Consider the following 71,314-nt stretch of genomic DNA (forward strand, 5'->3'; position numbering starts at 1 on the left):
GCCGCCGCAGCATCGGGGGCGGTAGCGCCCAGAGCCGGCATCTCCGCCGCCGCCGCCACGTCGGGTGCGGCAGCGCCCAGCACCGGCGCCTCCACCGCCGCCACGTCGGGTGCGGATGCGCCCAGCACCGGTGCTTCCGCCGTCGCTGTGTCGGGTGCGGCAGCGCCCAGCTCCGGCGCCTCCGTCGTCGCTGCGTCGGGTGCGGCAGCACCCAACACCGGCGCTTCCGCCGCTGCCGCGTCAGGTGCGGCTGCGTCCAGTGCTGGCGCCTCCGCCGTCGCTGCGTCAAGGGCCGCTGAGCCCAGCGCCGGCACCCCCGCCGCCGCTGCGTCTACAGCGTCCGCTACAGGTGCCCCCACCGCCGCCGCCGTGTTGAGTGCTGCAGAGTCTGGTAATAACGCGCCTGTCAGCACCACATCGCGCACCACCGGGCCAGCAGAGATCGCTGTACCTGAGGATCCCGCACCCGTCGTCGCCGCTGCTGTCGCCGCTGAGGCCGCGGTCGCCTGGCCACCACCCGACGAGCCGGCGATGTTGGAAGAATTGCTGGGGCGACGAGTCTTGGCAACAAAGTGGAGAAGCCTTCAGCAAAAAGCAGGGCACCTGGCACAAGGGAAGAGAGCAGAATAATACTAACCCGGAAGTGCCGGGTACCCAGCGTCCACGAAGGCCCGACCTCCGCTCCTGCTGCTGCTCCCGCAGCTGCGATGCAGGCGCTACCCGGGCTTGCTCCTGCTGCTGCTGCTGCTCCCGCAGCTTCGATGCAGGCTCAACCCGGGCTTGCTCCTGCTGCTGCTGCTGATCCCGTGGCCGCGGTGCGGGCGCAGCTCGGGGCTGCACCTGTTGCTACTGTTGCCGCTCTCGCGCCCGCTGCAGCTGCTCCTACGGCTGCTGCCGCTGCTGTTGCTGCCGGCGGGAGGTATCTCTCGGCGGCGATGGTGGCGGCGCAGTCGCCCCGGAGGAATCGCGAGGGCCGGCGGCCCGAGAGCTACCCTGGCCCGCGCCCTCAGAGGTCCTCTGACGCTTCCCGGCGGACTCCGAGACCAGGGTCCCATCGCCCCTGAGTAGCCTGCGCCGGCCTGCATCTCCCGACGACGCACCGGAGCTGCTCTGTACCTGGCTGGTTCCGGCTGTGGCCGCGCTACTGGCCACGGCCTGCTTCCCCTTCGTGGTGGCGCCGGACCCCGCGGTGCTCAGTGTAGCTTGATCCCCTGACGCGCCAGGGATCTGGAGCCCACGGTTCGGATCGCCCCCGGTCTGGCGTGGGGCCAGCCCCCCGTCGTCAAGAGTTGGCAGGGTAGCCAGCACCGCCACCCTCGCGGAGTCCTCGCAGAGGGGGACAATTCCCTGGGGGAGGATCAGGTTCTCCGGAACGAAGGCGTCTCCCGTCACGGCCCGCACCAGGACCTCCAAGACTTCCTGGGTCAGGTCACTCCCCTCTCCGCGGTGGGTCCTGCTGCAGTCGTTGAGACCGGTGAAGCTCCAAGCGGGGCGCGGGCGCTGCTTCAGGGGGGCAATTCGGCGCTTCAGGATGTCTCCAAGCACATGCCACGAGGTGAGGCCGCTCTCCGCCAGCGACTTGATCTTGCCCAGCACGGAGTCGAATTCCGGCTGCAGGGACGGCTTGGCCCTCCAAGATCCACGGTCGGTGGCAGGTCCCTCGGTCGGCAGGGCAAGGCGCTCGTTGGCTTCGGTGGTGGTGATCACCCAATCCCTGCGCCACTCCTCCCACTTCCCGCCAGTAAGGCCGAGGATTAAGGCGTCGGCAGTCACTCCTTATCTGGAAGTAGTACCCCGCACTTCGTCCTTACTCCTTCCGGACCTCACCAAGACGAAGAAGTGGCGGAAGAGGATGACGCAGGGCCGCACTCCCACGAACATCTCGCACAAATGCACGAAGATGGACACCAGGAGGAGGGAGTGGGGCGTCAGGTGCTGAAGTTGGAGGCCGAAGTCCTCCAGCAGCAGTAGCAGGAACGAAGAGATTGGCAGCCCCACGCCGGTGGAGATGTGCGAGGTAAATAGCACAAACTCCCCGGCGCGGAGGTTGCCAAGGGGAACCGAGCCTGCTCGGACCCCCCAGCCGGTCTCCTGAGTACTCCACCCAAGCAGCCGGCGCACCGTGTTCAGCTCTTCCTCGGACTGGAAACGGCGGGGATGAGCAAGGGATGCCATCTATATGTGGAGGAGAGGAGCAATCTGCGTGGGGGAACAAGGGGCAAGAAAAGCTCGAAGGCAAAGGGACGCAAAGGTTGGAAGGAAGAAGGCGAATGCGAGAAAGTAACTGCGGTATGCGGTTCGTCCCGTTATAAAGCCTGACTCAACCGGCGCGCCCCGGAACCTTCGCTGGAACCCAAGCGACGCCCGCACCTGGTGTTAACCGCCCAGTCCATGACATGGGGGCCCAGGCCCACCTGTCGGGGTGAGCGGGTAACCAACAAAGATGTGGAAAGGCGGGATCTGAACCGTCGCCCACGCGCGAAGCGAGGCGGAAGCTGAGCTGACATGCGCGTATTAAGCGCTAGCGTGGCCGAGCTTTTCGGGGACTGCGCCGGTGGTAAATGATCCGTTTACTCCGGCCGCAACAATGCCGAGCGTCGCGCGCGTGACCAGGTGAACCACTGTGCGTGGGGCCCATGAGTCAGTAAGCCGTTGCGATGTGATGAGGCAGCAAACAACCCGATGGATGGTCTTAGCTGGTCAAGACCCCTGCAGTAAGAAGCTTCAAGCTATGCAGAGCCAAATCGCAGTAGTGACCCCACCTGTGGGCTCATACCTCCCCCAAGGTGGGCCCGGGGGCCACTGTCGGTACCCTGTAGCAGGGATACCCACTCTTACTGCGGCAAGGCAGGACCCGCGTAGTTATCCGTAACTGCGCGGAAAGGGCGGAGTAGCCAGGCCCCATGGGTCAGGCTCTTCCCTCACCAGGCCAACAGCCCCGGACCCGTTCCCCGCCTGGGGATGGGTCCGGAGACGCCACGTGTCTCTAATGAAGGGAAGCTCCGAGCTGACAACTGAGGCCTCGGACCCCCCATAGGGGTCCGGGACCTCCTGCGTCCGACCGGACCCCCCCTTTACTGCGTGGGGGTCCGGAACCGCCACGTGCCCTGGAGGCGCGGGCTCGTGCGCGAGTCTTCCGCTGGGAGACAAGCCCACCCACCGCATTTAATGCGGATGGTTGAGGCGTGCTCTGTCGCCGCGGCACGCGGGACAGCCTTTGTCAGGCCTCACTGTGCATCGCGTATTACCAATGCGCACAGTGCAGCCGCCTGTGCCGCACCCGCGCAGAGCCCGTCTGCAGCATTAAATAGATACGATGGCACGGCACTTTTCCATCATGCCGCCTACACCGCAAGCTACACAGCCCGTTAAGCTACGTGGCAGGCGACGCCACTAGCTACGTCTGGTATCGTCCCGACAAGACAGCGCCTGGACATGATGAACGAGGGACTCCAAGAACAGGCAAGGGAATCCAGGAGAGAGATCTCATTTGCCTGCGACGCCATAATGTATGAACAGTACGTTATCTTATAGTACATCGTTGGGCCCACCTGTCGGGGACCCAACAGCCATGTACGCGCCTCCCTTGAGATATAAAAGGGAGGCGCTCGCTGTGCACTACAAGCTCTCTAGACACACCAGCTCTCGCGAGCTCTCTCCCTCTCTCTCTCGAGGGAAGGCAATACAACACACAGTGGATGTAGGGTATTACGCTCCGGCGGCCCGAACCACTCTAATCCCGCGGTGTTCATCGTGTTCTTGGGAGAGATCGAAATAGGACTAGCTAACCCCCGAGTATACACCCTCTGGGCTAGGGCGGGTGCCTTCCACCACCCGGCTGTGGTTTGCAGCACCACGACAGTCCCAAAAAACATATTGTTGGGATTTGCATTAAATGACTGAGTAGCATTTCCTGATTGTGTGCCTTGACCATGATCAGGAGTCCCAAAGAAAGGACCAAACGATGGAGGCATGAAATCATTTCCAACTGGATAGTGGCCTGGTATTTGTATGTGATGTTGGTGTGTACTTGTTCCTAAATGGCCCTGCATACCAATAGAAAATGAATACTATTATCAGTATCACATATAAGTCTTTACAATGGTAAATAAACTATAAATCTTATACCAAGACAGTGTTATATGGATGTGAATGTGTTACTGCTTCTATTGGAAAATGAGATGTCTTTGGGTCATTTATGATTTTTTTTTCCTCTTTCTTGTTGGCTTCTCGAAACCAGATGCAGAACTAGTATTTGCTTCCATTGCAGAATCAGATGCCTTTGGGTCCTTCGTGGTCTTTTTTCTCTGCCGTGTTGCCTTCTCAAAACCACCAATTGGTCTCTCAGATCCACGAACTTCCTTTTCCTTGACCTTGATGCCTTTTGGTTTTATAGCCTCATCTTGTTGTTGTGTTCCTACAAAAAGTTGATTGTTTAGAAAAAAACACAAGTATTATTCAGGTTTAGGTTATAGCATAGTGCAAACCTTGTGTATGAGTTGAATTATCCAAATCTGGATCAAATCTTTTTCCTAGGCTTTTCTCCACATCTTCTGCTAATCGCTCTACATTGCTTACGGCCAGTAAGTATGTTTCATCAGATTCTGTAGCTCGGGCAGCTAATTTAAGAAACATTCTAGATAACTCTTTTCTGCGTTGTGATAGCTTTGTTTTGGGATCTTCGTGTGTCTCAGAATTGCTCTTGATATGAAGTACTTTTGCATCCATCGTCCATCTTTTCAGTATGTATTGTTCAGGAATTTTTTTGATATTGTTAATATAAAGTATCTTCAACGCATGGCAGCATAAAATTCCAACGAATTCAAATTTTTCGCAGCTACAATTTACTTGACCTCCCAATGTAGAAAACTTAACAATGTGTTCATTTTTCCTCCCACAAACCTTTATTTTGTACACCTTTTCAGCATCAACATCACCACAATAGAATAGATCGCAGTTCAGTGTTTGCATCACTTGTTCTTGAAATACCTTAAACACTACTGGAGTGTAAATTTTTGCTGCATGCCTTAATATTCTCATGTCCGATTTCAGAGGTGGGGTACTTTGTGTTGCCTTGAAATCACATCTCACCTCCTCATATCGTTTATTTGCCACCAGCCGGTCAAAGTGCCCAAAAAAGGTAAGTATGTCATATTTTACACTAATATATCCCTTCAACTCATTATTCATGCTTTCACTTCTTTGAGTGCTAACCATATCAGCAGAAAATGTATTTCGTCCATACACTAAGGCCCATTTCTCGTTTTTGTTAAATAATCTTTCGAGCCACTCATTTTCTTGCAGGTTATATTTCTCTAGCAAATTGTTCCATGCATTTATAAAATCCTCCTCCTCCTCCTCCTCCTCCTGATCATAAATACATCTCTGAAAATCTGTATTAAACTTCTTATTTTCCTCAACAACTCCAGAGAGGTGATTGCATGTATTTTGGTTCATATGCCAAACACAAATCCTGTGATGACTCTCTGGTAGTACAATCTTAATTGCTTTGGCCATTGCTGCATCTTCGTCAGTTAAAATGGTTTGTGGCTTCTTGCCTGACATAGCAGCTAAAAAGGTGTTGAAAAGCCAAATAAAACTTTCAACAGTTTCATCATACAAAAGTGCAGCACCAAAGATGATAGTTTTCTTGTGGTTGTTCAGTCCAACTAGCAAACCAAATGGACGCCCATCATTAAGTTTTCTGTATGTCGTGTCAAAGCAAACAATATCACCATAAACTTCATAATCTGCAACCATTTTTGAATCAGTCTAGAATATATTTGTTATCAAGTCATCATCGTCAACCTGAATGGAATAGAAGAACTTCTCTTTGTCTGATGTTTTTTTTTTCTCTAGATATTCCAACACTCCTTCGGTATCTCCTTGGTTTATCTTCAGTGTCCTCTTTGAATACAATTTGTTTTTCATATCTTCACGTGTAAAACCAAGATTCTCAATTCCACCTGCTTCTTTTGCCATGAGATCAAATGTAGCTTTATTTGAAATGCCGACAGCTTTAGCAGCTTCAACACTTGCAAGTTGTCCTTCTGTTATTGTCCTTTGAGATATTAAATGATGTGCTTGGCTAGCAGTAGCAAGAATATGATTGTGCTCAGGCTCAAATTCATAGATGTAGTAGAACCCATCTTTGAGACTGATCTTCATGCGAGCTTGACACATACATCGAGTCTCTGGTCTACTATACTTCGAAGACTCCTCTCTCTTATCAGGACCTCGAATACCTATTGACAAATAAATAAATAATTTAATCAAAATGATGTTCTACCTCTAGCCATGAATAAAAATAATATTAGATAGTTTAATTTTGTACCTGCACGAGAACAACAAAAAGTTCTATTCTTTATTGTGGTAGTATTTTTCACATTATGTGAACTGCTTCTACGAATGCTGAATACCTTGATTCGAGCATAGGAATTGTAAAAGTCATATGCCTCTTGCTCAGAATAGAATTTCATACCAATCTTTGGTATGTTGTCTTCCAGAGAATTTTCTACCTGGGCAGAATCATCTTTTCTAGAATCCTGGTTGGACTATTAGAGGGTGCCATGTGCAATAAGTTAGCCATAAAGTATAGATAAGGAATTCACATAATGATATTAGGGCATGACTTGTATGACTTACGCTTTCTAACTCAATCCTTTCTGTGTCAACAGACTGAGTGTTGATCCTGAAGAAATCTGATGAGGATGTGGCAGCATCAGTATCAGGTGGCGTGATGATGCTTTGTACTTGTTGAAGTAATGGCACTGGCATATCCATGTTGTTAGTCTGGTGAGGCGTAGGGAGATTTGGCTGAGAAGCCATTGTTGCTGTGTCATTGAGGAAGATGTAACTAATGATCTACATCTATTGTAATTGGTGCCACTTTTTAGGATATGCAGTTTTCCTTCCCGCCATTAATTTCAGATAACTGCTGTTTGGCGCTTAAAAACAAGAAAAGCGCGCAGAAAGGGCCACGAACGGCACGGAATGACGTCTCCGTTTTCTCGGCGTTGGGTTGTTATGGAAAAAAACAGAGGGCCTGGTGGGGTCAGGTTTCTGGATGGGGGATGAAGGGATGGCCTCCACGTGCACAGGGACACGGGCGGAGACACGCAAAGGAGACAGAGAAGCCCCAGCCACGCCCCTGCAGCGCGTGCACGTTCGTGTCCTCCTCCTCGGCATCCGGCGAGGTTGTGGCTGCATACGTCCACTGCCGTTGACTGTTCCTCCACCCCACACTGCTGCCTGCTCATCTAAGTCCACACCTCCAATCCCCGCCGCGGCCCCTGGCACTTGCGCTCCGCACCTACCTCTCGTCACCCCGCATGAACTGCCCCCTTTTCACCGGCCACGCTGGCTCACCCTCGCCGCCGCCGCCTCTCCCCTCCTCGTCTGCGGTCTTAATGCCGCCCCCGTCATCCACCAATGTTTTGGTGCATTTCATAATATTTGGGTGCACTTGGTATTGTTTCATTATTACACAAAACTCGGTGCGAAGCAGGCCGAACTGATGCAATTATGTAAAAGTTCATGTCATGAAGTGGCGTTAGAATTTTTCGCAACGAACGCACCCAATCCAGATCATTGGACCTTAAACTCATATTTTGTTGCGAATCTTACAGGGGGCAATGGCGGGCGCCGGGCCGAGATGGCGCGACATCACAGGGGGTGACGGCCGGAGCGGCGTGATGGCGCCAGGGTTAGGGCACGATGGCGAGGCTGAGGCCGCGAGAGCGCGGGAGCAGGAGGGCGCGCGCCAAGAAAGCAGGACCGCATGGTCAGAAGGCTAGATGCCGAGTCGGAGCCGCTATGTAAAGAAAACGAGCGAGGGGGGCCGGTATTTCTAGCAAGATAGCGAGACGGCGAAGATAGCTACTCTGTTGGATGACGATTTCTCCTCCTTTTCATTTTTTTAGAGTAAATTGCACCCATCATACAACAACTTGGTAGGTGAGTACAAATTGGTCCATCAACTTGTAAAGTGCTCAATTTAGTACAATAACTTGATAGCTGGGTGCAGATTAATCCAACAACTTAGAAAATGCTTAATAATTTGGTAAATTGGTGCATTCGCAGTCCAAACATTACACGACAATATATTTGACAACGTCAAGTCACAATAAAGAGTATATTCATGTCGGAACGTATTATTTGACCGTAGATTTTTGTGTCAAGATGGACATCAAAAAATTTATTCTCAGAATAAATTAGTTATGGTTTTATTAAAAATAATATATTATTTAACGACCATTACAACAGCAACATATTAAGCAAAGTAGATGAACGTCAATAATTCTTAAATTTTATAATTGGAAATTATTGATGGTGATCCGGTTGTTGCTTTTCAACTATATATAATTTTTTATTAGTTCAAATGCAAACAAATTTTAAAATTACACCATTAGCATCACTCAAACACTGAAGTCGATAAGAGAGACCCTGAAACCTTAGGTTTCTTATGCGCTTCTGCTCATGTATTCAACAATGCTCATGTTTGTTTCTGTTTATTTAGCTCATTTTTCCTTTCTAACGAATATATGAGGCTTTAAAAATATATGTATCAAGCTCCTATACGGTATCAATAGTTTGTATCAACGTATTGGCTTTTTTTAATTTAATAGTGCATATAGTCAAACATATCGTAAACAGTGAGGGTGGAATTTTCAATATTAAATATAAAATGAAATTTTTTTAATTAAAATTAAATCACTATACAAAAATAGTTAATGTAAAGACATAACATTAATTTCTAAACAGTAAGGATTTTATACTGGCCAAATACATTACCACGCAGGCGCAGCACAAAAATCAATGGTCAAATAATACTTAATAATTTGTCCTAACATGAATATACTCTTTATTGAGACTTTGCGGTAGTTATATAATCGTGTAATGTTTGGACTGTAAATGTACCTATTTGCCAAGTTATTGCATTAAGTTGGGCATTTTACAAGTTGTTGGACTGATATGCACCCACATGTCAAGTTATTGTACTAAAATTAAGCATTTTATAAGTTCTTGGACCAATTTGCACCCACCTGACAAGTTGTTGTATGGTGGGTGCAATTTACTCTTTTTTTATACCAAGCAGGTTTAACCAGCCTCTTGGAGCTACTCTTATGAGCCCGCTGCTTTTATTGAAAGGGGCTCGGGACAAGTTCTGAGGCGTGCATCTTTAATTTTGGGACTGTGTTTAACGAAGTCCGTCAAACTTAGATAGATCAGGAATGCAGCGATCATTACAACATTATTTTAAAAGCAACGCCATTGCTGACTGAATGCAAGCGTCATGCACCAAAAAGAAATCACAATACTTTCTTTTCTTTTACTCATAAATTACAAGTCACAATCATATTGTTAGCCGTCTAACCACTAACCTCAATAAGCGTAAACTTGCAATCATAGAGAGTTATCTTATATGATTAACTGAAATTTCTAAAGGTGTTAACAACTATGACCATTCTTTTCAGTTATATGATACACCTACCATGTATCCTATCATCTACATTGCATCTTTATGGTTTCTCCTATCAGTGACTATATTTGTGCAAACCACTCGATTAGGTAGAATCAAGACCACTCTGAGCATGACTTGTCCAAAATCATGTCCTTTTTCATTGTGTGCTTCCCATGTGCACTTAAAGTAAGCTGTAATTGTGCTTCCTTGAACCATCCTTTTTGTTGCTTCTACAGCTTCCTCTTGCTTCTAGTTGAAGCAAATAGGTAAAGGGTGATGGTCCTAAGATGAACAGAGGAAAACCTAAGCTTGTAGGCATCACTAACTGGATCAAAATGAAGGTACACCTAGAGTACATGGTCCCTGTCCAGCACTTCATGAACTCAAAAGGACAAGTGTGAGGGTGCAGCCGTGAAGGTGCCAACCTCCAGCAGCGAGTACAGTTTTCAAATATACCTCGAAATTAGATAACCTGAAAAGTTTGCAGCGACTAATGATTGCTTGTCAACTGCCATTTAACTATATTAACCTCATCTCCTATTTTCGGCTAGTACAGAAGCACTTCACATTTAATTTTAAGTATCATTATTATTCATCTTTTTTTGTATATGCAATGTTGAATTGGATGCTATCATTTTGTTGACAGATGTGGCTTTCAAATGGTAGATGACTTAGAACACTTTTGGAGAAACAAAACAATCTTAATCATGACACATGGCAAATACTGCAAGTATCACTGAATGAAACCGGTTAAGATATCTATGTGTCGGCCTTTAGTTATTCGCCAGCAAATGATTAGGACGTTCGGTTTCAAAAAATTGATTAGGACGTTAGATTGCTTTGCAGTTAGCAGTATGTTTATTGCTAACTAATACGAACATTTATCTCTTCCTTGATTGAATGATGAGCAGAGGAATCTGTACGACGAGTACTTCAGAACACATTGATTGCTCTGAATATCCCATACATTTTCTTATGCTGGAGGCAGTTTAACAATAATATTGTATTTGAACATGAGTTTAATGTATAAGATTCGAAGCACCAATTGTGAAATAAAGAAGAATGCAGGAAAACGCACTTGAACAATGCAATTAATATTAATGTATGTATTTTACTAGAAAGGCATAAACTTCTTAGTTTTTGCAAGAACTTGATAAAGATATTCCAAAGAAGGCCTCAAGAGCGGAACAGGGCCAGCGCTTATTTCTGATAGATTGCATAACCTTAAAACATTCAGACATAAAATCTACAATCTATTAATTTTATATATTCCAAATGCCACCAGAAAAATAGTAAACCTGACATTACTTTGACTAACTAAAAGATCGGAACGTCACGTCTACTTAATCATCACGGTAAGTTGTTAGTTGCTGAACAAGGAATAAACTTTGTAGGAGGCACATGGTAAGATCTCAACATTGTGATACTTTATCTGTTGATGATTTGACCCTCCATTTGTCCTGTATTTCTAAAGAGATTTCTTTCAGATGGAAGATGAGATGTGCATGTTGAAAGGGAACTGCTAGTACACTATCCTGGTTCGTATCTAATTTAATGTTTAGTATCTTAAATATTCCTGAGAGATTTACCCCTCATCACGAATAAATTGGATTCTTTCATAGACTCAACTGGACGATTAAAAAAACTGATATACAATAAATTTCAATACGTCGGTGAGTAGCTAAAAGATGGACCACACTAGTACACATGGCCTCACTATAAACAACACTGAAGAAAATCACATCTTAACCATCACATAATTCAAATACTGCGCCTACCACTGAAACAAGGGGTTAAGACATGTTTGTAGTGATTAGGGGTGTCAATTGATGACCCTTATGTGCCCCTCTAACCCTCTTTAGTTCAAAATTTTGTACTAATTCTTCAAAATGACATCTCAATTTGGAGAATTAGTACAAAATTTTGAACTAAAGAGGGTTGGAGGGGCACCTAAGAGTCACCAATTTGCACCCCTAGTAGTGATCTTTAATCTGTTGCTACCAATGATTATTACTTTATTAGGGATTTGGATTTTCTTAGGAGTTAGCAGTACGTCTCTGTTGCTAACTAATAATTAAGGCATTTTATTTGCTCCCTAGAATGATGAGCAGGGGAATCGTTTCTACTAAAAATGTTGATGTAACTGTATGTTGTACTGATTGTGTGCTACTATATATTCAGAATGCATTTAGTAGCTTTGGATCGAAATCATGCTTTAGCTTTTGGTGATTCATAACTAGCATTGTCCTTGAACGCGAAATTAGCACGCTGCATTCATCCTGTTCTGCTCTAGCAGCCTCCAGCCAGCCAGCATTATTTTTCTTTCACACCATTCCAGCAGCAGCCTCCAGCCACCAGCCAGCCAACAGTGTTTTTCTTTCACACCACTCCAGCAGCAGCCTCCAGCACCAGCACAGCGAACAGGGCGATTAGCAACATGGACTGTGAGTAGAAACCAGAAAGCCCTGATCGACTCACTAGTATTAGACTCGACCACAACAACTAAGATCCTGTTTGGAAACAGGAATTCCCTATAGAGGAAATATCTGGATACGATGAGGAAAATTCTTCAGGCACCCTATAAGGGGTGCCGTAGTTTCTTCAAAAAAAAAGGAAAATTCCACGATTCTAGAAGGGGCGAAGGAGTGAAACTATTCCAGCGCAAAATCAGATGGGCCAGACCCCTCCTATTTCTTTATTTTTTTTATATAAAAAAGCTGAAAATGGCATAAGCTTAAAGAATTCAGATCACATATCAGATTGGACCAGCTAGTTCCCAATGCCACTAAAAAAGAGCGAGGACTAGCAAATCTGATATTATATTGCCCAACGAGAAGGTTGGCATGTCATGTCTCCTTAATCATAGTGGTAAGTTGTTGGTTGCTGGAATAAAGCTAGTTTTGTAGGATGCACATGGTAAGATATGAACATTGATATACTCTATTTGATATGATGATTTGACCCCCAAATAGAAATGTTTGTTCTTTGGAGGCTTCCCAGACGATAGAGGTGGGAATCTTGAAACAAAGGTCGAAGATGTGGGAATCTTGAAATAAATGTACTTAAGGTGATTGTATATGCTGATTTCTGTCTAACAGAATATTAAGTGATCAGTAACTTGTGTCGCTGAGAGCCGTAGCTTTGTTCTTGAGTTCATATTAAGTTGCTGTTTATAATATTCCAGAGAGATTTGTCCCTGATCATGCATTGGATTGGTCCTCATCATGATATCGATCGTTCGGAACAAAACAAAACAAGTGAACCAAATAATAAAATAGATGTTAATTCAAACTTGAACACATGTTAGCTTGAGTCAAGGTTTCGAAAGCATTGTCGGTTGTGTTATAGTTTAGTGTAAACCACTGGTCAGTTGCTGTTCCTGCGTTCATGATTGGTGGCGCTGTTGCTCTTCATGATTACGAGCGAGTACAATGCTCGCCTAGCTACTTCGGTTCCTGCTCAATGTAGTTTGGAGGATTTCCGGTTCGAGGAACCACATTAAAATAGGTAATAAGTTCCTTTGCTAACTTGAACTAATACAGTTGAGTGTACCTAGCTAAACTAATTCTTTCTATCTTTTTGAAAAAGACAAACTATAGAAACAAATGTACTTCACGTATATACACGCATTTTTATCCCCATGAATGCACACTCAGTCTACGCAACTAAATTACTTTAGCAAAAAATGATTAATTAGTTTTGCTAAACATAATTCAGGGTATCTGGTCGTAAATCTAAATCATCATCGAAAAAGGAGAAGGCTCGCAAGAGAGCCCAAAAAAACTAAAAAAAAGGAGTTTCTCCATGAAAGACTTCTATTGGAATAGCAAAAGTCTATTAGACTTGGCTAAATACCGGTATTATCAGAAACTATCAGAGATCACAACCTTGACTTCGTCGCCGTCATGGAGACTGGGAAACAAGACATGTCTAGGGCCAACCTTAACCGACTTTCGGGAGGTGCGGATTTCGTTTGGCATTGTCTACCGCCATGACGGTGTTCGGGTGGCATTCTTCTGGGGGTGAACTTCTTAATCCTTGACTTATCCTTAATAGTGGAAGGGAAATTTTTCATAAAATTCCATCTCCGCAACAGACAAGATGATTTCAGATGGATTCTAATGGTAGTCTACGGCCCGGCACAGGAGGATTTTAAATCAGCCTTTTTGTCCGAGCTTATTCGCACCTATCAATAGAATACATTGACAACCATAATCGGGAGAGATTTTAATATCATGAGACACAACAAAGAAAAAAACAAAGATAACTTTAATCCCCGATGGCCATTCCTATTCAATGTTGTCATAGATAGTTTTGATCTTCGGGAGATAGAATTGAAGGGGCGACAATTCACCTGGGCAAACTCCCTAATAGATCCTACCTATGAAAAACTCGACAGGGTTTTGATGACAACTAAATGGGAACTCAAATATCCATTGGTAACGGTACACGCTTTAGACAGAGGGATATCAGATCATACTCCGCTGCTTTTAGAGATTAGTGATCCAGCTTTTTTGGAACATCCTAAACAGTTCAAGATGGAACTAAGTTGGTTGTCTCATGAGGACTTTAAAGAAAAAGTCAAAAAAATCTGGATTCAACCGGTTGTGGGGCAAAATTCGGTTCAACGTTGGAATAGAAAAATGGGGGCACTAAGAAAACACCTGCGGGGATGGGCACGCCATCACCATGGGGTGTATAAAGCCCAAAAGGAAAACCTACAAAAAGTTGTGACTAACATAGACACTCAAGCCGAGATAAGAAATCTATCTCAAGGGGAGAGAGACCAGTTGGAGACTGCTCGTGATGACCTAATAAAACTTCTATGGGAAGAAGAACTAAGGTTTTATCAACGAGCCAAAGCAACTGATGTTCTTCTGGGGGATAACAATACTAGATACTTTCAGATGATTGCTAATGGCAAACATCGAAAAAAGTACATCTTCTCTCTGGAACATGAGGGGGGAATAGAGGGTCAACAAAACCTCAAAGAGTATACCACCAAGTTCTATAAAGAATTATTTGGACCATCGGAGGATAGTCACTTCAGCCTGAATAATAGGATGGATGATATATCCCTCAAGTCAGTCAACCAGAAAACGAGTTTCTCACGGCTCCGTTCATTGAAAAGAAGATTCGGGAAGCAATTTTTGACGTGGAACACAACAAAGCACCAGGCCCGGATGGCTTCCCTGCTGAGTTCTACCAGCATTTTTTGGGAAGTCATCAAAGGTGACCCGATGAACATATTCCATGATCTGCACTTTGGTGACATGCCTTTATTCAGTCTCAATTTTGATGTCATAACCTTATTGCCCAAAACTCGAGAAGCAAATAAAATCTAACAATACAGGCCCATCTGCCTGCTAAATGTCAGCTTTAAGATCTTCACAAAAGTGGCCACAGACCGTTTTAATTTTGTGGCAGATCACCTAATCAGCCCTACACAAACATCTTTTATGTGTGGCCGGAACATTTTAGAGGGAGTCGTGGTTCTACACGAAACCATACCTGAGTTACATCGAAAGAATCTGAGTGGGCTTCAAAATAGATTTTGAAAAGATTTATGATAAAGTAAAGTGGGACTTCTTATTGCAAACGCTTCGGTTGAAAGACTTTTCACCCAAATAGATTGAGTGGATTAAGTCATTCATCTCAGGCGGCAGCGTGGCGATTAACGTCAATGATGAGATTGGTCCTTACTTTCAAACGAAGAAAGGGCTGAGACAGGGAGATCCACTTTCACCCATCCTATTCAATATAGTAGCAGATATGCTCACACTCCTCATCAATAGAGCCAAAGCCAATGATCAGGTACATGGAGTGGTGCCACACATAATCGATGGTGGGCTTTCTATCCTACAGTACACTGATGACACAATACTTTTCAAGGACCATAATTTGGAACAAGCTCAAAACATGAAGAACATCCTTTGCGCGTTTGAGCAGTTATCTGGTCTTAAAATCAATTTTCACAAAAGTGAAATTTTCTGCTTTGGCGAAGCTAAGAACTACGAAAACCATTACATGGAACTGTTTGGTTGCAACTCAGGCAACTTCCCAATCAAATACTTAGGTGTTCCGATCCACTATAGAAAACTATCTAATAATGATTGGGTTAGGATCCAAGAAAGATTTGAGCAACGTCTCAGTAGATGGAAAGGGAAAAACCTTTCAACTGGAGGCAGATTGACACTCATCAATTTGGTCCTTAGCAACCTTCCCATATACATGATGTCATTCTTTGAAATCCCAAAAGGGGTTCGTAAAAAGCTAGATTACTCTCGGTCTAGATTCTTCTTGGCAAAGTGATGAGCACAAAAAAATACCATCTGGCAAAGTGGAGTATTCTGTGCCAGCCTAAGAATCAGGGAGGACTGGGAATACATAGCCTAGAGCTTCAAAACATTGCTCTGCTCAGTAAGTGGCTATACCGTCTCCTAACGACAGATGGTACATGGCATCAAATTCTACGTAATAAGTACTTAGAGAATAAACTTTTAGTACAAGTCCAATGGAAGAGTGGGGATTCACATTTCTTGGCAAGCCTAATGAAGGTTAAAGCAAACTTCTTAAAATTCAGCACTTTCGTTATTAAGGATGGGTCTCGGATAAGATTTTAGGAAGATGCATGGTTAGGTAATAGATCCCTTCGCGAACAATACCCACAACTTTATAACATAGTTCGCAAAAAATAGGATACGGTGGCTGAGGTACTGAGTTCAGGTACCCCCAATCTATCTTGGCGAAGAGATATAATTGGCAGCAAATTAGTAATGTGGAATAACCTTGCTGCACACCTAGCTAACATTACACTTAACCACGAACGGGATGAATTCAAGTGGAATCTAGACCAGGTAGGTGTTTTAAAAGTAAAATCACATTACCTCGGACTAATACATCAGAATATCCCAAATACAAATAAAAAGCTATGGAAACTTAGAATTTCACTCAAAATCAAGATCTTTCTATGGTACCTAAAACGGGGAGTCATACTTACAAAAGACAACCTAGCAAAACGTAATTGGCAAGGGAGCCAACAGTGCTGCTTATGAAGATGAGATAATACAACATCTTTTCTTTGATTGCTGCATTACACGGTTGGTACGGGCCTCGGTCTACGCGGCTTAGGTTTGCCTAAACCAAGTAGTGTATCTAATATGTTTGGAAACTGATTGAATGGTATATCAAAAGACTACAAACCACTTGTCCTTCTAGGTGCTGCATCTCTCTGTTGATCTGTTTGGCGCTGCAGAAATGCGGTGGTATTTGATAACAACAAATATTCTTTCTTGCAGGTTATCTTCACGACTACACATTGGCTACGAACATGGGGTATCCTACAACGGTCTTTTTCATAGGACGCCCTTGTAGCTGCATCGCATTTTTGGGCTCAGGTGGCCAAGGACTTTTTTGCCCGAGTACATGGGTGGCAGTCTAGTCTTAGGATTGATAGCTATTAGTATGCTTGGTTTCTATCCAAAACTTTTTGTAGGGTTGTGTGTCATTAGGGCAGAGACCGGGAACATTTCAAAGCGATGTATCACCTCGATGTATCAAACTTGGAATTAATAAAGTTTCTTTTTTCTAAAAAAATTCATGCATGTACAAGGTGAAGAGGCAATAGCTTCCAATGTACTCCCATATCGTCCCTCGTTTCAGACACAAAACATGTCAATTCTAGCTTTTGGACAGCTAATGAGACCGTCAACATCAATTCTACCTCATAACTACGTGCAGTTTTTATTGTCTGCTTTCTGGGACTTAGTAACCCGTCGAAGTGTTCGAAATAGTTTTCAGAATCACGAGCTGAGGAGAAAGAGCGTGTATCTACGTGCTGGGCCAAATTGATAATTACCTACCCCTGTCCCCTTCCCGTGTCCCCTGCTTTTCTTCCGTCGATCGGAATCACTGGAAAAAGGAAAAGGAGTTTGATTATATTAGGGCACAAATAAAGCCTGTCCTAGCACGGAGTATTAGAGTACGGCTAATAATTTAGCTGCTAGCTAGCTTTACGCTAGTGTCATATCGTTAGCTTTTAGACTTTTAAAGTAAGTAGATGTTGGTATAAACTACATCTACATAGTCATCCACCCATCCTCTCATGTAATATCTTGAAATCTGTGTTTCACCCGACTACTTTTTACAATCTGCCTCTCTGCTCTCTTCTCTTATCTCTACTCCCCCTTAGAAAGTATTATGGAAGGCTACAAAAAGACTAGATTCTAGGTGGAGGAGAGAGACACAAGCGGACGTTTCACTTACCGCCAGCTGAGGTGAGTGTTTTAATCTCTGTTTGTGAGCCCATATAGACTGGACAGCTGACATGCAGCCAGCAGCGGGCGCGGAAGCCGGCGGATGGCCGCTCTTGCAGCCGGCTGGCGGGCTGCCTTATTAACCCTGCTCTTAGAGTATGTCATATGCAACATATAGACTATACAGCCAATTACATGTTTACATATACTGATATTAGCTCATGCAGCAGAAAGCAAGCATGGAGGGGCACGAGATCGAGGAGCACGCGGAATCATCGCCCGATGATCGAGATGATGATCATCATCATGCGAGATGCCGCCATGCAAAGGCCGGCGGCAGAAAAAGAAAGCAGCCTGGTCTGCTCCGGTGGGAGATGCTGACGCCCACTCCGGCGGCAGCCACACGGTAAACAGTGCCCGTCTTCGCCGGCGGCCGGCGCCTGTTCGCCTTTCTTGTTTGCGGGGAGCCCCACCGCGCAGGATCCGAGTAGGCACGGACGCACGCCTACTGAGTTTAAAACACAGTCGTCAGTGACTTTTTTTTTTTTGGCCTGCAATCTCGAGTGCCCACGTCACGTGAGCCATTCGATCTTGATCGAACGTCTGAACTCTTTTCTTTTTGTTCTTTCTCGGCGCATCAGGTACGGGCGATGCTCTATTGCAGTTGCAGAGCTCTAGCTAGGCCGAAAAGCTCTATTGCAGCAGGTGAAACATCAAATTTAGCCCATTGGGGTCATTTTAGAAAGGAAGAAGCTTATAAAGAATTTTTTTTGTCTTTGAAGAGGTCCGGCAATGCAATGCATGAAACAGCGTCAATTAACAACTGTTTTAAGCTTGCCTTGAAGCAGCTCTTTTTTTTTAGATAATGAAAGATTGGCTTAAAGCAGCTAAGCAGACAGGAAGCATGAGGTTGGCAGCAGGCACGGCAGCTTAGAGGGTCTTAGAGTATCTCCAACAAAACCTCAAAACATGGAACCTATTCACATTTTAGGAGCCAGAGCTAAAAATCAGGTCCAGCAGCGATCCTATGCTGGCTCCTAAAATATGCAGGCCTCCATCTTAGCCTCCCCCCTCCTAGTGTGAGGGGCCGAGCCCACAACCCCTATCCTCATTTTCCCCCTCCGACCATTTCTTTCCTGCGCGTGCTCCTTCTCGCGCTTTCGGCCGACACCCTCCTCCGGGCGCCTCTCCTCCATGCCACGGCACCGCACCTCGTATACAGCGGCGCCCCTTCGCCTCTCCTCCACCGTCACCTCCCCGGTCGCCAGCCCCGCCCATCCCAATCGTTGGCCCCACCTCCCAAGTGGCCACCGCCTACCCTCCTCCTCCACAGGGGACCTCGCCTCCCAGATCCTCCTCCGCGATGCCTCTACTCCATGGCGGTACGCCTCAACCACAACGGCGCCCCTCCTAGGGATGGCACCCACGGATTCGGGTGCAGGTGCGGCGAAAACCCGCCCACAGCAAAACCCACGGGGCCAGGAGAAACCCGCCCGCGACAAATTCGTGGGTGGATTTTTGCACCCGCCAGGTTTTGGGCGGGTTTCGGGTGCCCGCGGATTTGGCAAGTTATACTATAAAAATAGACAGCTTCATAATTTGAATAGACAAATAGCTAATTTCAACTAGCAACAAAGTAATAATCCATAAGTTCCAAAGTCTCCGCTACGACAAATCATAATTCAGCAGCACAACAATTAGAATGAGGCAGAGTTTCCATGTATTTATATGATAAATAGTGTTAAATTGGGCTGGGTTTATAAATGTGTTGTGGATGCGGATTCACCCGCGGGTAAAATTCTAAACCCTCACCCGCACATTGTGGGTGCGGGTGCAACTGTGGGTCAAAATTTGGACCCACAACCGCACCCGTCGAATTCAAAATACATCCGCGGATGCAATTGCCATCCTAGCCCCTCCAGCTCTCCTCCTCCACCGCCGCTCCAGTCGCCGGAACCGCCCACCGCGGTCGCCAACCCCGCCTCCCAAGCCGCCGCTGCCTACCCTTTTTTTTCTAGCAGATCTCACCTCCAAGGCCCTCCTCTGCGACGCCTCCGCCGGACCCACCATCCCGGCCTCCCAGACCGCCTCCGCCTGCCCGCCTCCACGACTGGCACCGCCTCCCACCTCTCCTCCTCTGTCGGCCAAAACTTCAATTCCCCTCGTTTTCTTTGCGGGAAAACTAAACATGGTTCTATCTAGCAAAAGTAGCGAAAACCGACACATGCCCTTTGGAGTTTGGCGCAAGTTGCGTGGGTAAACAAATAAAACCTGTCACGATTCTTTATTTCAACTCGTGAAGGATTATTTTTTTTGAACGAATCAAACAAGATAGTACGAGTTTCTATTGATATAGCAGAAAAAATACAAAACTACAATCCAGTCCCTGCGAGACCATATGCAGGAAAAACAAAAAAACAAAAAAAAAAGAAGATACACCCGGTTGGATTGGGACATCAACGTGGGGAACTTCGCAACTTAACTCTGCTAAGAAACGCCACTCCTCAACTCTCACTCGGTTGGATTGGGACATCAACACGGATGAACACTCAAAACTGCAGTCACGGCAGCCGAGCAAGCCAAGTTGCCACGACAGTCAACGTCCTCCAGCCTAGGAAGTCGCCGTCGAAACACAATCCTGTGTCGATAATAAGTCGAGGAAAACAGACAGCATCACACCAAGAAGGCCACTGCTATGCAGGACCTGTCGCCATAGTGCCGCTGCCCCACCAAACACCATCTGACCGAGTGAAACCACCGAATCCTAACCACACGCAGGCTGTCTCGCCGTCACCACCGCGAAGACACAACGCGCAGGAGCCTCGCCTCACCCGCCGCTGGACCACCTCCTCACTCTCGTCGCCATGCAGAAGACACCGCACGCGGGGGCCTCGCCACGTTGTAAGCATCTAGGCCCTCAAGGTATGTTTCGGTGATTAATGACAACCATTATTGTGACTAATGAGTTTGTGCAGCTTAATAGATCATTATCGCTCATTTGGTCATATGTCAAAAGAGGCCCCTCAATTTCATTATTCAAAAAGGCGATCTCGGTATTCAACTCATATATATGTCAAGACTAAGGATCTTTCTAGTCCTAAGTGTCATAGGGTTGAGAAGGACACTTAGGTTAGTATAGGTTTTATAGTTTTGTAGTGATCGCACTATTAAGAGGGGTTAAGGCCAAGTAACTTGAGCATGGACATGGTCAATCAAAAATGGATGCACACTATGGTCACTCAGGTTCCTAGAAGCTCAAATAAGTGGTTTTCAACTCATATCTCAAGAACATTTGGATTTCATTCAAGACTCAAATCAGAAAAGGCAAAATCAAAAAAAGTCTTTAACACCGGTTTAACCGACGCTTACATTTTTCTATACGTCGGTTAAACGAAGTCAGCAGAGTCTGGACAAGTCAATACACCGGTTAAACCGACGTGTTTGAATTTAACGTCGGTGCATTAGTCCAGAGTTGGTTTTTCCAGGGTGTTTCAAGGTTCTATACACCGGTTAAACCGACGATGTTTGAATTGAGACGTCGGTGCAATTGACCAGGGAGATGGTTTTTTCCAGGGTTTTCTAAAGTTGTACTCACCGGTTAAACCGACGATGGTTTTGAGTTAACATTAGTGCAGTTGTCCAGAGACTTGGTTTTTCAGTTGATCAGTGGATAACTACACTCACCGATTAAACCGATGATACGTCGGTTAATCTGCCCAAGTTGTAACGGCTAGTTTTCAGAAGGGGCAGTTTACATTCATCGGTTAAACCGACGCTGGCTATTGGAGGATCGTCGGATTAACCGGCGTTGCGCAGTTTTCTGGCAGCTTTTCTCCAACGGCTCTATTCGTGTGAGCTGCCTATATATACCCCTCCAATGAGTCATTTTGACACTCTTGACACCAGGCAACATCCATACACTTATACTATAGTCAAGAGCCACCTTGAGCTTCATCTTCCATCAAATTGATCATTCAATCATTCAAGAAGCAAGGCTAAGGACTTGAGTAGAGAGAAGCTTGTGTGCATCCGTTCTTGGTGATCGGTTCTTGCTCAAGTGAAGGCCCTAGCTTGTTACTCTTGGTGATTGGCATCACCTAGGCGATCTTGGTGATCGAGGTGTTTCTCGCGGAGTTTGCCAAGGATTGTGGGAGCCCGGAGAAGAAGATTGTACGTGGCTTGATCTCCACCATGCCAGGATGGTGAACGGAGACTCTTAGTGAGCGCCCAAGTCTCGGTGACATGGGAGATGACAAGACTCTTAGTGAGTGTCACAATGTGGATTAGGGGTGTGTGCCAACACATCGACACCACGGGAAAAATCCGGTTGTCTCTTGCACTCTCTCTCATTTTAAGCACTTACTTTCATGCAATCTTTCATGTGCCAACACATCGACACCACGGGAAAAAATCCGGTTGGCATCATCTCGGTCTCTGTCCGCTCTTCTTCCACTATAGAGACTGTGGTGGCTGCATTCAACGCTAAGCTCGGTCTTTAGGCTGCACTCGTGGTACTCTATTTTCATCCTCTAAAAAAATATTTTTGCCTACTCATCAAAATTCTCTTCTCTATCTCCAATTTCCCCGCATCCGTCATACTCTATATACATCATCCTCTATATCAACTACCAGCTGCTGGATCCATACAGCATACTCTATTTTCTCTCCCTTCCTCTCTCTCTCCATCGCCTATCCGCGTCGCACCCCTCCCCTGCTCTCTCCCACCGGCGCTCCTCCCTCCCCGACCCCTTCCTTCACTAGATTTCTGCGCCGCCACGGGGCGAGCGAGCTTCGGGCCGCGCGAGCCTACGCACGCGAAGGGCGGCGCACGCGGCGAGCCGACGTCAGCGCGCCCCACCTCCCTCCTCCATCCTCACCGCCGCGGAGGTCGCGGGGCCATGGCACGCGTGGCGGCGCAGCCCACGCGGCTGCCGGATCCAGGGGTAAGGTTGATCTCATCTGACCCAGTCCAACGACTGAGTCAAACCCCTCTCACGCACCCTGATCGGGGGTGCTCTTGCCCTTTCGCTGGCAAGTGGGCCCCCCTTTGCGTAGCGCCAATATAAAAAGGAAAGGATGACGAGCGGGCACGGTATGAAGGTTCGCCGTGCCTGAGTTTTCGATGGTCCCAAGACTCGATCCGATCTGAGAGAGGGCGCTGAAGCAAAGGGAAGGTTCCACGCCACTGCCTCTGCGACCTCTCCATCACCACCGTGATGCCGCTGCCACAGTACCACACCGACGCCGTCACCACGACGACTCGTCTACACCGCCCGTCGCTGCCTGTGCGCTGCCTCCAACGGCGAACGAGGTCACGCTGGAGTCGTGGACAAGGTATGTCTCACAGTATAGAATATCTCGCCGATCTACTCCTAGGCGATCTAAAGAGTAAAACACCAAGCGCCCCAGCGGCCCTCCGCCCCCTCCCTCCCTCGCCGCCCCCTTCCCTCCCTCTCTGCCCCTTCTCTCCTCCCTTCCTCTGCTCCTAGGCGTGCGCGGGGTCGAGGTGTGGCGGCTGGCGCGGGGCGCGGCTGCAGCGGCGGTCGACGTGGGGCGCGGCCGGCGCGAGCGCGGTGGGCGGGCGGCGCGGGGCATGGTACGGTGCTCGCCGCGGCCGGCGGCGGAGGGGCCGCGCGTGGATCCGCGGCGGCCTACTCCCTTCTCGAGCCACGGAGGCCGGCGGTGAGCATGGAAGCTGCCGCCTCCTTCCTCGTCCTCCCTCACCTTCCTTGGCAGGGCGGCGGCGGAGGGCCACGCGGCGGAGGAGGCCACGGCCGCGAGCCCCGCCTCGGCGCCGCCTCAGCCTTGCTCCGGTCGGCGGCGCGGCTGCGCATCCAGTGCTGGCGGGGAGCACGACCTGGTGCGCCGTCGCCGCCGCCGCCGCCGCCATCCCCCTCCAATTCCTCTGCTCGACAGCAGCGCCGCCACGGGCGGGGGAGCAGTGCCGGCCGCTGATCCCACGCCTCCCTCCTCCCTGCACGCTCGCACGCCGGCGTAGCGGGGCCCCGCCCATAGCGGCGCGGGTCGAGGCGGAGTGCCATGGCGGCGTAGCCTCCCTCTGCGCCAGGTCGAGGAGCTACGGCGGCGGCGGCGGCGGCGGTTGGACCGGCAAGCGCACATCTCGCCTCCGGCGGATCGAACAGCCCCGTCTCTCTCTCTGTTGCCCCTGCTCCTCCCTCGTACCTCCTTCTCCCATGGCACCGGTGCATCCATGGAGCCTGCTGCTCTGCGGCGCATCCCCCTCCTCCTCGCCGAAGGTGGTTGCGATGGCGCGCAGGTGGCGGGCCCGCGCCACGTCGTTGCGTTTGCGTCCAGTTCCTCCGCTAGGCTTGATAGATTTGGCGTGTGGAGCTCCATACGGAATGGTACCGTTCCTTTTAGTGTCGCCTGTTGCGGCAGTTTTTACTGGAAACCGGTACTGCAGCATGCGGTAGAGATTCTTTTACCGCACTCACTGTGGACAGCCTTATCCTCTTAAATTAGGGTATTTGGATGACCATAAACGACTTATTTTCTGAAATGTGCAGCCGATGAACAACATGCTATCTACATCTTACAAAAGAGTTTGTCCTGGTTATCCTATGGCAAAAAGCTCCCAAGAAACGTCAATAAAAGAATGGATAGACAACTTTTTGTAATTCCACTTATTGCTTAGTTTTTTTGTTTCTTAGGAACTTTTGTTGGCTCTTTATTTTGTTTTACCTCTTTTTATTAATACTAGACAAATATGACCGAATTGACCATGGTGCACCGCTTTAAGAACTTTTATGAACTTTTAGGATTCTACAATGATTTTAAGCTTACTTATAAAATACTTCGGACTAATCTGTATAAGTATCAGTTATATATAATTGTGTAATTGCATATGCATTAATTTATAGAGGTCTACGAGATAGAGGACTAATCTGACTCGCAAGCGGGATGGAAGTCATCCCACGTGTCGATGATAGACGTTGAACCAAATTAAAATATAAGGTAAAATATTATGTGTTTTTAGAAATAGATAAGATATCTTATATTTTATAAAAAACTATCTAAACAAATGATTGGACCTCTATTAAAGCAAGGTTAACAATACAGTCGACTGCTGGCTGCAAGGATCCTTCCAACCTACCTCTCAGCCTACTTATATAGTACTCCCTTCGTTCCAAATTATAAATCATTCCAAAAATCTTGAAGAGTTAAAGTTTTTCAAGTTTGATCAAATTTATATAACAAGATAATAATATTTATTATACCAATTAAGTATCATTAGATTCTTTGTTAGCTATATTTTTATAGTATATCTATTTGGTGTCATCAATCTTTGTGTTCCTATCTATAACTTTGGTCAAACTTTGAGATGGTTTGACCCTCTAAGATACTTGGAATGACTTATAATTTGAAACAGATGGAGTAGTTAATCATTCGTCATTAAATATAGTTCACTTGTTCCTCTCACAAAGTTTGTTGATTCTTGTGTCGAAGCCAGCTGTAAACTTACAGTCCGCTTCTATTTTATCTCCTTTTCTCTCTGCTCCATCTAAGCATTTAGTTTGCTTATAATATATTATAATACGAGCATTTGCTAAACATTTAGCTTGCTTATAATCTATTATAATACGAGTATTTGTTTGTAGAGATTGGAAAGGAAGGAATAAATAAAGTGACAGCACTAGGAGGAGATAAGGGACTCCGAGAGGGTAGCTGCGGGCCAGCGGCGGTCTGCTCGTTCGCGCTTGCTGACCCGGGCGGCGCCAGGTATGTATGGTGCGTTTCGTTACCTGCGTTAGACCCTAGCCAGGCTTCAGTAATACAAGTTGGATCTATTTGGATGCCTGCACAGCTATTTAGCCAGGCTCTAACAATGCAAAGAAGACCCGCTGGCCTGGCTTAGCTAGTACGCGAAATTCAGCCGCACTAGCTAAGCCTGACTCCGTCTGCGCCACCCGTGAACTCCACTCACCTCCCTTGTCACTGCCGCAGCCTTTCCCTCACCTCCGCCCACTGCATCCCTTTGTCTCCGCCTCCAGCCTCCGGCGAGCGCACGCGGCCATATGTGACGGCTCAGGTTTTTAAATAGCCAATTTAGGGTAATTAGAATCAAATCATGCATCATTAAATAGGAGACTTTGAATTAATGCATGTGTATGTATGAATGTCTATATGTATGTGTGTCTGTGTGTGTGTTTGAACACAGGGGAGAACACTTAAATAACTTTTGAACCGATGCACGTGTGCATATGAAATTGATTAGGCATCTCATTAACATCATGATAAACCAAAGTTTAGTTGATGTCAAGGGGAGAAAATGAAGTTTTACACATGAAATGACGGGTTTTTCAAATTACAGCTGTTAAACGTTTAAATCATCTTTCAAATCGTAACGAACAGGTATTAAAAATGAATTTTAAACTGTTGCTCAAATGAATTTTTGCCCGAAACCAATTTTATAGGTTTTCAAAAGACGAACAACTTTCGTGTTCAAAGTTTTTCGAGTTGCTACACAAAACTGGGAGAAAAAGTTGATTTCCGAAGCGTATACGATATTTTCAAATGCATTCAAGTTTCAATTTTTATTTTTCAAACGAAGTCTCAAATGGAAAAGTGCTTAAAACGAAAGTTGTAGATCTCGAAATTTTAAGCAAGTTTGATATTCAAAAGTTTTTTATTTGACCTTTAGAATAGGGAGAAAAATGGAGTTTATGAGCTGGAGTTTTGAAACTTTGTTTTATTTACGAAGCTGCCATCACATCCATCTCCCTTCTCTGTTCCCGTCGTGACGCCGTTCGCCGTCGCCGTCTCGGTGTCTGTGCCCACGTGTCGCCGTGCCGTTCCTTTCCACCACCGCCTAAACCGTCGTCGAAGCCCAATTCGATTTCGCTTCTCCTCTCCTCGCGTGAGAGCTGAGCCCAGCTCCTCCCTGCGCCAGAGGCGCCGCCCGCCGTCGCCATGGCCGCCAAGCTCAGCTCGCCGCGGACCTCCGCCTCCGCCCCATTTCTTCCAAATCCGTGCGCCCCGCAAGCTTCTCCACCTTCCATAGATGCTTCCCGACCCCTCCATCGCCGCCCCAACCCTTCGGAGCGCCGCCGCCGCGGTTTGCCGTCGCCGCCGCCCCTAGGTCGTCGTGGAGCCCCTAGGTCGTCGTGGAGCCCCTAGCTCCGGCCTTCCTCCGCCAAATCCAAACCCCTAGAGAGCTCCACCGGTCCACACTGGTCCGCCTAGGCTCGAGCCCGCCCCGAAGCGGCCGCCGGAGCGCCGCCTCCACCGTGAACCGCCGCCGCCGACTGCCGGCGCCTGTGGAACCGCCGCCTCGGACCTCCTCCCCGCGAACCAAGGGCCCCAGAGGTGCGGCTCTGTTCCCTTTACCTTTTCCCCATCCTAACCCTCGCTGCCGGCGAGCAAACACGCCGGAAATCCGGCCGCCGCCGGTCCTCTGTTTTGCCCAAACCGGCCAGGGACCTCGGGTAGAAATTTAAAAAAAAATCTAGGGGGTTGTTTGAATAGCCTGTGACTCAGATAAATAGTGCTTTAAGGACCTCTTTGTTATTTCTAGCTGTAAACTTTGAAATTCAATATAAATTCGTAGAAAATTCATAAAATAGCAAATCCAGTTGTTCTGGAATCCTTATGAAAATATCTATGCAGAAGAATCAAAATATGATGGGTGTTTGTTGAAAGCTTTTGCTGTACAAATTGATTTGTGTCACTAGGTACATAAAGACTAGTTGTTTTATCTTTTCCTTAACTATTGTTTGAAGCCATGTCTTGCTTTGAAATTTTTATGGTGAGATGTTCATGTGACTCTAGTGTTACTTTAAAAATTTCATGGTCAGTTCTCATGAGTAGCTATTTGTTTGATTTAATGCTTGTTTAATAGAATTTAATTATGGTAAATAGTTTCTGTTTATGATAAATCATGAAAATATTTCTGAGTGTTCTTTTTAAAAATATTAGCTTTTCCATAAAGTTTGAGCACCAGTTTATGACTAGAACAGAAGTTAAAAATGAATCTTGTTAGATTTCTATCAGTTTTGTTTAATTTCTCAGAATTAATCCTGTGCAGAATAAATTCTGAAAAATTTATGAGGTGTTTAGAATCATATGAAATCTGTTCTGAAACATTTTGAACTTCATAAGTGTTGTGGTTTGTTCTGTAGAATTTAATCTTGCTCTAGGTGTAGTCTGAATATTTGATTTGTTCCGAGTAAATGGCTGCATGAAATAGCATGATTTGTAAAGGATAGATTACTCTGTTTACCATCTGTTTAATGTAATTTTTGCTGAATTTACTACTGTATGTGTGCTGAGTTGTTATTTATTTAGCAAACCATGATTTACTTGCTTTCGGAAACAACTACCACTTGTTTATGAAGTTAGTAAGCTTCTTTTGTGCCGTTGATCATAATGCCTTGTGTAGTTAGAAATGTTAGATTCTACTCTATAAATGGTTGCCCAATGAAACAGAGAGTATGATGCTGTACCACTTAACCTGAGTTGTTGGATTACAACTCTATAATGTCTTAATCTTAACTTGTTATCATCATCCACTCATGCATGTGCATTTCATATAGACACGACTACTCTCGCCGACGGTACGTACGAGCTGGTGCCTGAAGCAGAAGGAGGTCCCGGAGAAGCTCAAGTGAACTTCGCCGACGCCGTTGAGAATCCGATCCCAACTCCAGAAGCCTCTAACTAACACTGACCTAGTGTTAATTCCAAGCAAGCCTCGGAGCATGTCCTATCTATTTTAAATTTATGCAACTTATTATTATTTCTATCTACTTGCGCATTTAAGTTTACAGGAGTAGCTTGGAACCTTAGCTGCATAATCCTAGGTACCTATGCTTGAACCCTAGTATGTGTAGGTCGCTAGATGGCTAGGCTAATGGTTCGGTAGAAGTCGAGTGATTTCCTGTCACTCGCGAGAACTATAGGAGTTGAATGTCTACTACATACTACAACTATAAGGCTCACGGGCGGGGTTGTGGTACTTGTGATACCCCGTCTGTTTAGTGAAAATGGATAAGGCCGCTGTGTGTGGTAGTGGTGGTTAAGCTTTTGAACGTACTAACCACATGCCGAGAAATATGGTAATCGGTAAGCTTAAGTACTGGATTGCACCGAGGCCGGAACATACCTCCCCACCGTCTTTGAACGTTGTTCTCATGCGGCCACATGCGGGTGCAGGAGGCTCACGACCCGGCGTCGTACCGTGGCGTGGATTCTTGTAGTCGAGAGCGGTGGGCCTGTTCCGTGCAGCGGGAATTGAAGGGAAAAGTCACGTGGGCGAAGCGAGATGTCGATCCCCATGCGTGTGTGTTAGGTCTGCCTGGCCAGGTTAACAAATTCGATTCGAATCGTCCGCTTCTCACGGTTTGGGACTGCTTAACCCTTTTACCACATAGAGTAAGAAGTGAAAGATGATGATGATGAATATAGTTGGTTGGGTGATAAAAGATAATTGTTTCCCACCATGTATGCTATTGGATAGATGCTCACCTAGAATGGTTAATTGAACTAGAACCAGAAAGCTAAAATATGAAATTAAGGATCTACTCTTTACCGCTTTTCGGCAAACAAACTCCTCAAGCCAAAAGCCTTGCATGTCTAGATAAAGGGCTAAGTATACCCTTAGTCGGGTAAGCCTTGCTGAGTATTAGTATACTCAGCCTTGCTTGTGGTTTTATTTTTCAGGTTGTACATTTGAGGATGGATGTGTCATGTACGAGCTTCATCACGACGTCTTGTTTCGTCGCTAGACTATCGTTCGTTTTTCATCACTCTTGAGCTCTGTTGTACTTTTATAAATTCAAACTCGGTTTGTAATAATATTTTAGTTTCATACTCTGTATTGTAAAATTTGTGGAATGTTGCATTCTCTGGACTGCTTTGTCGATCCTGTTTCAAGTGGTTTAATCGGGATTTTACCCGACAGCACTGCCGGATGACTCCGTTTTAAGTGCGTGTTAACCCTAATTACCGTTTTGCGTTTTGGTGATGGTTAGCGCACTTAAGCCGGATTAATTTAGGCGGGGCTGCCACACCATCGGAGCACCCGCGCGGATCCACGCCGGAGCTCGGTGCTCCTGCACGCATGGCCAGTCACATGATGGATGCGCTCCCGGCAAGTCGGAGCTCACCTGCCCCGCAAAGCTCGCCTGCGTGACCGGTGGCGATGCATAGCCCATGACGGCCTTCAGCACGCTGCAGGCTCAGGCCCCATGGCGGCCGGTTGCCCCAGCCTTAGCTAAACTTAGATGAGGCAATGGCGACACAAAGAAATTCCATGAATCAGAACTTCAAATCATCTCTCTTGCCTAATTCGATCTGATTCATGGGCGATGCACCTCAAGATCTTTCCGGGGAAATAAACGGTCAACATTACTTTTGTTTTATTTGATTTTGATCTTCAAGAGAAGGGCAATCGGAAGCCCTTTTTTTCTTGTTTATTCATATTTCTTTTCTGCTTCTCAGACTACACCGCTAGAGAGCCCATAGCATGCTTGCAGAAACGGCTGTGCTCCTTCACCGCCTCCTCCTCCTCCTTCGCTCATTAGATGGGCTCATTAGATGGACTGTTGCCGGAGCTGGCGGCCATTGGACCGGCGAGCCTGACTGCAGTGGCAGTGTGGCATTTGTGGAAGGAGTGCTGTAAGCTTACTCTTGAAAAGAAAAGGTGATTTTACCCAGAGCAATGCGTGCAACCAAACAAGAACGATTCTATACAGACTTAACAGATACATGCAACTAAACATGATGTAGTTGTATTGCACTAGCCTGGCTTACGATCTAAGCCTGACCAAACTAGTACATGAACCAAACCCAAACTAGTACATGAACCAAACAGACCCGTAGTTGCTAGCTGCTCGGCCCGATCCCGACACGACCACCTCAAAAGCCGCGCCCCTGTTCCGCCTGTTCGCACCGCACCCCCGCCTTGAATCCCTGACGACGGTAGCTCTCCCCGACCGTGCCAAAAGAATGGGAAAAAAACAAAATACTAACTACTAGGTCTGTGCCCGTGCATTGCTACGGGTGATAAAAAATCAAATTCATCCACAAGCAATGCGTACAAGATCTCAAAATGAAATGAAAAAAAATATCATCAAGCACCAAGGCAATAACATGATATGGTGATTATACAAGCAAGAAAGAACCATGTCTAACAAAATGTTTTAAAAGGAATGAAGAGGGCCTCTATGAAGTTTTAAAAAAACTCAAAAAAGTCATAGCTAGCAGCAGCTTAGAAATTATAAAAATTTAAAATATTCAACTTTCCACTTCACTTTGAAATAGGTGGAGTGTGAAAACTAACCCAAATCTCTTTCCAATTTTTTTTCACATGCACTCCCAAATCAGCAATAAAGAAATAAAATCATCTTAACATTAGAGGGCTCCTGCTAAAGCCAATTCACTCCAGGCTGCTCCTCTGCTAACTTCGTCGTTGCAGACAGTACACCTTGCAATTAATAGATCTCGATTTTTTTTGCAAATCACAGTAAAAATGAAGACGTTCACATTCACGCACGCACTCTGACCCTTAATTGGACACTGGAGTTAAACAGTATGTTGTTGTCAAAGAAAGACGGGACCAGTTCCAAATCAGTTATGGAAAAAATTGATAGCACTCCGTAAATAAAAGTAATGTGCATACGCATTGTATCTGAAATCAATCTGTTCAACTCTGAAACTGAACACTATCACACTGGACATAGCTCGCAAGTCACAAAACGCTACCAGAAAGCACAAGTCACCAAGTGATCATGGCTTGCTAATTCAGAATAACATGAATAGTGCAATTTTGTATTCGATATCATCGATACAGCTGGCTTCTTTAGAACAGCAACCTGTGCAAACAGCACTATATTATCAATGTGATCATAGCTTTCCTAATTTAGAAGAACAAGTTAACCTCTTGTTCACTCACAATATTTAAGTCATGTCATGGCTTAGAGGATGATTCATTCAGCTCTTGTAAAAACACTACTACTGACCTTTGCATGGAATGGGATATGACAGCCTTGGCAACGCACTCGGAATTGAACCAAACATATGCACAGGTTAGATATTCTGAAATTATTACCCCTCAGTCCCTCAATCAACAAATGTTCTATGACATTCCTTAGTCCTTAAAGCATGGGGCATGCACTAAAGAGAAATAAAAGAAGGAAATAATCTCACCCAGCCCCGACATGCATTAGCATTGAAGCTCATTTGCCTTCTAGTGAGGATTATCTTTCCCATTTGACATGCATTAGCATTGAAGCTCGCTTGGCCAGTTTTGCCTTCTAGAGAGGATTAGCACCAATGCAACAGTCCTGGAGACAACATGTGACAGATGCAAATCAATAAAATAAAAAATATAGAAGTGACCTTAGGGTCCATGTGAATAATCTAGCTGCAGAGTATGAGAGAGAACTGGTAGTTTGGTACCTGACAAAAGAAGTGCTGGTCTTAGGGTCCATGAAAGTCTTTTGCAGGCGTAACGGATATGGCATGAGCACATTGCCTCAGTCAATAGACTCCCACTGCAAGCAAATTATGATACAATTATAATGACTCCATGAGGGCAGCTTCCCATCCGTAGCAGTATTTATTTCATCATTGACGTGTCATATATTTAAGAACAGCTGTAGTATTTAGCTAAGAAGCTAAAAGACTCGTACATCTTAAAAAAAAGGTAAATTAATTAAAATAAGAATAAATAAAAACAAATTCCACTGAAAAAATCAGAGAAACAAAGCTGAGTTTCTGTATTCTCATACGACACTGATCCAGACAATAGAAATTGATGTATGCGAAACTTATATTCTGATTGATGTATTCAAAATTTACTAAATTAGGAAGAAAAATTATTCTAGGATTCATGTAGTGTGTAATAGCTTAGAGAAGAAATCTTAAACAAAAAAGAAGTGCCTAATTCTTTTAAGCCGATAATTGCAAGCAGGCTCTACAAGTGCAGCAAATCAGTTGAAACTTCCTTGAGTATCAGATGGTAGGGTTCTAAGAGTATGCGAACTTTCATCATACTATTGAATAGTAATAAGTTTAGTAGGAATTGGGCATTTAATAGCAAAACTGCTTTTGGCATATTCTAATAATGATTCTCCAATATACATGCCATGATTTTAGAAGGGATTCGGAAGTAAGCATTTGATATGATTAACATCAAAGGGAGAACAATTCCCATCAGCCACCATACCTTTCCAGTAGAGATTTATGGTGATGCATGAGCCCAACAGTACTGGTAGTACCACACTATGCTAAAATGTCCTTGAAAATATTTTAACAAATGGGGCAGAACAGTGATTGACAAGAAACACGTAAACAATAGGCATCCAACTGTCCTAGCCAGTACTGACAAATTGGCCGTGACTATTACCTAATTGTTCATGCATTGGTCATTTACTACAATGTTTGGCATATTAGGCTATTGAAAGACATGAACTGACTGAATAATTACACTAATCAAGTGTAGAATCCTAGATGAGAGTCTGGCAAATAGGCTCATAGTTGAAAGTCTGGCAAACAGGTTTGTATAATTACATTAATCAAGTGCTGAAGTTCTAGACAAATTAGGAATCCTATCACTTACCATGTGATGATTGGGATCTCATGCTATCGGCAGAGATGAATCGAACGCCCTGCAGGGAAGGGAAAAAACGATAGATCAGCAGTGTTGAGGCTGCCGAGTTGAACAATAACAGCTAATTTGCTTGAGCAAAGTGTTCAGTTTCTGAAATTTGCAGTGTTAGATTTGAATTACCAAATTGAAATCGATGAAATCTCTAGCTTGCGGCCATCGACCCGGCAGCCGCTTCGCCCCGGTCGCGTTGACTTGAAGGCCTTCACGGTATGCTCGCACCAAGATCCACGCGTGCCTTGCCCTCCTACCGCAGCTGCTGACCCCGTAGGCCGCGGTGATCCGCTGGCCGTGCGCTCGTGCCGCCAGATCTAGGCCCCACGGCAGTGGGGAGGGATAGCAGGAAGGATGGGCAATGCGGTGGCGCGAGAGGACGGCGGTGGCGACGCGAGGGGAAGGGTGTCAAGAGGAGTGGGGATGGCTGGACGACGCAATGGCGGCGGCGGCGCGGATCGGCTCGCTGGCTGCGGCATCGCGAGGGGAGGGCAGCGACGGCAGAGGTGGAGGGCAACGGGGCTGTAGCGAGAGGGAGGGCAGGCGTAGGCGTGCGTTGTGGGAGGCGGGTCGGGCAAGTGGTTGGACGGCTCAGATCGTACAGGAATGATCGGATGGATAGAATCATCGCAAGGCAGAGCCACCCAGAGAAGGGGTTAGGGTCGCACCAAAGTTTTTTCTCCGATATTTCTTTTAAATCTTTTTAGCAGTAGAGATACAGAAAGAAACACGGTATGATGCCTTGCCGTAGAATGTTTCATATATGTCGCATTCTCTTTGCCACAGTGAAGTTCGGCGTCTTGTCGATTGCTCCGGCGGTAGCGGAACAACGCGTCCGCATGCGCAGCATCAGACTCGTTAATGCAAGTTTTATAAGAATTTTAGTCTCGTTCAGTGACGTGTCACGTGGATAAAAATGGTGACGTGGCATGGAGAGAAAATACTTAGACTTCACGGGGATGAAATTTGATGTACATCTATATAAGTTACCAAGACTTTTGAAATTGGAATGGGAACCCAACTGATAGTAATACATCATCGTGTGGGTTTCCTTCACACAATCTATATGGCACATTTAATCTAAGCACCGTGCGATAACTAAATACTATAGCTAACATATTGAATAGTGAAATGAAACTATACATTAGAGGTCAAGGTAGATTAGCCTCCTACCACCGCGAAGACTGTAGCGCGACCTCACGAGGATTAGAGTTCGAACCGTACCCTAGCCAATCCATCTGGCACCTGGCGCGACTAACTAGGCTACCATCCAGTTCTTGAACGAAACTATACATGATTATTTCACGTATCAAATTAAAACTAGAACATATAGTACGGCACGTTTAGAAACTATTTAAGGAATACTCTATAGAAAATTAAAGGGTCAATTGCATAACTGCCCTTGTTTTGAGCTGTAAATGTACGTTTGCCTTTATTTTTTTAACTTTACATGTTTGCCCCTATTTTTTTGAATCTGAAGGTTCCATTTGCCCCTGTTTTGTGAAGAAGAGTTAACGGTGTTAAATACAAGCTGAAAAGACAGAAATGCCCTTAACATGAATGACCCAAGATTCGATTCGATTTTTTTTGTGCAGACTTATTGTCCATTTATTTTGTAAGTATAATATTTACAGATAGGAGATGGTATCTGAGTTTTTACATTATGCGGAACGGTCCAAGCAGAGGAGCTTTGAGACCTCTCTGTCTCTCACCGTGGACCTCACCGTGCAGGAATCTCCTGTGCAGGACTAGGAAGACGGTGGCGGAGCTGGATTGAGATCCGCTGCAGTTGGGGTGGCTGACTTTGAGCCACTGCATGTGGGGCCCACTAGCGCTGGGGCCCGCTGGCAGTGACCCAATGTCAGCAGCCCCAACGTCAGCTGATCCGGTTCCGGCGGAGCTCCCCGAGGCCTACCCCACCGCTCCTCGCTGCCGCGGACGGCCCGGAGGCAAGGGCGTCCATCCCGGCGCCGCTACTCCCCGCCGCAGCCGGCCCTGAGGCAAATCCTGTCGCTCTCGCTGCGGCCGGCCACGAGGCTCACGCCCCGCCGGCGGCTCGACCAGCACTGCGCTCCTCGCTGTAGCTCCCGCGTGCGGCTTGACCAGCACCGCGCTCCCCGCCCCGCGGCTGACCAGGCGGCGGGCCGGCACCGCTCCTCCTCTGCCCGCAGCTAACCCAGCGCCGCATCTCCTCTCCCGCGACCGGCCAGGCGACGGCAGCCGTTCCGTGCCGCAGCCGGTCAGTCGCGCGCGGCTGCCCAGGTTAGCGGCTCGTCCCCACGCCTCCCCGCCCGGTGCAGCGAGCGAGCTGGAGCTCTTCCTCCAGCAGAGGGCGCTCGGCGCGGACGAGCCGGCCGCCTGCCGCCGCGCCGGTCCCCCGACCGCCGGCCTCCGCGCCGAGCAGCGTCGGTCCTTGGCCGCCTCGTCCCGCCACACCCACCGCTCACGCCTGCCCGCCGCGTCCCCGCACCCGCCCGCCGGGCGCCCCAGCACCACGACGCCTGCCGCCCCTAACCCTAGCGTCGGTGCGTGTGAACAAGGGGTCACGAACGAAACAGAGGAGTTTTATGAAATTTTTTTGGGATTATTATCTAAGTGTAGCTCTTGGTGTTGAGAAACAAGGGCTAACGGTGCCTTCGATTTTAAAAAGCAGGAGCAAACATGCAAAGTTGAAAAAATAAAGACAACCATACAGTTAGAGCTCAAAATAAGAACAGTTATACAATTGTCCAAAATTTAAGTGTGTTTGTGTCCCCGTCTGATTATGACTCCTACTTAAGCTGAACGGCATCGCTCGTGTCACCCCGTCGCTGTCACTTCCACAAGCCCAAGAAACTATAGAGGACATGTGTGGATATCCATATTTGTAACGCAATTTCTTTTCACTGCCTTGCGTAGAGCGATAAAAACCTTGCCTTTTCCCCCTTTTCCACGACTGGAGTGGCTGTCCTTGCCGGCCGGCGGCCGGCCTCCGGGCCGCTCGTCAGTTTTGCTTTGGAAAATAAATGAGAGTACAATCCCTTTTCTATCTACTTGAAATGATTTGATGAAAATCCTTAACGAGCTGTCAAAAGGGGAAAACATTTGTACTATCTGTCAATGGAAAGCACCGTCGACCGATTTTTTTAAAAAAAATTTAAGCAAGCATGGAAAAAAAAACACGAAACGAGCCCTAGGCCGTGTTTGGTTTTTTTCATGGGAATACTGTAGCATGCTTTGACCGCTAATTTAGAGTATCAAATGAAGTCTAATTACAAAACCACCTCCACAACCCCCGTGTAAATTGCAAGACGAATCTAATGAGGCCTTTGACCGTGCGATTAGAAGATGGTACTGTAGCATCACTGTAGTAATCATCAATTAATTATCGCCACTAGATTCGTCTCGAAAAGTTACACCCATCCCTAAAAAGATTTTGTAAATAGACTTTATTTAGTACTTAATGCGGGTGTTTGTCTTTTTTTTAAACTTGACAAGACGTTTAACCAAACACAGCCCTATAATCTAATCAAGGGCGCCAGCAGGAAATCAAAATCAAAGCAAAGATGGGGACCAGCATGCAGGCCTTTATTCCAGAGGAGTGAGCTGCTTCTACCCTTCCGCTGGGCCCTACCTGCACAAACAGAAAAAAAAAGTAGGCCCCACGCCCTGAACCGGAAGACCAGCAGCCAGATGGCCGGCAGAGCACGCAGGCTATGGCTGGGCAGAAAACCTGATACCCGATACCCGAACCCGAAAAATCCAAGCTCGAACCCGAAAAGTCCGAACCCGAAAAACCCGAATCCTAATCCGGGTTCCAACCCACGGTACCCGAAATTAATACGGGTAGTTTGGGTATTGGGCCACGGTACCCGAAATGATTTGTTTTTTCATCTATGATTTGATTTGTGTGCTTCAAAATTATGTTTATTAATTGTGATATGTGAAGTGTGAACTGTCACGGTTTGGACATGTGAAGTGTTAGTTAATTTCGTTTGAACTGTCAGTTTGGACGTGTGAACTGGATGTATGGTTGGGTGTATTTGATTTAATTTTATACTGCATATGTGGAGTTCCAGAATTTCGGGTAATTCGGGTAAAACCCGAACCCGAATTTTCGGGTACCCGAATTTTCGGGTTCTTCTTTTTCCCAACTGATTTCGGGTATCATTTTTGGAAACCCGAAATTCCTAAAACCCGAACTACCCGACCCGAAAATTTCGGGTAACCCGAATGCCCGGCCCTAAGGGAGGCGGAGCTTTTTGCGTAAACCCCCTCAGGACACCCCCGAAATCGCACGGCCGGGCTCCGCGGAAGAGCCAAGGGGCAGAAGCGGAAGCTTCTGCTCCTTCTGCCCCCTGCCTGCCCCGCCGGCGTCGTTGCAACGATCACAGACAGCAGCGGCCTCCTCCCCCCGCTCCCTACGCGTATAATTAGCAGCAGCAGCTCGACGCGACGGGGCAACGGCCGACGGCGCCGAGGAATAGGCAAGCGGACACCCTGTCCTCTTCCTCCCACCCTCTCCACCTCGCCTTCGCCCGTCAGCGTCACCCAATTGCCCAAAGGATATAGGCGCGCTGCCCGCCCCCCGCGTTCCGTGGCGTGCTCGCTCGCGCTCTGGGCTTTTTTTGGCCGGAGCAGGCGGCAGGAGGGGAGGATCTGACTGAGCGAGGTCGCCGGCCGGTGGCTGCCGGGAGCCGCGGCCCAGGTAGGAGTCGGGGGGTCGCCCCCGCCCACAGCCGGCGCGGAACTCGGTCCCCGTCCTGGAGGAGGTGAGATGAGATTTTATCCTTCTGCGCTGTCGCTTCCCCTGTTCGTCTTTCCGGCGCTGGCCTCTGGTTATCGTTTTGTCGCCTTTCGTTTTCTTTTCAAGAACTAGGATGGGGATTCGTCGCGTTCGTTGGCCCTTTCGAGGGGAATTCGGTCGGGATCGGTGCTGAATTTGGCCTCGAGCCCGTGGTGTGCCTGCGTTTCCTCTCCCCTTTTTTCTCGCCGGCGGTTGTTTGCCTCCTCTCCTCGTGGATGATACAGCAATCCAGATGGAACGGAGGGGGCTCCTCTGTTTCGCGATTTCATGGTGGCCGCTGGTCCGTCCCGTCCCGTCGTCTGCTCAATCCTGGGATTGCTGCCAAATATGCTTCCGGCCGCACCAAATTTGACGCAACGGTGACGGTTCACCTGCAAGCCTCATTCTTGTTTCTTCTCACGGTCAATCCTGCAATTTTTCCTCCGGCCTTCAGAGCGTTTCTTAAGCGAAAGATTTTCACTACAGAATCTCCGCGGCTCTGACATCCCAGTTGCGGAGCAAGGAATTGTTTGGTTTCCCCAGCATATTCTACAAGTTTTGTTAAATTTAATACGCTCATCAAGTGTCAGGATTTACATAATTGGTACTTCATGTTCTGCTGCATTCCGCACGACTTCGTTTTGTTTCTTTAGTATTCCTGATCACATTATCCCAGAACATAGTCCTTTTGGCACGCCTCAAAAAGCCCTTTTGGTAAAGCAAGAACCAATTAATTCCGCTGGTGGCGTGGTGCCATACAACCTTGCCCTAAAAACGAGTGGTTGACCTGTACCTACCCACTACCGGCAGCAATGGAAGTCACCTTCGTTGAAATTCAGTCCGTATTTCTTGCTCTCTTTCAGCTTCAGCAATCGGCTATTACATCACGTCCAGCCAGTTACGCAAACGTGCGTTGCTTTGTTCGTCATTTATCAGCAACATTAACATGGTTTAATCTCGTCCCAGCAGTCTCGTCCCAGCAACTGCTGGCTCTGATCAACTCTGCCCTAGTCAAAGGCTGTTTGTTGACCACTATCTTTTTTTCTGCAACTGCAACCCTGGCTGCACACGGCTGCTTCTGTCTTGGAAATTAAGCACCACTAATGGTTAGCACAAGTCTTGTTAACAAGGCACGTTTTGGGACCGTTTCATTTTTCTTCTTCTTGGAATTAAATCCTCATTTCATATCTATTTTTAGTCTTTTTTTTCATTGTCACCCACTGACAGCCCGTCAAAATTACTTTGTTGACCCCCACCTTTTCCTGCACCCCGGAGCTGATACAGTACAGGAGTTGTCTGCCCTTTTGCTGAGCTCGTATTTTATGGCACTTTAATCTGTAGTTACTCACCTGATGGTTACCAAACCAAGGGCAGTGCAGAGCGTTTTATTCTTTATTTTAATGGGGAAATTCCTCTTGTCGGTAACCGACCTAACTGCAAACCTAATGCCAATGCCTTTAAAGTTCTCCTTCCCATTTTCACCAGCGACTAAGAACATCACATTAGCTTTGTCCACGTCAAAAAAAAAATCATCTTCTTGCAAAAAAAAAGATACTTTGTTTTGTACTGTGAATTCTGGTTGTCATATTCCCATGATACTTTGCTCAATCTCTACTCTATTCCAGGTCTATCTGTGCCATCTCTTTACAGCCTACAGAATTACTTTCAGCCCTCTGCTTCCTACAAAATGTCAGGTACATATGCATACTATTTCTTTTATCATAGTGACAGTATAGGAGCTATTGTCCATTCATATCACAAACTGAAATCCTGTCGCTGTTTCTGAAGTGTGGCGTCGCTCAGCAAGCATGGAAGGTTTGTTCACGCTTGATGATAGGAAAGAACGGAGGTCAGATGTGGAGAATTCAGAGGACGAGAGAAGGCGGCTATCCATCGGGTCACTGAAGAAAAAGGCACTGAACGCATCAAACAAGCTCACACATTCACTCAAGAAGAGGGGAAAACGAAAGGTGGAGCATCGGGCCTCGTCCTTCACAATCGAAGATGTCAGGGATGAGCAAGAGGAGCGTGCTGTCTTTACCTTCCAGCAAGAACTTTTGAACAGGAACTTGCTACCTGACAAACATAATGATTATCACTTGTTGCTGAGGTTGGTGCACCATGAATACTGTCCACACTGAAATCTACAAGAGTATGGATAGCTCCTTATCAGCATAAGACTGACAGTTGCAATTCCACATTCTTGTGGTATATCTGAAGGTTTTTGAAGGCTAGAAAATTTGACACCGAGAAGGCGATCCAAATGTGGTCTGAGATGCTCCAGTGGAGAAAAGAATTTGGAGCGGATACAATACTAGAGGTGAGGCTAATGCTTCTGGGTTAGTTGACACAGTAACATTATGGCCATGTTCGCTGGCAGCTATTTTCTGTTGTGGTTCATAAGGATGTGTGGTCTTAATGTGAGAAATACCTTTCACCATCTTAAAGTGGTAGCTTTTAGCATGCAAGAGATAAAAGCTAGTATGTCTTTATTTGCAGAGTATCATCTCTGATCTCAAAACCGATTTTTTGCTTCATGAAACCCTGAAAAGCAATAATCTTGTAACTAAATCTTGCAGGACTTCAATTTTGAGGAGCTAGACGAGGTGCTATGCTATTATCCTCAGGGCTACCATGGAGTTGACAGGCAGGGAAGACCAGTATACATTGAGAGATTAGGGAAAGTGGAACCAAACAAACTGATGCACATTACTACGGTTGACCGTTACATGAAGTATCATGTGCAAGAATTTGAGAGAGCCTTCAGGGACAGGTTTCCTGCATGCTCTATTGCAGCGAAAAGGCATATTGATTCGACAACCACTATACTAGATGTCGATGGCGTGGTATGATGATTCTTTCGTATTAAAAGGATTTATCTCTTGAAACATTAGCTTAGTGTGAGTAACGACTATTCCTGCAATATTCGCTGCTGATTGAGAATCATGTTGCAGGGTCTCAAGAACTTCAGCAAAACAGCAAGAGATATGTTAAGTAGAATGCAGAAGATTGACAGTGACTACTATCCTGAGGTGTGTGTACTTTTTGTTGATTTTCTTGATCAATACTTGGTGCTTTTCTTGGTCAAGACTTGGTGCCAGATTGGGTAACACTGTATTCGTATGCTCAGACACTGCATCAGATGTTTGTTGTGAATGCTGGTAGTGGTTTCAAGCTACTATGGAATTCTGTGAAAGGTTTTCTGGACCCTAAAACTGCCTCAAAGATACATGTGAGCATAAATGATCTCTGGAGTTGCTTTATTTCCTGCTTTTGTCAAAATAAGTGGTATAGATTTTGATGGAGCCTCAATTGTAGGTTTTGGGAACAAAGTTTCAGAGCAGACTTCTTGAAGTAATAGATGCAAGGTACGATTTCTATAATGCTGTTTATAACCGTCTAAGCATAATTTCCTTATCATAATTACTGTATCCCATAGCTTTAGTTGAGTGTGTTTTCTTTTGCTATTTATAGCCAACTTCCTGAATTTTTGGGTGGAACATGCACTTGTGCTGCCGAGGGAGGATGTCTCAGGTCTAACAAAGGTCCATGGAATGATCCAAATGTCATGAAGGTAACTTGCATTAATTTATTTCATATCCATATACCCATATGGCAACATCTGTTATTCTTATTGGGGTTGCATTATGAGATTCTGTTTTAGAATTAGTTATTTTTAAGCTAATTTTGAAATGGAAATGTATTATTAATAACTTCCATACATCTCTGGACATAGTTACAACTTGGATGTTTTTTCCCCCTATGAAAATACGAGTTTAAGTCGATTTCAGTACATTTGCTTTCATATGCTGGTCACACATACAAATCTTTCTTCAGATTAACTATGAACATAAATTTTGTGTAATTCATATTGTAAATTTCAGCTGAAAATGCCAATTAGGTTGAATATCCTCACTCTAGTTTAATGAAAGTCAGCAAAGACGATAGCTTTTTTATTCGTAGCTTCGGTACAATACGACAACTGTACTTGATGCATGTTTTCATAACCTTGTCTTTTCCATGCACCATATGACAACAGTAGTACTTTATTTCATTGCTTGTAGCTTGCACATAACAAGGAAGCAAAATTTACAAGACATACCAGACGTTTATCTGAGATTGAGCAGAGGAGGAGTTCGTTTGCTAGGCTACATCTTTTGAAGGTAAACTCTACACTCTGAACCACTTATTGAATCATGCCATATTCTTTAATACGGATGAACCCTTTAGTTCCAAAGATTGTAAGGGGTCTGCTAGTAATTGTACATATTGCCATTTCTTCTTTAATGGAATGATATGCGCCTCTCATGCGCAATCAGGGAAAAAACTGGATGAACCCTTTTGCTCCAATCACATTTATCGGGCAACTACTTACAATTGTGTTTCTTTTCTTATTTCGGATAATAGGGTAGAAACAGTGACACGTCAACTGTGGAGTCAGGATCTGACATTGATGATCTAGGTTCTCCAATGATGAGAAACACAGTGGAGAGAAGCACAGTGGGGTGTAGTCGATTGGCTCCAGTTCGTGAAGAGGTGACAATTTAAGTTCCCACAATGTAGCTTATCCTTGTCTTGTCCTAATGCCAAAAAAAAGTGTGGTACTGAAGCATATGTTTTTACATAGATACAGATGAGAGCACGAGACTCTGCCGCTTATTACAGTTGTGACGATCACTTTGTTGTGGTGGACAAAACGGTTGACTATGGTCGAGGAGGATCAATTTCAGATAAAAGCAGCGCCTCAGATGTAAGGGCTAAAGTTCGGCCACTGATTACCAGCACAGCAGCACATATGGCAGGTATGTTCTCACTGGTTCTTCTGAAATGTAAATTTCTGTAATATCATGAAGCTGCTACTTTTTCATTCGCCAGACATCTCCGCTCACTTTCCTGATTCTGAAAAGAAATATCCTCACTCTGGCCTAGTGCAAATAGTGAGGTCCTAGGGATAAGTACATGCAAAATGCTGGCTTTTACATTTCATGCATGCCATGGTTATATGTCGAACTATAAGTGACAATTACCATTTCAACAGTAATCTTATGTTAGAGATGTCAACATTGTTCTTGTTTGCCTAGGATAGCATGCTGCTCAACTGTTTAACCCTACAGAACAATCTGTTGCATTTATTCTTTTGAGTTCATCCACTGATTCTTTATTCACATATCTTTGCTCTCTATAGGTCCCTCAAGGAATAGACAAGGTACAGTAGTACCTAAAGAGGTTTCAGATGAAGGAACATTCCATCGCTTCTTCAGATTACTTCTGGCTTTGATTGTCAAAGTCTTCGCCTGCTTCCATATAGCATATGATCAGCAGGTGACAAGGGTCAACAACCCACTACCTCCAGCCGAACCTGAACCGGTTTCTGAAGATCATCCAGCAGTAGAGACATTCAGTGTAGACCGCATCAGTCCTATCATAGAGCGCCTTCAGAGGCTTGAAGGGAAAGTCGATGAGCTTGGCAGCAAGCCCCCAGGGATTCCCCTAGAGAAAGAACGATCCCTCTTGGAGTCGTGGGATAGAATAAAATGTATTGAGTCTGACCTGGAGCGAACAAAGAAGGTAAGCATCCATTAAGTATGTCAGTTTATCTCCATTTCTATCTGCATGAATAAGAGAATATTTTGCAATTCCTTTCGATTTTATATTGTTAATTAAACATGATACAAGCGGAAATGAAGGCATTCAAAATGCTGGGATGGAAAAGACCATAGGATGTCAAAACATTTCTGAATACAAGATGACCAAAATATTCCTGTTTTCAATAAAACAAAGAAGCGGAGGAATAAGCATAGCATTCTCATTCATCCTTGAGATAGATGATTCAAGACTGTCCAAAGAAATTAGTATCTAAATGTTGCTGCCAGTCTCGAGTGAAAATAAGAGAGTCCCTCTTTTGTTGGGCAGGTGCTGCAAGCTACAGTGATGAAGCAACTGGAAATTGCGGAATCATTGGAGGAAGTGATTCGGGCAAACCTTCGAGTAATATGAACGGCTCCCCTTTCTTTTTCTTCGTCGTCCAAATTGGATAGGTTTATCACTGCATTGTTGGTCTCACAATTTTACTTGTTTATGCAGAGACGAAGATTCTGTGCATAATAAGGAAATTACAGCTGATGAATTTGCGATGTTATCGGGGGATTGAGAATTGAGGGTACATGTCGCAGAGGAAGTGCATTAAAATTCGATTGGTCAGGTGAAGGCCGTGCATTTTGATTTTCACATTTTTGGCGCAAAGGATGATGACTATGGATAGTAAAAAAAAGATTCCCCCCTTTTTCATATTCTCTTGTTATAGAAAAAGCATGCCCATTTTTCATGTTTAAAGAGAAAAATGTTAGAATGGATGGCAATGGTTAGAAAGGTAGAAATGTGGAAAGGTGGTACAGATATGAGGCAGTGTGCCTGAAGAAATGTGCATATGGTGACATACATGCACATTTGTGTTCTTTGCCAAAGAGTGGTGAGGTGTTATAAACTCGTAGAAACTAAGGAAAATACTCTTCCATCAGAGATTGAGGAGGGGCCAATTGCAATTGTCACTTTTGCCATCTTTTCTGAGTGCATTAGTTGCTACTTGCTAGCTAACCTTATTGAGGCTTGCTACTACCATTTAACTGTGTTCAGTAGTTTCATAAAAAAAAAACTGTGTTCAGTAGTACGATGATGTTACACTATTACATAGATGGATCACGGGCTGCAAGACCACGCCAGTTCTGTTGGTCGTTCCTCTACTTGTGCTTGTGGCGGAATCTAGCAGAATCTGTGATAAGTGAAGGAAGATCAACTCCTTAGATTTCAGAAGTAGAAGACTCTTTCAAGCAATCAAGGCAAGCTGTTAGAGTTGTGAAGTAGGAGATTGAAACTGGATGAGAGGTCCTCGGTTGGGTGGTATAGGGACCAAAACCCATGAGTAGTAGGTGGGTTGGAATTGCTCTTACCTCTGAGCAACCCTAGGAGAATAAATTCGTGTCTTGTGAATCCCTTAAATTGGATAAGGGCTACATTCTCTTGCTTGAACCTGTCTCGTTCCCTACGATCCTGACCTGGCATGATAAAAATTGATTGATATATCATACTCCGGTTGAGAAGTTTTTTCTGTCTTCGATCATCTCTCGTTCCTTTGAAGTCCCCTTACTAAAAATCACTTTTTGCAGTGACATGGAGTTGAAAATAGGGCTGTCGTAATTTAATTATTTGCTACTAGTTGAAAATAATTAAATATTTGGGCGCCTCTGCTAGTGCTATCCTCCCATTCAGAAAGGAGTGGTCGCAGATATCACCGGAAGCAGGTGACAAGCAAGCAGCCTAACCGGAAGGTGTTTCATGCCATGGTTCGGCCGTGTAGTTCTTCAGGCGCCAGAAATTGCAGTTCACAATTTTTTTTAATCACGCACCGGGAACAAATAATTGTACTCCCTAGTGCTGCTGTGACTGAACTTCCTAATTCAACTAGAAGGTACCCCGTGCGAAGGGCAGGAAGTCCGAAATATGGCATACAGAATTTCTGAAACAATTGAACCTAAGAACCTTTCATAGAAATTGCAATGAATCACAGTTCATAAAGAGCAAATTATATGTAACATCTGAAGTTCCTCTTTCCCTGAGGCATCGCACAACCACAGCAACAAATTTGAGCTGAAGATGTCAAGAACTTTCTGCAGGCCTTTGATCAGAACAGGCACTAACAAATGTAAGCTATTAGAGCAGGTGTTTATTCCCGTATTCACCCAATGGAATAAGCTACCTGATATGAAATGTTTTAAAATTTAAGAAACTGGATATGTGTCGCAAAAAATTCCAAGCAACAAAGGTACATGAAAATTTTCAAAAAACAAACAAACAAAGGTACATGAAGAAACATTTGGATCTTTCCTCTCCATATTAGCAGGAACCTATACACCAAAGGTCCATATCTCTTAACAAAGGAGCAAGGACAGTGAGCAATGTCTGTGAATATTAAAAGGAAAGTACTACTTGGCTTGATTCATGGAGATGCAGTTTACGTCTAATTAAGCACCTGGTTGATGAGTACGTGTTGCTGCAGCAAGGAAACATATTGGCAAATGCTGACTGAGTAGGTGAAGCATCAGAAATCTATGCTTCCGTCCGTGTAGATCAGCTCCACTGCAGCAAGGAAATGTAAAAGGAATACATATAGGGCACGATCTTTGTTGATCTTCCTAAAAGGTTGTCAGGGAGAGCAAGATGATTTAGCCAAGAAGGAAGTGCTTGTTGAATCTCAACATGAGGAAACAACACAAATGTCACCAATAAAATACATGCATCCGGAACAACACATCCACAATGCAACCATTCAAAATGAATAGAGAAGAATACACCTGACATAATCAACAGATCCACCATATTGTTCTCACATGTAGTGCCTCCAAATAAGCCCGAGCGGATATATACCCCAGTGTGTTGCAGGCAAAGAACAGAAACTTGTCAGTATGATGTCAAACATAGTTTAGGCAGGCATAGATGGACGAATTTTACTAATCATAGGAAAAACAGGTGTTCCATATCCAGAGATAGAGAACTGAAGAATTGGGTAAAGCAGTGGCAATGTAACAGCTGGGGCAAGAAGCAGATTTTTTTTTTCATGCATGTGTTGATCCATTTTTAACATTTGTAGGGAACTATATCATTAGCAGGCTGGGCTGCTGCTGTCCACACATCTGATCTATGTGGTGCCTTTCTAAAGGTGCAGTGTTATAGTAATAGGGAATGTAATTGCAAGCATACATAAATCTCTTGGGTATTGTTGTCCTTTTGTTAGACGGCAATTAACGGTTTATGAATATTGGAAATTTGATATCATTAGAGGCAGAAAAGTATAAGATGTAGTATACATAGCAGCACACAATATCACAGGGGAATAAACATATGGATATGGAATCACATAGCTGTCGTCGAAACACTCGCTGTGATGGAAGCAGGGGTTCTGAGGCTGGCTTTCCTAAACCTGAAGATGACATAGATGGAGCAACAGTAGTACTTAGTTGTTGGTAATTCACAAATTTACATCAGCCGTGTTGTAGAATTGATTTTCATCTAGGTGTGGAGCAGGGCTTACCAAGAAAATTCACAGGGAAAAAATTCACAATTAACGCGAGTAAACGCCGACACATGGGAGGGAATGGATCGGGACCTGGTGATAGATGTTGGAGACATAGACAGCGCGGCGGATGACCTCGTCCCGCCATGCCATGGTAGTGCGGCTGTTGGTCCGTCTCTTGATGGGGTGGCACGTGGCCGGCGAATGGCTCCGGCTCTGGCCTTCTTCTGCAGCAGCTAGAAGACCGGATGACGACGATTCATGTGCGGGAGACATAGGAAATAGAAGCAATGGTAGATGCAAACAGGGCAGGGCAGGCGAAAATGAATGACATACTTACGGTGGCGCATCCGGCGTGAACTTCGGCCGTTCGGCTAGGAGGCTGGTGTTGGCCAGAGGCGGCAGGGTCGAGTGGCGCGGGCGTGATGGCGCCGGGCAGCGCCGCTAGGGTTTGGCGGCGCCGAGGCTCCCGTGCTGGCTTGACAACGTCGGGCTGACAGAGCCGGGAAGAGGGAGGGGGTGGAGCGCCGTTCTGGGAGAGGCGGGGCACGTCACGAAGCCAAGAAGGAGAAGGCGGAGCCACGGCACGGCGGCGTCGGTGGCGCCAAGCAGCGGCGCCATGACGGGGGCGGGGGGGGGGGGGGGGGGGGGTGTACGACGGCCGGTAGGGAGGCAGGGGCGGCGCTCCGCGCCGTAGGAGCGGCGGAGGTGGGAGAAGAACTGAAGAAGCATCGGGTCTGCGAAACAGGTCGGGCGTGCAGAGAGGGCAGAAGCAGGATTTTTTTTAGATTAAGGATAAAACATCCAACCTCTACACCCATCTGGTGGATGCTTACAGCCATCCACCAGGATCCCGCTTCGGGTGGAAGCTGATCCAAGCTGATCCAATCAACCGCAGCTAGCCTTTGGATGTAAGATCGGACGGGCCGTTTTTTGCTGATGACGTGGCCGCGCGAGGGTAGAGAAGTGGTATACAGAAATAGAGAATACGGTAGATTTGCTGCCCATGTCCAACAAAAAGAACGGCCGGCAGACCCTTTTGCATGTCTCTGACACTATGTCTGGCTGTCTCACATTGCGACAATTATCGAGCTTGCAGGGCAGTTCCTCCCTGACCTAAAAGTGGCCGGCAAAGATACAGGCTCTGCGAATTGGTAGGTCCACAGACATGTGCATTCAGCTTCTGAACATCTGAGGATCGAGGACGGCTCTCACATGTTCTCATGCATCTGCTTGTATTATTTTACACCTCTCGGTGATTTATAACCAACCCAAGTTTCTGGACTCCCTAATAATTCACCAGTTATACAGGTCAAAAAATACTTACTTTTGTCCTGACACTTTCCAAGCTGTCATGGTGCTGGTAGTGAGGAGACCATAGATTACCATCCAATGAGCCTTGCTTAGTTGTAATCCTAATGCAGCCAACTTCCAAGCAATTACCATCTCAGCCAAAAACCTGTCCATACCAAATATTCCCTTTGTTCCAAATTATAAGTTATTCCAACTTTTGAAAAATGAAAATATTTCAAGTTTAACCAAATTTATACAATAAAATACTAACATTTATGATACCAAATAAGTATTATTAGATTCTTCATTAAATACATTTTAATATTATATCTATTTGGTACTATAAATTTTTATAATCTTTTCTACAATTTGAAAAGGAGAGAGTAGGCCAGTAAAGCAAAGGCCACTCGCAACACCAACCTGGCCTACGTCCAATCCAGCTTTTACTAGGGATGCATACGTGCCAGACCAACGCGTTCAAATGGCTGAGCACCTCCAATTTCCTTACCAAGCTCTTCTTTTTTAAAAAAAAAATTATGTTCTTGGGTTTATCCAGTTAAACTTTGGCTATCTTTCTTTTATTTGATTATTGTGAGGCTGCACATTTGAAAAATATATATTTAGACTAGCATAGGAAAACATACTTGTTTCATAATGTTATCATTTGCAATGTTCGAGAAATGTATAGCCTAATATGTTGATAAAAGGATGCATTCTGAAAACTATGTCCATGTCTGAAATGAAAATTCCTTTTTGTGACATGGAGTACCACGGCTACTGTAATTGGGCTTGGGCTTTAATATTTGACGCTAGCAAAGTTGCTCAACTTAAACGGAAATCAACAAACACTACCGGACTCGCCTACTTTGCCGAGTGCCAGAGACACTCGGCAAAGGCAGGAAAACACTCGGCAAAGAAGTCGCCGAGTGTAGTACTCGGCGAAGCGCACACGGCCTTTCTTCTACCGGCGAAGCCGGCTATGCCGAGTGCCTATTCTCGGGCACTCGGCAAACGTTTGCCGTGTGCCACGCCGCACTCGGCAAAAAAGAATGAAACGGGACGGCCGAACGGGACGGGACGGGGAGGGGAACTTTGCCGAGTGCCGGACTCGTGGCACTCGGCAAAGATCCAAAGTTCGCCGAGTGCCAGATCTGCAGCACTCGGCGAGCTTTGAAACTTCGCCGAGTGCCAAACGCATGCTACTCGGCGAAGTTTGGATCTTTGCCGAGTGCCACGCGTCTGGCACTCGGCGAAGTTTCAAACTTTGCCGAGTGTCTAGGTAATTACACTCGGCAAATTTGTTTTCCAGTAAATAGAAAAATGGTTGCTTTACCGAGTGTCAGGCTAAAAACACTCGGCAAAGCTTGCTGTTTTTTTGTATTTTTTTTCTGTTTTTTATGTAATAACCACACTCATCATCACAAAGAAAGCATATATACATTCCAGACAAGCAATATAGTATATATAAGGCACATCCATCACAAATATCACATAATAACACAAATATCTCATGCTACGTCGCACGAATATCACAAATAGCATAAGTCCAACATCGATGCCATAAGTGTAACGTTCAACAAGCACAAGTCCAACTAATTAAACAAGTCTAGTCCAACAACAACAAGTCTGTAGAACAAATATCATAAACAACTCTATATCAGCTAGGTGGCCACTGCGACGCTGCCGGTGCCAGTGAATGCTCGTCCGGAGGCTCATCTGACCCCCCAATCGATTGATTCTGCAAAAAAATGACATAGGATTACATCTTGAGAAAATTGTAAGAGTTCATGTCCCTCTTGATAGTATGACATTTCTAAACTCAATTTGAAAAGATAAAATATTAAATGAATAGCCGCTTTTCAACTTTCATATCCTTGACTTAGCTCATGTATATATCAGCTGTGATACCTTCTAATCATTCTTATTAAAGCATATGTCATTAATCAACCAACCACTAAGTGAGTCTAGATGTTCTTTCAGATATAGCACATGATATATTGACATAAAGTATCTCAAAATTTGAATATGTATGTGCAAGCAAAGTAATCTATATATCATACTCACAGGAGTGCCTGTAGCGCCAGATGGAGGAAAGATAGAAGGAAGGCCTAGCGGTGGCAGCGGTGGTGGAGGCCAGGGCATCGTTAGCGGCGGTTGATAGTTTATTGTCGCGCCAAGGCCTTGGAGGTATGAGAACATGGTCTGCATCTGTTGTTGCGCGGCATGTCGCTCAGCAAGAAGCGCCTGCTCCATCCTCTGCCGCTCCTGCATCCGCTCTTCCTGCCACCTGCACTCTTGCTCCTGCCTTAGCGTCCGCTCCTCCTCCAGCCTCGCCTCGATCTCCTCCCGCCTCTTCGTCTCTTCGTCCATCCGGGCCTATAAGATTTCACCCAAATGTTACAATGCGAACAAAAGATAACTAAAAGAAATGAACGACAAATGGAACAGAAATAACCTGGATTGCACGCACGCTGGCCACTGAAGTCTTAGGCCATGGGCGTATTGGCGGGGTTGAGTCGGTGGTCCTTGCCCGAAGCTGGGAGAGAGTCGGCGTATTGGTTGTGTCGACAAGGCTGTTGGTGATCCAGTAACGGCCGTGCTTCTTCCCTCCTCCTGCCCTCATGATGGCTTCTCCAGAAAAGGGCTGGGTGGCCGGATCCCATGTGTCCCCATGGAGTGCCTTTCCCATCTCCGTGTACTCAGTGATGCGCGTGTGGACGCTCGGGTTGCTGTACGCCTCGGGTGGATCCGCCGGGTTATAGGAGACGTCGGACGTCGCCCTGCCCTTGTGCGCCATACAGTATGCCTGGAAGTCATTGGATTCCTGGTCTTCATGTGACTCCGACTGCAAGCAAAGCGAAAGAATACAATGATTTGTGAGAATGCAGAATTTAGAGTTTGAAAGTACCAAAAAGTGTAATGACTTACCCAAACATCCCTGTACTCGGGAAGGCCTCGGCTGCCTTGATGGTGTGGCGCACCTTGCATCAACAAGCGGCGCTCCCGGCATAAGTTGTGCCGCTGAATCCACTCCTCGCTAAGCCACATGTCCACCATCATTTCCCAACACGCGCCCTTGCCGGCGCACCAGTTCGGAGGCACCTACACGTAATGGAAGCAAAGTGGATGACATTTCCGAAAATGAAATTCAAAAGAAATGAGTAGTGATTTCATCATTTACCCTCAAGTATTGTTCCCGCGTGAGGAACATATTTCTTGCTACGTCCTTGCCGACCTTTCTTTTTTCCACATCGGCGCAGTAGGTAATTACGGCCTGAATACGCGCCTCGTAGTGCATGCCCTTCACTAGTTTGCGACATGCTGTGTCAACCACCTGAGCCGCTATGGCCTCATATCCTGGCTCGCACCTGTAGAAATCCTGCATATAGACTCGATAATTGCAGTCAATATTCAAAGAGTTTCAAATATATGGTAACTATTCACCAATATAGTGCGACGACTTACCCAGAATTCTCCCACCACCCGTCTCGCCTTGTTGCCAAAGGACCTCCCTTCCCGATCTTTTGCATCTGGGACGGCGATGTAGTGGCCCCACGTGTATGCCGGCTCCAGGATCCCGGCATGCACCACCAGCCCAGGGAAGAGCTCCCTGCATAGGGTTCCCAGGATGCCGTTGGGCTTCCTTTTGTGGGCACCTGCCTGCACGCGCATCCAATACCTGTAAAAGTGTATAACATAAAGTATTAGTGTCTTGTCATTTTGAACATATGAATTGAAAAATAAATGCCATTGTGCATAACATAAAGTATCACATGTCCGGTACCGATCGAATCATTGGGCGTCTCGCAAGAGGTATCGGCCGCTGCGGCAGTTGCGACGGTCCTCACAACCACACCGCCCTCATATCTCCTGCTGCCTCCTCCTCCTGTCTCGGCTCCTCCTGCTCCCGCTCCTGCTCCTCCTGCTCCCGCTCCTCCTCCTCGTCCTCCTCCGCCGCCGCCGCCGCCGTCGTCGTCAAATCTGGAGGTGTCCTCTCCCTCCTGCTCCTTCTCGTCCTCCCCTGGCCTCCACCACCTGTCTTACCTCCTCTCGTTCTCCCTGGCCCTCGTCCCCAATGCCTCCTGGACCCCTCTGAGGCATTGTACCCCCCTGCTGCACTGGACCCCTCAGGAGCCTCTTGCTCTCCACCACTACTCCTGTACAAGGCGCTCAGGAAACCAATCTTGCCCCCGTCTGGCATTTCGAATCAATAACCTGCAATGAATAATTGTAAACGAATCAGCAAAAATGAACAATATGTACTTAACAAATTATGCAAAATAAACAATAAATATATCTACAAATATGCAAAATCAGTTCATAGAATTAAACAATTCGGTTCATAGCAAATTAAGCAAAATAAAATAATATATATACATAGAATTAAATTGTTCAGTTCATATATGTACTAGAAATAGTCATCATGATCGGAATTAGCTGGATCATAATCCTCATCATCACTATTAGGCTCCTCGACGTATTCAGCATTATTCGAAGGAGGAATGTCATCTTCACTGTCTCTGCCCAAACGCAGCCGCTCGAGTAATTCTAAGTCATGAGCATTTTCAACCTCGTCTCCAGCTTCCTCGTCAGCAATCCTTTCATTGTCCACTTCCATTCCCATCACATCACTTAAGTCTATCTCGAAACTCCCTTCTAGTCCTTCTTCTTGAAAGAACTCTCTGCCATTGTTGTAGTCTTCATTGTTTGGGACAGGAAGTTTGCCGTGTGGCGATACCTTATACACAACATCCCAACCCTGAAGACGTTTGTCGGTTTGGCATAGATATGAGAGATAATAAACTTGTGTGGCCTGTTGAGCCACAATGTAGACATCGTCACCTGGTAACTTTGAATCCTGACGAATTTCGACTAGGCCAACATTTGGGGTCCGCCTGGTTAATGTAGGATCAAACCAATGGCATTTGAAAATAACGGGAGTCAGTGGTACGGAACCTTGAAACTTGAGTTCGTATATTTCTTCAAGTCTTCCATAATACTCGACCCCATCTTGGCCTGGCGTAAAGACTCCAGTATTAGTGGTTTTTCGATTGGGCCGACTTTGCTCGTATCCTGTTGTGTGAAAGCGATATCCATTCATGTCATAAACGTTAAATGACTTAACCCTATAGCTAAATCCATCAGCCACTTGTCTCAACTCGGCACTCATGGACGAATCGGTTTGCCCCTGAAAGCGAAAGGGACAAAGTTTGTCATATTGTTCGAAACGTTAAATGACTTGAACCTATAGCTACAGCAAAGATCCTGTGAATCGGAGTTTGCCTTTTGTTGCAACCAATAAATGAAATCAGGCTGAGAATTTCCGGCGCCATTTTTAAGAAAAGACTCCGATTCGTTCTGGGTCGGAGACCTTGAGCGACGCTAGAATTGACGAAGAAATTTCCTGTGTGAAATATGATCAAGGGGTTGGATGCTGCTTAGTGCAAATGCAAGAAGATGTTAAATGAGATGCTGAATCGTGGAACATCGTGAACACGTTAAATGAGAACTTACCCTATGTATGGCTCCACCTCAGAAAGGTTGGTCAACAAATAAAGCATGATATAGCGCCACTCTTCATGGTTCAGGGTCTTGTACCTCGCGTCACTTGCACTTCCAAGTTGCCCTCGGAAAATGCTGAGACTCGATTCATTATCGCCAGCATTGTAATGAGGAGGTGGATTATGCACGCTGGGAAGCTTCTCACCATAGTATTTAGTCGTGAAGTTTGACACCTCCTCCAAAATATATGCCTCAGCAATCGAAGCCTCAATTTTGCATTTATTCTTACATTTTGTTCGAAGAACCTTCTGGCATCTTTCAACTTGATAGCACCAACGGAACTGCACAGGCCCTCCCATTCTTGCCTCATAAGGCAGATGCAGAAGCAAATGCTGCATTGGATTGAAGAAGGCTGGTGGAAAGATCTTCTTCAACTTACAGAGCAACACAGGAGCCATTTTTTCCAGGTCCGCAATAACAGCCCAAGATAACTCCTTAGCACAAAGCTGACGGAAAAAAATGCTCAACTCTGCTAGCACGAGCCATACATTATTAGGTAAGTAGCCTCGAACCATCACCAGAAGAAGCCGCTCAATCCATATATGGTAGTCATGACTCTTTAGCCCGTTGATTCGCATAGTAGTCAAGTTCACACCCCTCCTATGATTCGCTGCATATCCATCGGGAAATTGTAACTTTTGGATCCACTCTAGTGCTTCTTTCTTCTGGGCCCTCGTGAGGACGAAGTCGGCCTGTGTCTTCTTCCATTTCCTTCCGGGTCCAGGAGTCCTCATTTCGTATCTTGGTCTATCGCACAACATTGCCAGATCCACTCTTGCCTTTACGTTGTCCTTCGTCTTATCAGAAATGTCCATGACTATTCCAAAAAGTGCCTCCCCCCAATTATTTTCAGTATGCATCACATCAATGTTGTGTGAAAGCAGAACATCGTCAATATAAGGGAGCCTCCACAACCCAGACTTCTAAGTCCAAGCATGTTCCTCACCATACCCAACAAAACCACTGCCATCGTTGACTCGGAGAGCGTCTATCTGAGCATGAATCGCAACACCCGTCATGATCGGCGGTGCAATTTCTGTAACTTTTACACCTTTTGTGAAGCTCTTAACATCTTGTCTAAAAGGATGGTCAGCGGGGAGGAATTGTCGATATTTGTCAAACGACGAATACTTACCCCCCTTCCTCAACCAGATGAACTGCAGAGCTGCCTTGCATGTTGGACATGGGAACTTCCCGTGAGTACACCAGCCGCAGAATATGCCATACGCGGGTAAGTCATGCAGGGAGAATTGGTACCAAACATACATTCTAAAATTTGTCTTTGTTGCTCGGTCATAGGTCCACACCCTTTCGTCCCATGCCTTGACCAAATCATCAATCAGAGGCTCCATGTAAACACTCATTTTATTCCCCGGGTGCTCTGGAATAATCAACGACACGAATATGGACTGTCGTTGAAATAGGACCCCTGGAGGGAGATTCATAGGGATAACAAACACAGGCCAGCATGAGTACGAGGCGGCCACCATCCCATAAGGATTGAACCCATCTGTTGCAAGCGCAATACGTACATTATGAGCTTTATTAGCCTTGTCACGATGAATCCTATCAAAAATTTTCCATGACTCACCATCGGATGGATGCACCATCTTGTCAGGGTTGTATCGAACACCTTTCTTGTGCCAGGTCATCTGTTGCGCGGATTCCTCGGTCATGAATAGCCGTTGGATCCTCGGAATGAAAGGAAGGTAGCGTAGGATTTTCACGGGAATCGTGAGCTGCTTCTTAGGCTGACTATCACCAGAGTCCACTTCGAGGAACCTAGAGGCTTTACATTTTGGACAGTAAGCATCTTTCTCCTGCTCCTTCCTAAATAAGATACACCCATTTGGACAAGAATGTATCTGCTCATATGGCATCTTAAGTGCACCGAGAATTTTCTGTGCCTAATACATTGACTTTGGCAGAATGTGATTTTCTGGAAGCATGCTTCCAAACACGGTCAACAGACTGCCGAAGGCGTCTCGGCTCAAGCTAAACTGAGACTTCAAGGCCATTAGCCGTCCGATGCCGTCCAGCTGAGAAACCTTTGTATGACCGTGAAGTGGTTTCTGTGCAGCCTCCAACATCTCGAAATACGCCTTTGCGGATGCCTCTGGCTCCTCCTCCTGTGGTCCTTCATCGAAATGTGCTTCATGATAGTCATGTAACATGTCTCCAACCCCACCATCAGCATCACAATCATCGATGCGTTGCCTCACGACCTCGTCCCTCATACGGTGGCCTTCACCATGAAGGATCCATCGGGTATAGTCCGGCATAAATCCATACTTGCAAAGATGTTGGCCCATAACCTTCTTCGTTTTTCGTTTCTTATTTCCACATCTGTTGCACGGACACCACAAGAAACTCGATCCTTCAGCCTGACTCCACGCGGCTTCCAAAAAATCATTGGTCTTTCGAATCCATTCATCGGTCATGGTAGCCTGACTTGGACGGCCCGTGTACATCCAATGACGGTCATCCATCCTCTAGACTGGAGTGAGAATAAAAATCAAATGCAACTACGTGTTGTCCCTACATTATAATAGGTGAAGGTAGGTCCTAATCCCACCCGAGGATACGTACATACGGTCAGTTTTCATGGTCCACTACCATCTGAGACAAAATTTCGGCAGCACCTCCCCGCTGTTCTCTAGATACACGTCCCGAAAGGGAGATTGTGTATCCGGAGAACAACGGGGAGGTGATGCCGAGACTCTGTCTCGAATAGGAGTGGACCATGAAAACTAACCGTATTTACGCATCCTCGGGCTGTCCAAATAACGTGGACAATTCGAAATAGATACAATTATAGATATGCAAAGATATGCATATCTCAATTGTATTTCTTCCGAACGGGAGACGCCTAACTAGGTTGCAGTTCCATAATCTACGAACATTATCAATAACGGGGGTGGTTGCATTGCTTACCGAGGGTCGACGGTATAGTCTTGGCCGGCGTGGAGTGGACTCGCGGTTCCGGCTTCTCACCGAACACGTCACGGGCGGCACTGGGGGCGGGAACGGTCGCACCGGGGCGGGGTCGCGGCGCACCGGGGGCGGGGGCGGGGACCGGCCGCTCCGGGGACGGGGACGCGCGCCGGGGACGGGCACCGGGGTGCTCCCGGGGCGGGGTCGGGCACCGGGGGCGCGGCGCGGCGCTTCGGGGGCGGGGACGCGTGTTGGGGACAGGCAACGGGGTGCTCCGGGGGCGGGGAGGGGCACGCGGGGGCCGGGCCGAGCTCCTCCTCCTCCGGCGGCGTCGAGGTGGCGGTGCTCGGGGGCAGTTCGCGCTGGGAACGGGCACCGGGGCGCTTGGGGGCGGCTCGCGCCGGGGGCCGGGCCGAGCTCCACCTCCTCCGGCTTGGCGGCGGCGGCGCTCCGGGGCGCGGTGCGCCGGGGCCGGGCGGGGCGCCGGGGCCGGGCTGAGGTCCTCCTCCTCCGGCTTGGCGGCGGCGTGGAGGCGGCGGTGCTCCTGGGGCGGGGCGCCAGGGCGAGGCGGCGCTCAGGGGGCGGGGCGGAGTGGAGGCGGCGGCCGGCGGCAGACGTGCGCGCGCGGCTGCGGGGTGTGTGCGTGAGTGAGGTGTGTGTGTGGCCGCGGCTAAGTGCTGGGGGCCGAGGGGGGGGGCAGAGACTTTGCCGTGTGCCAGATCAGGGCACTTGGCAAAGCCGCGACCGCTTTGCCGAGTGCCAACCTGGAAGGACTCGACAAAGCTAGGATTTCATTTCAAAATTCTTCAATTCAAAATTTATTTAAACATATTTGTTTGAATATAATTCAACATTTCATTACTAAACTTATATTTCAGACAAATATATCATGCTTCAATGAAAAAAATTATATTATTTTAATCACTTTTAGCTATATTTCAATTTGTATGAACTAATTCTCTACATTTGACCAAAATAATTAAAAAATACGAAAACATTTCAAAAAATAACCAAAATTTAACATAAACCAATTTATGAGGTCTATTGTGTATATAAAAAATTTAACATACTTTAGCCATAAAAATTCCATTATTTCATGCAGTAGAAGATCAAATTCAATTTACATAGTACTAAAAAAACTTTAATATTATCAAATGGCCTAAAAAATAATGAATATTTACCATAAACCTATCCATCATGACCATTGGCTACACAAAAAGTTTTGAAGTCATAAATCAATTTGATGGTCCGTTGGACTAAAAAATTTAACTGATTCATTCAAATGTCTCTAGAACTTCTTCGGGATTCCTCATCCTGTAACCAACGTATGTGATAACTTTTTTGAAATCTTCTTAAACTTTTTCCACAGCCTTGACTTATGATATCATGATTTCACTACAAATTTCATAATTTTCTGACTTCATTTGTGTTTTATAGAATTTAAAATCTATTCGGCCACAAATTTGTTGCTATGTTTTATGAATAAGATGTTTGATTTTTTCTTTAAATTCTTGTATAAACCCTCAAATTTGACCCAATAACATGAATATAATTTTTCCATTAATTATCCACATCTTTGACAACATTTTGTGGTTTAAATTTGAATTATCCACAAAATATTCTTGTAATGAAATAAATAATCTAAATATAGTAAACATAAAGGATAATTTGCCAAATTTAAATATGATATCTTTCACATAGTATCAGAATGTAGGAAAAAGTTTGGAGGGTGTTGGAGAAAGTTTTTGTATTTGTTTGCCGAGTGCCCAAGCAGACACTCGGCAAAGTTTAGTAAATGCCGAGTGCCTGGTCTATTGCACTCGGCATTACAATATATTTGCCGAGTGCCCCAAGTTGACACTCGGCGAAGAATGTTTTTGCCGAGTGTTACCTAGCTGGCACTCGGCAAACAATAACGGTAACGGCCGTGGAAAAATGGGAACGTTCGTGGCAACAGCGTGTGCGGGGCACGTGACAGAGTTTGCCGAGTGTCGACTGTGGGGCACTCGGCAAAGATCCATTTGCCGAGTGTCCCCTTGTAGGCACTCGGCAAACAAAAGTAGCCCCCACCGTAACGGTCATCTGCCGGTGGGTGCGGTGCACGTGACGGTATTTACCGAGTGTCAACTGGCCGGCACTCGGCAAAGAGATATTCCGCCGAGTGCCAGTTGTTCGCCGAGTGCATGTTGTTTAGCACTCGGCAAATAGTAGCTTTGCCGAGTGCTCGTGATTCTGCACTCGGCAAAGAACCTGGCACTCGGCATATGTGGGTTTTCCGGTAGTGAAAAACCCGAAAAGGGCATACAAGTTTACACTGGCTGACCATTATCGCTTCATTCTGCCATCCACCAAATGGAAGCCGATGTTTTATGGACAAACAGAAAGCCAAAAATTCGTGTGAAAAGAGTCTCCTTTTTTTTATGGCAAAGAACACTCCCGAGAAGTATGCAAAGCCGTTACAATTTTATTTTAAAACTTTTTACAAAAGACGCGAAATGAGGTCCTTGCGGAGGAACTTGCCCACCAGGGTTCCAGTCCCGACTGAGCATGAGTGCTCGCTTTTTCTGAATTTATTTCAAGATTTAATCTGCACTATTCTTTCAGAGGTAGATGATGTTTCTGTCGACAGTGAGACGCCTGTGGTGATTTAGTCAATCTCAAAGATCTGCCGGCTCAGTCTTTCGTATATATATACATAGGGGTGACTGTGTGTGCATGTTTATAAGCGTATGCGCCCGTGCGGTCTTTCTCAAAAAAAAAGCAAAAAGAGTACGAACACTGTGAACCTAAATAACAAGCTACGACGCCATTCCAAAACTTACTCACTCCGTTCTGAAATATAAGGTATTCCAACATTTTTGGAGAGTCGAAGTTTTTCAAGTTTGATCAAATTTATACAATAAAGTAATAACATTTATGATATCAAATATGTATCATTAGATTCTCTATAAATATATTTTTATAATATATCTGTTTGGTGTCATAAAATTTTATGATTCTCTCTAAAAATTTGGTAAAACTTGAAAAACTTTGACTCTCCAAGAATGTTGGAATGTCTTATATTTCAGTACAGAGGGAGTAGAACTTTTGGTTCTTGCTAGTAGTTTTTTTACTTAATTGAAATCAAACTACTTGGCAGTTTGTACAAACTTAAAGGTGCGAGAAACAACAACCTTGAACGTGAAAACAAACTAATTGACAAAAGTGATATATATTCCATTATTCCTTCATAAGAAGAGAACTGTTGATGCAGAAACATACCTCACACACGGTCTCACGCCGGTCACACGGTCTCGTCGGTGCGGCCCAACAAGGATCCAATGAATGTCTAGGAGGGACCCCATGTTAGACCCGAAATCACGGGATACCTAACGTGGCACAGATCCGTACGACATAAGGGATGGGGCATGTAAAGTACGAGGGAGGTCGAGCCACTGACTCACTGCGGCAGTTCGTTCTCCTTGCCAACATCGCTGGAGTACGCCCACGCCAGCCCCCGGCAGGAGGAGCCCAAGCGTTCTAGCACCGCAGCCGCTCGTTCTCCTCATCGACGTTGTCAGAGTATGCCTGCGCCAACCCAGGGCAAGAGAAGTCCCTGCTAGTCCGAGCATCCTTGTCGCATCGCTTCTCGATGGGGCCAAGTGGAGTGTCTGGGACCCGGTAAGCATGGCGACGGTGGTGGTGGTGTGGAACGCGGGGAGCAGCTTGATATGTGCCGATATGTATTGACACAAGGATAGCCCGATCTTTATGATAGTAGGTTCAAGAACAAGGGTAACTTTGCCGCGAACAGAGGGTAAGTAGCTTTATACCTGCCAAGGTTGGATATGCACCCAAGCGACGGGGAGAGATGCACCAAAACCTTAAGGACTTCGACTTGGTCTACGAACGATTGCATAACCACAATCCAGGACTAATCCACACAAAACGGCGCAGCCAAAATGGAAACTGTGGAGCACGAGTAGGGTACCCCAGAGGGATCACTTCACAAGTCCAAGAACAACAAGGAAGACCAAGGGTGTGCAAGACACTCAGCAGCTCTGCTGCGAAACCATATAGGTTCTTAATTCATCAAATGATAAAACATTGTTTTCCAGTAGAACATAGGTGATATTAATACTAAGAACAACCTATCAATGTTTAGCTGCCAAACCTACCAAGAGATACCCCAAGGTACTAGGTTTGTAGGAAGGGTTTCGCCGAGATTTGTAACTGATGGTGCAAGGAACACAAAGCTTTAGATAGGTTTCAGCCGCGAGATGCGTAATAACCTACGTCCTGATGATGTTTTTTATTGCCTTAGATGAGTTGATCTTTCAAGGGGGTCCGTGCCCGCCCTTATATAGTCTGGGAGTACAGGGTTGCATGGAAATTCTAGTCGAATACTATACAAGGAGTCCTTCCCAATGTCTATCGGGTAGTTTTCTTCTATTCAACTAGTTCTACTTCTGTACGAGTAGCTATAATAGGATAAGATACATGACATGCGCTATCCCTTATTTTAGTACATTCCACATCTGTAAGTAGTCCTGGTGCCCCGGGTCTGACAAGCCCTCGAGTTCTTTGTAGCCGAGTCTTGCAGGCATCCAGTACTTTTGAAGGCATCTTCGAGTACTTCGAGTGCTCTGAATATCCCATCGAGTGCTTCTAAGCTTCATATCGAGTGCTTCGAGTAGTCTTCTGAGTACTTCTTGGCTATATCAAGGCTGTGAGGTGCTCAAGCCCCGAAAAATCTTCACATATATGGTGCACGATGAACTCACACTCCATATGGAGTAGCCCCCGAGGTTGAATCACAGAATCAGGCCGAGGGTAAAATCTGTCTTATTGCTTTATCTTCCAAGAAATTTGAAAAATAAACCATCGGTGATACGTATCCTGCAGCTCTTGAGTCTTGAATCTAAATCCCAAGATTTTGGTCTAAGAATCTAAACTCATGTCATATAATTTATCCTGATGATATAGACAGGTAGATCGAATACGATATCTGGAACCCTTGACCACCAGCGTAGCCCCCGAGTGTATGCGCTCAAAGCGACTGGTAGATTTCCGCATGGTGCCCAAGAGATCCAACAACAAAGGGAAGGAGAAGTTTACCGCTAGTACTAGACCCACGCTCGACAATGGGTGGTAGATGAGTAAGTGCACTGAATCCAACCTCACTTCTCTCGTCAACGAAGGTCTTCTTCAGTCGCGAGTGATAGTGAAGTGGCGATCTGCCCTTGGTCACAGTCACCCGTATGAACAGACGGTCGAAGTTGTTTTTGTTTTACTCCTTTTGTTGAGTGTGGGTTCACAATTCCCGCTTCCGATTTCTTCTCCGATCTTCTTTTTTATTGGAAGATTGACCCCAAACTCCATCCTTCACATCTCCATCTTCGTACACTTGTGCGAAGCTTTTTTTGGCATCGGGCCCTATTTTGATCTCTTTCATTATCTCTTCCACCTCAAACCCCAACCGAACAAGAAAGAAATAGCTATTGTTGGCGGCGCCGGACTCCAGCTTCATCAGGGAATGGATAAAGTTTACATTCCGTACAAGATGTCTGGGAAGCTGATCGAATGGAAGTCAAAATGGTTTTATGTTGAAAACCATGGCTCGTCACTGCCCAAGTGGACACGTGGTCTTCCCAAGATTAAAGGCGAGTGGTTGTTGGCATTTCATAACGTCGCCATCAGCAGGGGCAAGTTCCCGATAACGGCGCCAGAAATGCGTGTTGGCCTTCCTTAGCATAATCACTAGGAACGGAGGGTATTAAGCCCATCCCTAGCAACTGCACCAAGGATTGCCACTCTCGTGGTATAGTCTATACGATTACTAATGGGATTCGCAAGCGCACGGATATACCGTTGTAGTATTTCACCCGGAGAGTAAGGGTATTGTTATTTATACTTTCCCGAACGATGGCAGTGGCAAAGGTATTGTGGTTAACATTAATCATGACATCGTTTCTCAAGTAATAGGCAAAACTCTAACAGGGGTAAGCCACGATAAAGAAGATAAATTAGGGTAATGTGACATGATCACACATCCAGCACCCAACGAAGAAAGAAAGAAGGAAAGAACAAAAGAACAAAAGAACGAAAGAATGAACTAAACTATCCTATGTTAAGTTAGTTGGAGCTTAGGCTAGGTTAGGGGTCCTAGTGTATCTATTCAAAGCAAATGTTATGTTAGAACATATTTAGGGCTGCAAGTGCCAGGAAAATGGGATAGCGGGGAGAAGGTCCCGCACTGGAGAGCGTCCAGTCCCGTTACCTCTTTGCATAAACTCCTACACCGAACCCGAATGTCGGGGAGTACGCTAAACGTAACAACTGTTGTTACGCCGGACGGACATGGCTGTCAACTTATGCCGTCTACCCGTCACACCATGGAGCACGGTCATATCCGAAGGATCCTGCATACCCAAGCACCACGCCCGTGTATGAGGTCACTACTAAGTCCCCGAGACTCAACCTGGTAGTGGTCTGGGCTGAGCCCGGTTTTAGTGGGCCGGTTTTTTTATTTAGGTTTAATTGGTTTGGTGTCCAGTGGATCCACACATCAAGTGGGCTGGTTTGGTTTGATTTTTCTTTTTACCAATTCGATTCGGTGTGTTCTGGTCTTGAAACCTAATCCTCTAATCGCTGCGAGCCTGCGAGCTGCAGCTGGAGGGCCGCCGCCGGGGTCGCCGCTTCCCCGCCGCCAGGGCTGCCGCTTCCCCGCCGCCGGGGCTGCCCCTCCCATCGCTGCGGCCGGAGAGCTCGTGCTTGAGCCCATCTTGCTGGTGCCGCTACTCCCCCGGCGCTGGGCCGCAGCCGCCGCCGCTAGGAGCTCGGGCACCCGCATCTCCGGCGTCGCATCCCAGCTATCCTCTCTAGGTGAGCATCTATTCGCGTTTGCTTCTTTTTCCCCAGGGAGGACACAGATCCTTGGAGGTCAACTCTTGCCGTGATCAATCGATCGAGCAGCGAGCCGAACGGACGTCCCCGTCCGCTCCGGCGGCTAGCTGGATGGGCTCGGCGCCGACCGCTGGTGGTCGCGTACGTGCCGACCCCCACCACGAACTGCGCCCGCATCTCGCGCTGTCGCCGGCCAGGCCGGGACCGTCCCGATCGAAGAATTATCCGCGCGCATACTGTACGGGCGCCGGCCAAATCCCCCGGCAACCCCATCTCCGATTCTCCTGCTATGGCAGACTGGCAGCATGTGCCCCTCCTCCGTCCCGCCTCGCGACCGAGAGCACCCCGCCGCCGCCGGCAGCAAGGCACATGTCGCGTACATAGTAGGAGTAGAATCGTACGGTGGGCTCATGGCGATGCCCCGGCCACAACTAGGGTGACCCAACTCACGCGGCCTCCACTTGCAACCCCTATTGCCAATTGCCATGCCGTTTAGAAAAAAATACTCCATTGGCTCTCTTTCTCTATCCCCACTAGCAATTCAGCACTTGAAAAAAATTACTTTTTACCATTACTTGTCCTATACTTGTTAAGATTTATATGCACTATCAGTCTAACTGATATGCAATTGAAGAAGAACTGCTGAGATGTCTAACTGATTGGGAAATAAGAGAGAAGATCTTTACCTTGACATTAGACAATGCTAGCAACAACACGACTGCATGTGAGCTGTTAGTAACAGATTGCAAGTATGACCTAATGTTTGGCGGAGATCATCTACATGTTAGATGTTGTGCCCACATACTTAACATCTTGGTTCAAGATGGGATGAGGACAATACATTCAGCAATCAAACTGATACGTGAGCTATTAAAACACATTGACTCATCGCTATCACTCCAAGCATTCAATTCAATTGCAAATGGAAAGGGTGTAGCCTCAAAAGCTGGTGTCTATCTTGATGTTCCAACCAGATGGAACTCTACCTACAAAATGATTAGAGAAGCATCGGATTACAAGGCTGTCCTAAATGCTTATGCTTCAAAATATTTGGAAGTTTGTCCTAATGAAGAAGAAGGGATGAAAGCGGAAGCAATTTGTGAGTCTCTCAAAGCTTTTGAAGATCTCACTCTTGCTGTTTCAGCCGACAGGAAACCAACGGCACACATGTTTCTGCCCTTAGTCCTTTGCATCCAGCATGCACTAAAGGTAGACCCAGCCTTGCAGTCAACTGACTTGCTGAAGGAGTTGGCATCATCCATGTGTTCTAAATTTGAGAAGTACTGGGAGCCAGATGAAGCTAACCCTCAAAGTAAAGATCACAACCCCCTTAGAAAAAAATAAGGAAATTGCATTTAACCTTGCACTAGTCATTGACACTTTATTAGATCCAAGAAAGAAAAAACTCTATTTGGATTTCTTTTTCAAGAAGGTGTGCAAAAATGTAGATCAGATTGGTACTCGTGTGGAATTTGTCTTGGTGTGGATGAGAAAGTATTTCACATTGTATGAGCAAAAGAATACAAGGACAAGCTGCACAAATACAAGTACTTAACATAGTATGAGCGGTAGCAATATCATGGGCTCACCGGCTCTAGGGAAAAGAAAAATTGATGCCTAGTTTGCTTAGTACAGGTCTGAAGTGATGCTTTCACAGTCCCAAAAATCTGAGATTGATACTTGGAAGAAGAGCCTGAAAATAACATAGAAGATTTTGATGTTCTATCTTGGTGGAGAAGCAAAGCTACAAAGTTTCTAGTTCTTTCAGCTATGGCTCGGGACTTCCTTGCAATTCCTCTTAGCACGGTGTCATCCGAATCTGTTTTCAGTTTAGGGGGAAGGATTCTTGGAGATCATAGAAGCTCACTAACTCCAGAAATTCTTGAGGCCCTTGTCTGCGCGAAAGATTGGCTATGTAAGACCAAAGATCCTGAATTCTGTTCTGATGGTGAAGGTATGGCATCGTTGCATCTGTTTTTAAAACTCCCTATTGTCACTACAATTTAGAGTTGTTGGTTACCTGCTTATTTTTTTGCCTAATCAATGTTTATTGTTTTATTGTTTGCAGGTTCTGAGCAAGAGTAAAAGTATCACCTCAATGAAGTCCCTGGTGAATTTAAGCATATCATAATTGGGGTAAGCTGAACATTACCTTTTGCTCACAGCTCTTTCAGTAAAAGTGTAGGATGTGCAACTAACCCATTTTTCCATGCTCTCTTCGAAGGACAACCTGGGAAGGAAAAAAATAAGAGTAAGATTGAATAATCTCAGCAAGGAAACTGCTTTAACAAACTATTTAAACCACATTAGATTAATTAATCATTTAATATTGCAATAAGTATAGAATAGCCCTCACATATCCACTTCTTTCACGAAGAATTAGGTGATCATGTTATGAAAACATAGCATTAGTTTGTAATGAGTTACCTCTGACCGATAGTTTAGGATCCTAATAGAACAATAGAAAATCACCCACACAAGCCATAACATATAGGTTACCATAACAACCGGGAAAATAAAGTAGCATAAATGTAGATAAAACCCCATAATCAAATAAATAATATGTAAAAAAAGGCTTATGAATGGCAAGAAAGGGAAAATAAATAATATCTCCACCATCCCTTTAGCCAAACCGTAACTCACCTTACTAGAAAAACTATCACTTCTCATGTTGGTTTCAATACAACTACATCAAACCAATATCCAAGTATATCCATACAACCCACATATAGTGTATCCAAGGTCCGATAAGCCATAGTGCAATGTGAGACATAATCATTCATAGTGTATCGTAATATACTTCATCACATCCAACCCTCAAAACCATACAGAAAAGCATATAAATGCACATGAACTCCTGCCTTCATACCCATCAAGATATGAAGCTGCATCTCTATGCCAAATCAATGATGTATGCACATGGATGTATATGAACTCCTATCTTCATACCCAACAAGGTATGAAGCTGCATCGTTGTGCCCAATAAACGATGTTGTACCGGTACGGTCGGAACCATAGGTTCACGACATAACTCCATATGCCAATGCAATACAATGCAACATGATGCAATGCCATAAGATAGATGCCATATTCAAATAATACCCAAAAACTATATACTCCATATCCAAATGCCATGTACTCCATAATGGAAAAGAGAATAGCCCATGATAATTAATGTAGAGAGATACAAGCGGTGCTTCTGTAACATAAATAGCGCCAATGATGATTAAATAATGTAATCTCACATATGCCAAACATCAACCAAATAGTTAATCATATCAACATATCAGCAGCTTGTCTTTCGTACTGTAATCTTGACTCCCATGTAAGAACCTGAACCTTATGTACTATTGTACTCAATTGCACAATGTAATGAATGTGTTATCCTTTTCAGTTGATTAGGCTACAATAACTCAGAAGTACTGTGACATTATGCCAAAAAAAATTAACTCAAAACAAACAGTTTGCTGAAATATACTTGGCAAAAGGCACCATAAATTGCGCATGCTGCATGCACATCTATTTGTTTTGGGTCAAATAATTACATATGGTTTAGGCATACGGTCCGGTTGACACTGATTGGATGCGTTATGTGGAACAGAAATGTGCAGGTATGCAGTTGATCTGGATCCCTAAATCGATAGCAGACCATTCACATATCCTCTTTTTTTAAAAAAGAACATATCCGATCGAACTGCATAACAAACAACCGGCCACGAGTTCAGCAAAGTTACCAACCTGATTTGCGGAGTGGCGACAGTCTTGGAAGGATAACCGCGCCCTGACGGACAGAGGGAGCTCGTCACGGCCGCCGCCAGTGCCGCGCTGGACAGGAACATGAAGGAAGCCAGAGCCCAGAGAGGAGTAGCATCTTGATAGATCTAATGCATGTGGAGTTCTTCTTTTCATTTGTATTGATGAGCTTGCTGCACCTGCTAGCATGCTGCTGTTTATAGTTCTTTTCTTGTCTTCTTATTTTGTTTGTCTTTTCTTTTATTCCTAGTTGTTAGGTTCCATCCTATTTTTTCCTTTTTCTTTTCCTGTTCTTCTTTTCATTTGTATTCTTTTCAGTTATTTCCACCATGAAATATATTATTCTTGATTTATTTATTTTACTATTATTTTTCTTTTGTTAATTTTTCATTTATTGGTTTTACAATTATTCCCTATCCAATGCCTTTTCCATTATAGTCACTTGTTTATTATACTATTTTTGTACATTTTTCTTTATGTATCACTTATTTTCATTTTTATAGATTTTATTCTTCCATTAATAACTATATTTAAATCTAATTATTTATTTTTTAAAATATAATATCTTCTCTGTTCAAAATATGGATATACTAAGTGTACAAATCTTTGTCCGCGAATGATAATAGTTTCTTTATTTATATTCTATTTTATTTTTAAGCATTTTAAATACTATATAATATTCATGTTCTCTATATTTTTTTGTCATTCATGTGTCTTTATTTTTTTTTTAAAATACTTTGTGCTTGAGTGCTAGAAAAAAATAATACTTGATGTTTCTATGTTCACTTCTTTTTTTAATATTTTAATTTATTTGGTTTTCCCCTCATTTCTTATATAATGATTATTTGACTTTATCTTTCTATTTCACATAAAATTATTTATCTATTTTCTATCTATCCTTTCATTTTTAGTTTGCATTCCACCCTTATTTTCTATACATAACTTCATTCATTTAAATTTTTACATAGATTGTAAGAGTTGTTTATCCACATAGTATATGTATTTGTTCTATGTGTACAAATAGATTGTAAGAGTTTTTCCATAATTTCATACAATTTATTTTGGGGTTCAAATATTTCATCCTGAGTTCATATCTTTGTGCAGAAATATTTATTCGATGAGTTCATATAATTTTTTCCAGGTGTATATATCTATGTTCTATGAGTTCCCATAATTTATTCTGGATACATATATAGTTGTCTGGTCTATTCATATAAATTGTTCTAGCTGTACAATTGGTTTTTTGTGAGTTTACATAATTTGTTCTAGGTGGAAATATTTTACTAAAAAATATTTCAACTTAAAATTTTTATTTATACTTTGAAATTTACCAACGGCGTGCGTAAAATTATTTTTAACCTTGAGTTTTAAATTGTATACACGGGACAAGCTTTTGAATCACATTTGCAAAAGCTTACTATTTGTAGTTCAAAATATAAATTAACTACATGGTTACTAAATCTATAAATATGGTACGTACATTCAAAACTTTTGACTGCTACGTACATTCAAAACTTTCTAGGAAATTAGCTCTTGGGACAATGCGAAAATCAGGTTTTTATGTAGAACATATCGCAAATTTTATCTTCACCTCACCACCAGGAAAGCACGATTTTAGCCTACAACATACAAAATCGAATAAACAAATTATTTGTAGCTAATAGGTTGGGTAAAAGGACCATTTTGCCCTTTGTCAGGGTCTACTTGCCATCTTCTTCCTCACCTCTATCCTTCCGTCTTCCCCTCCCATCTTCTCTCTCCACAACGGCCTAGGTGAGGACGGTCAGGGTGCCAACGGCACATCTCCTGTGGCAGTGGCCGCAGGTAGCTCGCATTGGTAGTCGCAACACATCTCCTGTGGCAGCAATGGCGGGGCTCATGCGAGAGGCGTCGATGCATCTTGTGGCGGGGCATGGGCGAGCAGCGATGGTGGGGAGCTCGACCAGTCCAGCTCACGGTGGTCGGTGCTTATGTGGTGGGGAGTTTGCACGTATTCAAGAGATAAACATCACCAATTCTTCTAAACAATGAAAATGACGTATTTGTGTGGGCTTTGAATGGTACCAGGATTTTCTCTTTTTTCACTTTTCACTCCATGTAAAGGGCTGTACTTAGTTCTGTACATATGACTACTAACTTCTTGATGAATAATTAGAAAAAAAAATCCAAATTGCCCAATTCAAATATGACAAAAGTTCGGATAACCTTAAACTATTTCTTGGTTCAATTCTCCAGAAACTATATTACAAATTAGCATAGGATAAAAATTGTAGCATATGAAATTCCAATAAATATAAAACATTTGTTCCTCAGATGGAATCTTGCTATGTTTATTTGGTGAACATTCAATATTCCTTTGAGTCACACCATCCAATTAGTGTTCAAGACATGGATAAATGGACACAGAAGTAATCTTAGGAGATTTTTTTGTTGCAGAAATTACGATGTGTTAGGCAATATGTCCAAAACATGGTTCTATCAAAGAATACGGAGGCTAAGGCTTGACTTTTCTAGATTATTCATAGATTTTGTTATGCTGATAGATATACATTATATCTAAGTACATAGCAAATACTATAAATCTAAAATGACCAAAATGACCTATATTTTGGAAAGTAGGGAGTATGCGAAATACTCTTTATAAAAAAATAGAAAATAAAGCTACGGCACTAATTGTGACAATCAATTTATGCTCCCTGGGGGGCTGAAACAGAGAAATAGATGATTGCTGATATTGATATTTATTTTCCACATCATGCATTCATGGTCATGGTGCTTCTAGTGTGGGATAGCCAGATGGTCGCCTGCTGCACCCGTGTGCCATCGAACCTTGATACCATCTTTCGACCTGGACTATGGGACGGTTATGATGGACGCCTGCTGCACCTGTGATGTCATCCTCCAAAGAATCCACCTCGTTAGCAGTAGCAGCGTCGCAGTTAATAGTGAGAGCAACATGTCTGAGGCCCACCAGATTCTGCAGCCCAAGGACCAGGCCACCATCCCCATACTTGAATTGGCACCGTGCCGGGAGTGGTTGCAGCTTGAGCATTTGGAGCTTTGGCATGGCTCCCGGCTCAAATTCTAACACTGCCTCAGACCAACAGCGGAATGTGAACTTGACCAAGCATTGGAAACCTTGACTGTTGATTGCATGCCTTGGGTGGAAGACGCCTGAATCTCCTTCTTTGTCGTTTGACAAGCGAACAGTAAGAGAGACTAGGATGGGCAAACTTGCTAGGATATTTATTCCTTCCTTGCTTACTTCACCACTAAGTCCAATGTAGAGGCGGGTCAGGTTGAGTAGCGAGCTGATTTGATGGGGCACGACACTTGATTTATTCCAGTTAAAAAGGAAAAGCCTCTGAAGTGGTGGTGGAGTACTGACACATAATGACATCAATGGAAACGTGGCTAAAGGGCACTCCCGCACAGATAATTGTCGAAGTCTCGTGAATAGCTTGGTGAGCGATGAGATACATGCTTTCTTGTGGCCTTCCACATCACGTACTACAGTGACGGTCCGCCATAAAATTTCAAGTACCTTCAAATTGATCAGATCGCCGAGTCCTTGGATAAACTTTACAGATTGAAAACCCAAATCGATCGTTGACAGCTCTTCCAGTGCCTGCAGATTTCCAATGCCATCGGGTAGTTGCCCCTTCCAATCAACACGAAGACGCACTAACCTCTGCAATTGGATAATACTAGCCGG

The 71,314-nt window shown here is 45.4% G+C and overlaps 2 protein-coding genes, 3 long non-coding RNA genes and 1 pseudogene across 8 annotated transcripts in view; 2 read left to right on the forward strand and 4 right to left on the reverse strand.

Moving 5' to 3' along the window:
• Positions 1 to 4,145: 4,145 nt before the first annotated feature.
• LOC120678036 lies at positions 4,146 to 6,783 on the reverse strand (annotated as a pseudogene).
• A 24,038-nt stretch (positions 6,784 to 30,821) lies between these two features.
• Positions 30,822 to 33,891, reverse strand: LOC120679792. Its single transcript, XR_005677327.1, has 4 exons — positions 33,470 to 33,891; positions 33,299 to 33,347; positions 32,137 to 32,231; positions 30,822 to 32,021 (listed from the first exon to the last, which is right to left on the reverse strand). It is a non-coding gene; the product is annotated as an uncharacterized LOC120679792 (long non-coding RNA).
• Positions 33,892 to 37,703: 3,812 nt separating this feature from the next.
• LOC120678375 (phosphatidylinositol/phosphatidylcholine transfer protein SFH13-like) lies at positions 37,704 to 44,687 on the forward strand. 2 transcript variants are annotated; one of them, XM_039959536.1, is made up of 15 exons: positions 37,704 to 38,091; positions 39,731 to 39,799; positions 39,894 to 40,215; positions 40,326 to 40,425; positions 40,685 to 40,951; positions 41,060 to 41,137; positions 41,236 to 41,337; positions 41,424 to 41,473; positions 41,580 to 41,679; positions 42,170 to 42,268; positions 42,513 to 42,641; positions 42,733 to 42,907; positions 43,291 to 43,673; positions 44,019 to 44,093; positions 44,190 to 44,687. In XM_039959536.1, exons 2-15 carry the CDS (start codon positions 39,793 to 39,795, stop codon positions 44,208 to 44,210), a joined length of 1,908 nt encoding a protein of 635 aa, XP_039815470.1. In that variant the 5' UTR covers positions 37,704 to 38,091; positions 39,731 to 39,792; the 3' UTR covers positions 44,211 to 44,687. The 2 variants fall into 2 exon arrangements, with proteins under 2 accessions (XP_039815470.1, XP_039815471.1); XM_039959537.1 differs by having other exon boundaries at positions 37,859 to 38,091; positions 42,739 to 42,907; positions 44,190 to 44,653.
• A 1,175-nt stretch (positions 44,688 to 45,862) lies between these two features.
• LOC120678376 lies at positions 45,863 to 47,807 on the reverse strand. Of its 2 annotated transcripts, none has more exons than XR_005676508.1 (2): positions 47,513 to 47,807; positions 45,863 to 47,399 (listed from the first exon to the last, which is right to left on the reverse strand). It is a non-coding gene; the product is annotated as an uncharacterized LOC120678376 (long non-coding RNA). The 2 variants fall into 2 exon arrangements; XR_005676507.1 differs by having other exon boundaries at positions 45,863 to 47,408.
• Positions 47,808 to 49,899: 2,092 nt separating this feature from the next.
• LOC120677685 (SWI/SNF complex subunit SMARCC2-like) lies at positions 49,900 to 50,849 on the reverse strand. The gene is made up of 2 exons (XM_039958857.1): positions 50,530 to 50,849; positions 49,900 to 50,203 (listed from the first exon to the last, which is right to left on the reverse strand). The coding sequence occupies exons 1-2, from the start codon at positions 50,833 to 50,835 to the stop codon at positions 50,123 to 50,125; spliced, it is 387 nt and encodes a 128-aa protein (XP_039814791.1). The 5' UTR covers positions 50,836 to 50,849; the 3' UTR covers positions 49,900 to 50,122.
• Positions 50,850 to 63,558: 12,709 nt separating this feature from the next.
• Positions 63,559 to 71,314, forward strand: part of LOC120678476 — a 10,401-nt gene continuing 2,645 nt past the window's right edge. Inside the window, exons 1-3 of one of the 2 annotated variants that reach the window (XR_005676603.1) lie at positions 63,559 to 63,825; positions 65,676 to 65,800; positions 65,915 to 65,982. This is a non-coding gene — a long non-coding RNA (uncharacterized LOC120678476). Of the gene's footprint in view, positions 65,801 to 65,914; positions 65,983 to 71,314 lie in introns of both variants that reach the window. The other variant, XR_005676602.1, reaches the window with a different exon arrangement.

This window comes from Panicum virgatum, chromosome 6N (assembly GCF_016808335.1).
Source record: "Panicum virgatum strain AP13 chromosome 6N, P.virgatum_v5, whole genome shotgun sequence".
NCBI lineage: Eukaryota > Viridiplantae > Streptophyta > Magnoliopsida > Poales > Poaceae > Panicum > Panicum virgatum.

Bases quoted from the DNA above. Each gene is read 5' to 3' on its own strand.
- LOC120678375 (XM_039959536.1), top strand. The intron at 40,952-41,059 runs GTATGATGATTC...ATCATGTTGCAG, and splicing joins TACTAGATGTCGATGGCGTG to GGTCTCAAGAACTTCAGCAA. The intron at 41,138-41,235 runs GTGTGTGTACTT...TCGTATGCTCAG, and splicing joins ACAGTGACTACTATCCTGAG to ACACTGCATCAGATGTTTGT.
- LOC120677685 (XM_039958857.1), bottom strand. From the start codon at position 50,835: ATGGACGAAGAGACGAAGAGGCGGGAGGAGATCGAGGCGAGGCTGGAG. The intron at 50,204-50,529 runs GTGAGTATGATA...ATTTTTTTGCAG, and splicing joins CTGGCGCTACAGGCACTCCT to AATCAATCGATTGGGGGGTC.